The 70,824-nt window shown below is 41.5% G+C and overlaps 5 protein-coding genes across 13 annotated transcripts; 4 read left to right on the top strand and 1 right to left on the bottom strand.

Annotated features, from left to right (window-relative positions):
* Nucleotides 1-4,758: 4,758 nt before the first annotated feature.
* LOC120043790 (olfactory receptor 5P3-like) lies at nt 4,759-5,682 on the top strand. Its single transcript, XM_038988349.1, has one exon. The coding sequence runs from the start codon at nt 4,759-4,761 to the stop codon at nt 5,680-5,682; it is 924 nt and encodes a 307-aa protein (XP_038844277.1).
* A 12,292-nt stretch (nt 5,683-17,974) lies between these two features.
* LOC120045141 (E3 ubiquitin-protein ligase RNF167-like) lies at nt 17,975-23,716 on the top strand. Of its 2 annotated transcripts, none has more exons than XM_038990054.1 (10): nt 17,975-18,050; nt 19,172-19,331; nt 19,487-19,567; nt 19,655-19,798; nt 19,949-20,036; nt 20,257-20,347; nt 20,781-20,886; nt 21,530-21,623; nt 21,844-21,924; nt 22,023-23,716. In XM_038990054.1, the coding sequence occupies exons 2-10, from the start codon at nt 19,233-19,235 to the stop codon at nt 22,448-22,450; spliced, it is 1,212 nt and encodes a 403-aa protein (XP_038845982.1). In that variant the 5' UTR covers nt 17,975-18,050; nt 19,172-19,232; the 3' UTR covers nt 22,451-23,716. The 2 variants fall into 2 exon arrangements, with proteins under 2 accessions (XP_038845982.1, XP_038845983.1); XM_038990055.1 differs by lacking the exon at nt 17,975-18,050 and adding an exon at nt 18,059-18,228.
* Nucleotides 23,717-29,901: 6,185 nt separating this feature from the next.
* LOC120045142 (serrate RNA effector molecule homolog) lies at nt 29,902-41,767 on the top strand. 6 transcript variants are annotated; one of them, XM_038990057.1, is made up of 20 exons: nt 29,902-30,008; nt 31,632-31,757; nt 31,893-32,036; nt 32,113-32,259; nt 35,096-35,284; nt 36,840-37,009; nt 37,198-37,382; nt 37,500-37,640; nt 37,855-38,050; nt 38,154-38,314; nt 38,494-38,555; nt 38,695-38,773; nt 38,918-39,112; nt 39,197-39,367; nt 39,533-39,686; nt 39,778-39,971; nt 40,129-40,285; nt 40,525-40,614; nt 41,258-41,360; nt 41,512-41,767. In XM_038990057.1, exons 2-20 carry the CDS (start codon nt 31,636-31,638, stop codon nt 41,585-41,587), a joined length of 2,736 nt encoding a protein of 911 aa, XP_038845985.1. In that variant the 5' UTR covers nt 29,902-30,008; nt 31,632-31,635; the 3' UTR covers nt 41,588-41,767. The 6 variants fall into 6 exon arrangements, with proteins under 6 accessions (XP_038845985.1, XP_038845984.1, XP_038845988.1 ...); XM_038990056.1 differs by having other exon boundaries at nt 29,919-30,040; XM_038990060.1 differs by having other exon boundaries at nt 29,919-30,040; nt 38,154-38,299.
* Nucleotides 41,768-41,769: 2 nt separating this feature from the next.
* On the bottom strand, nt 41,770-44,834 carry LOC120045144 (C-type lectin domain family 10 member A-like). 3 transcript variants are annotated; one of them, XM_038990062.1, is made up of 7 exons: nt 44,725-44,834; nt 44,460-44,579; nt 43,665-43,760; nt 42,937-43,032; nt 42,533-42,672; nt 42,208-42,317; nt 41,770-42,109 (listed from the first exon to the last, which is right to left on the bottom strand). In XM_038990062.1, the coding sequence occupies exons 1-7, from the start codon at nt 44,759-44,761 to the stop codon at nt 41,956-41,958; spliced, it is 753 nt and encodes a 250-aa protein (XP_038845990.1). In that variant the 5' UTR covers nt 44,762-44,834; the 3' UTR covers nt 41,770-41,955. The 3 variants fall into 3 exon arrangements, with proteins under 3 accessions (XP_038845990.1, XP_038845992.1, XP_038845993.1); XM_038990064.1 differs by lacking the exon at nt 42,937-43,032; XM_038990065.1 differs by lacking the exons at nt 42,937-43,032; nt 43,665-43,760.
* znhit1 (zinc finger, HIT-type containing 1) lies at nt 42,592-52,733 on the top strand. The gene is made up of 6 exons (XM_038990066.1): nt 42,592-42,681; nt 48,186-48,315; nt 51,394-51,564; nt 51,670-51,749; nt 51,869-52,038; nt 52,180-52,733. Exons 2-6 carry the CDS (start codon nt 48,237-48,239, stop codon nt 52,199-52,201), a joined length of 522 nt encoding a protein of 173 aa, XP_038845994.1. The 5' UTR covers nt 42,592-42,681; nt 48,186-48,236; the 3' UTR covers nt 52,202-52,733.
* Nucleotides 52,734-70,824: the final 18,091 nt, after the last annotated feature.

Raw genomic sequence — 70,824 nt, forward strand, 5'->3', positions numbered from 1 at the left:
ACTGTTAAGTTGTAGTAAAGCCTGATACATTTTGCTTTTACAATGTTTGTTTTTTAAGAAATGCATGAATTGTTCTGGTCAGCTGTTGGTGAAAAGCGGAAGAAATTAAGGAATACATCCCTGACTCGGTGTTCATTGGCTTTGTCAGGTGGGATTCTAATGTTCTTCAGTAAGCGAACTCCCCATAGCTGTTTTGTACCGAGCTGACCAACTGAAAGGGCACACATTAATTTCAATGTAATAGAAAATTCATATTTTGATATATTAAATTGCCATAATTTGTAGATATTTGACATCATTCTTCATTTAACAATGCTAACTTACCTTTAGAACCCATTGAAGCAGACCTAAGTAATTTAAAAAATATTGTTGAGATGAGTAGAAATGCTATACAAATTGCACTTTTTTAAAACGTTTTTCAAGAAAATACAGTTAACTTCTTACGGCTGAAGGGGCAGTATTGAGTAGCTTGAATGAAAGGTGCACAGAGGTGCACAGAGTAAACGGCCTGCTCCTATGTCATAGTTGCTAGTATATGCATATTATTAGTAGTATTGGATAGAAAACACTCTGAAGTTTCTAAAACTGTTTGAATTATGTCTGTGAGTATAACAGAACTCATATGGCAGGCAAAAACCTGAGAAGTTCCACTTGCTGTTTGGATATTTTCTGGGGGTGCCAGATTTTCAACCAAGCTCTCATTGAAAATACAGAGAGATATGGATGGGTTTTCACTTCCTACGGCTTCCACTAGATGTCAACAGTCAATAGAACTTTGTCTGATGACTCTAATTTGAAGGGGGGCCGAAGGAGACAGGAATGAGTAATCACTTCCATGAGGTGCCCACGCATTGAACTGGCGCGTTCATGTGAGAGTGAGCTCCGTTCCATCGGTCAATTGAAGTCGATGTAATTCTCCGGTTGGAACGTTATTCAAGATGAATGTTAACTTCTCTGCGCTACGGATCCCTTTTACGGGATCATTTTCCTAAACAACCGCTTCAATTGCAGGGCGCAAAATGCAAAAATATTACTACAAATATTTATAATCATGCAATCACAAGTGAAATATACCATAACACAGCTTAGCTTGTTGTTAATCCACCTATCATGTCAGATTTTGAAAATATACTTTACAGCGAAAGAAATCCAAGCTTTTGTGAGTGTAGCAATCAATGCTACAACAGCTAGCCCCAAATTAGCATGGTCACGAAAGTCAGAAAAGCAATAAAATTAATCGCTTACCTTAGATAATCTTCGGATGTTTGCACTCACGAGACTCCCAGTTACACAATAAATGTTCTTTTTGTTCGATAAATATAACTTTTATAACAAAAAAACGCCATTTGGGTTGTGCGTTATGTTGAGAAAACTACAGCCTCGTTCCGGTCCTGAAAGGAAGAAGAAATTCCCAACGTATCAGATTTAAAAAAAATATTACTAAAAATATTTATAATCATGCAATCACAAGTGAAATATACCAAAACACAGCTTAGCTTGTTGTTAATCCACCTATCGTGTCAGATTTTGAAAATTACAGTTACACAACAAATGTTATTTTTGTTCGATAAATATAACTTTTATCACAAAAAAAAACGCCATTTGGGTTGCGCGTTATGTTCAGAAAACCAAAGCCTTGTTCCGTTCGACAAATTCCAAAAAGTATCCGTAATGGTCGTAGAAACATGTCAAATGTTTTTTATAATCAATCCTCAGGTTGTTTTTAACAAACATAATCGATAATATTTCAACCGGACCATAACCTATTCAATAAGAGAGAAAAGCAAAATGGAGAGCTCCCCTCTGGCGCGCAGGCACTATTCAGAGGACACCTGACTACTTTTGAAAGACCTCGTTCATTTTTCAAAATAAAAGCCTGAAATGATGTCTAAAGCCTGGTCACAGCCTGAGGAAGCCATTGGAAAATGAATCTGGTTGATACCCCTTTAAATGGAAGAAAGACTGGCCAGGAAACACAGAATTTGAAAAAAATATATATCACTTCCGGGTTATATTTTCTCAGGTTTTCACCTGCAGAATCAGTTTTGTTATACTCACAGACAATATTTTGACAGTTTTGGAAACTTTGGAGTGTTTTCTATCCTAATCTGTAAATTATATGCATATTCTACGATCTGGACCTGAGAAATAGTCTGTTTACCTTGGGAACGTTCTTTCAAAAATATAAAAAATATGACCCCTAGCGTCAAGAGGTTAAAACTTCTTATGGCTGCAATCCCGCTACCGGGATCGATATGACAACAGCCAGTGATAGTGCAGGGCGCCAAATTCAAACAGAAATCTCATAATTAAAATTTCTCAGACATTCATGTGTCTTATATCATTTTAAAGGTAATCTTGTTGTTAATCCCACCAAGGTGTCAGATTTCAAATATGCTTTTCAGCGAAAGCACTACAAACGATTATGTTAGGTCACCACAAAACCACAATAAGCACAGCCATTTTTCCAGCGAAAGATAGCTTTCACAAAAACCAGAAATAGAGATAAAATTAATCACTAACCTTTGATTATCTTCATCAGATGACACTCATAGGACTTCATGTTACACAATACATGCATGTTTTGTTTGATAAAGTTCATATTTATATAAAAAAATCTGGGTTTACATTGGCGCGTTAGATTCACTAGTTGCAAAAACATCAAGTGATTTTGCATAGCCAGATCGTTTCAACAGAAATACTCATCATAATGTCACGATTTTCTAACGTAGAACCCAGAAGCAGACCAGGACAAGGAGAGTAAGACGAAGGTGAGTATTTATTTACAAGTTTAAGTGTAGAGATAGAAAGATCCAGGTAGCGGAGCGGGCAGCGGAGTTGAGTTGATGGGATTGAATTGGCAGATCCAAGGGAGTAACAGAAGCCACCGACGACCAGGTAGGGATGGAATGAGTGTTCCGGGGGAATGACTGTTGACAGAGAGAACGGAGGTAAGTTCAAGGCAAGCAAGACGTACAAAACAACAAAACAAACTCTATCAAAATGGAGGCTGATACGCTGGCACGACATACTGTTCATGGCTAACGATCCGGCAGGGAATGGATGTCAGGTCAGTGCTTATGAAGTGGAGGGGTGATGATCAGGACCAGGTGTGCAGATAGCGGATTGGAAACAGGTGCGGTAAATCAGAGATCTCCCAACCAGCTACGTCGCCCGGCAACCAGACAGGGTGCGTTCCAGGACACCGGAAAAAACACTCCAGGACAGAACACAGGCAAAAACAGACTCAGGAAGCGGGATTCGTGACACATAAATGTAGATGATAATACAAGTTATACACATGGAATTATAGATATACCTCTCCTTAATGCAACCGCTGTGTCAGATTTCAAAAAAACTTTACGAAAAAATAAACCATGCAATAATCTGCAACGGAGCTCAGAACAATAGCCAAATTAGCCGCCATGTTGGACTCAAACAGAAACCAGAAATGACATGATAAATGTTTCCTTACCCTTGATGAACTTCATCAGAATGCAGTCCTAGGAATCCCAGGTCCACAATAAATGCTTGATTTGTTCGATAATGTCCGTTATTTATGTCCAATTAGCTACTTTCAAATTGTTTACCAAACTCCCTAACCAAAGTCTCAAAGCGCGTCCACTATAACGTGACGAAATGTCCAAAAGTTCCGTTACAGTCAGTAGAAACATGTCAAACGATGTACTGAATCAATCTTTAGAATGTTGTTAAAGGATTGAAACAGGAGGCTGCAGTCAAATAATATAATTGACTTGAAAGCCATTGTTGTATTATTCAATATTGCTATTAAAATAGTACTCATATAGGAATGGGTAATTGTTTACAAGTTGCTAGCTGTCCAATAAAGCCATCGCCAAAAACAACATATTTTAATCTTCTTCCGAGTCTGGCAGCGCAACAAATCCAATGGGGAAATTCAAAGTGCTCCGCACACGCCATTAAAAAATTTCCTCCAGGTACCCTTCGCTACATTGAAAAATTAAAGGTTACTACAAGAACCCCTCAACTAACCAAAGGTGCATTGATTGCAATGGTTCTTGGGGGAACTCCAGGGCTCATTGAGAATGTCCAGGGTTCCTCGAGTCACCCCTAATTCTAAGTGTAAGGTGCAAAAAAGTGAACTATAACCTCTATTCAGCCAAACAGCGTAACATAAATTATAGGATTATGGATTATGTGTCTTAAATATGCATTTTGCTCATTTGGTCATCGGAGTCACAGTAGGATGTGGATGTACTTGATCTTCTCAGTCTTGATCTCGTGGCCACTCGAGACCACATAACTGTGGTCTTGTTCTCATCAGGGTCAAACTCAATGCTCTCAACTTAGGGAGGCCTATGAATGCAACAATGTTATGAACAACAAGTAGTTTACTTAAGGATTAATTAATTCCCTCTTTGCTCACAGTAGCAATTAATGATGTATATTTTTTAAGAGAATGACCTCCCCCTTGAAGAGGTAATATAAATGCAAGCACATTCAGCTGCCATCAAGCCAGTTTGGGAAACCACTGTGTGGCAAGTACAAAAGGTATAGAGGTATTAATGTAGTATTGGAATTCTGTGAAATGCAGTATGATTTTAATTTGTTTGTATTGCTAATGAAGTTAATGAAATGACATTATTTCAGGTCAACTAAAGTCATTATGGCAATCTACCTGTGATTTGTTTCATTTGTTTTAAACAATGCTATGATTGAAACGTGCTGATCTTTTTTATTCCAGCATCAAACATCAACATTGAAATTGAGGGAGATATGGACAACATATCATCGATAGTAATGTTCACACTTTCAGGGCTGGATGAATCTTGGACAAATAGATTAATAATATTTGTTTTTACTCTCCTGGGATTTATTTTGACAGTTGTTCTTAATTTGACCTTGATTGTGATTATAATTTTACAAAGATCTCTCCATGAGCCCATGTATATTTTCTTGTGTAACTTGTGCATTAACGGGCTTTATGGATCCACTGGTTTCTACCCTGTATTCTTGTATCCACTGACAGGATCAAATATGATCTCACTCAGTGATTGTGTTCTCCAGATATTTGTGATCATGACATATTCCTTATGTGAATTTACTAATTTAACTGTGATGGCTCTTGACAGGTACATGGCAATATGTAGACCTCTGCATTATCAAACTGTCATGACAAGAGTAACAATCTACAAGTTGCTCATTTTCATTTGGCTGTTTCCCTGTGGTACAACAGGAGTGTCCATTTCAATAATGCTCAGGTATCCTCTTTGTGGATCACACATAGACCGACTCTTTTGTCAAAACTGGGCATTGATAGAAAGACTTGCTTGCCAAGAGGACATTGTTAAACATATTGTCAATGGGTCTTTCTTTGTGTGGTTTAATTCACTGGTAGCATTTCTTATTTTCTCCTATGTCAAAATTATTGTTGCTTGTTGGCATTCCAAAAAAAATCAACACAAATTTATGTCTACTTGTTTGCCTCATTTAATAGCCCTTGTCAACTTTATTATTTTAACAATATTTGATGGTATGGACTCTCTGTTCGGACCCAGAGATGGTCCAAAGGTATTAGGAAAGCTCATGTCAGTTGCTATTATTACCATCTCTCCATTTATCAACCTCATTATACATGGTGTCAAACTAACTCCTATCAGGACACAGATAAAACATGTTTTTCAGCAGATACAGAGTTAAATACATGTCATTTTATATTGATCAGTAAACATTCATTGGTTATTGCTGATTAGTTGTATTCTTTGTTTTCTGTTTCTCCCTCACACAGTTAGTTAAGCTGTTGAAAACAATAGAATCAGAGCTAAAGTAACACCGCCAAAAACATGGATTGAAATGAGTAATGGAGTAAACTTAGTTGAGCTATTCTACCTCTAATGCGAAGTATTCTTGTAAAGAGTCAGCATGTACAGTACTGCAAATTTAATAACACATTTAAATGGGCCATTCTGGATGCATATTTAGTTGGGGAATTTGTTTTATTCAATAATAAGGTTTGCTCTGTTTCCACTTACTGTGTAAGGAACACAGGATCTAATAATCAGCACATGTAAAAAGAATACTGAGTTGATAAAAACAAAACCTAGATGCTAAGTCATGCTGGATGCTAAGTTAACCTTTATTTAACTAGACAAGTCAGTTAAGAACAAATTCTCATTTACAATGACGGCCTACCCCGGCCAAACCCGGACGACTCAAACCCAAGAGAAAACCTCAAACCATAAGAACAGCTCAAGAAGCAGAACTAGTACAATGCGAACCTAGTAGTCCTACCTTCCATACGGGCATGTCTTTACAAACCTTAACTGTGTGATCCATCAGAAGGCAGCAAACATTTATGGAGGCTTACTGTAATGTGATAATGTAGGTACATTATGCAAATTTCAGGGATGCAAAAAACTCACCTACAGTATGTAGAAGTTTTGAAGGTCTCTCACTGCCATTGAAAAATATGGCCTAAAAGGGTAGACAGCAGAGGTCAAAGACTTATGAGACTACCCCCAAACATATATGTTCTGTAAATATAGAATAAGTATATTTCATATAAACAACATACATTGAAGATACGTGTGATTTCAGGGTAACATTGCTGCCTCTCACAGAGAGAAAAACATTCCCTGGAAATTGTTAACATACGGACTATAGCATGAGTTTTAGATCAGGTGAAAATAATTTTTGCTCTCGAGCTCCTGTCCTGTGATGCTACTGCATCATGAGTAGCCTACTCTTTGCAGGGAAGCAGTTTTACTAAATGTGATTAGGAACAGTATGTCTATTCAGACGTCCACATAATTCCATCCTGAGCTTTTCTCACAGTGACCATAGCGTTCCTTATTAAAGTCACGCCTCCCTCAAGACCAACATACAAAACAGGCCACGACTAAAGTCCAGTTCTGTGTTAAAGACGGAGTAGTAACATAATCATCTTCAGCAGCTAGAATGTCTTGTCAACGTGTGCTCGTCTTGGTGCTCCTGGTTTTCCTATCACTTAATAGTAAGTCTCAATTTGTGTTTACATGCCTAATGAAAATAGCACTTCTAAATTAAATGGTGATATGAATGCATTGGCATTCAATAATTACATCCAAGTTGCATGTAATACAGTATATGCAATATGTTTTTCTTAAGTTTCTATTGTTTTATTGATTCCAATTTGTACTCCTTTTGGTTCTAACTATAGTTGTGCAGAATGCGGCTGCATCATTTCCCTTCTCTTGCCCCACTCTGAGTGGAGTCTGTCGAAAAGTTTGCCTACCAACAGAGATGTTCTTTGGACCACTTGGCTGTGGAAAGGGATTCTTGTAAGTTTATATTTCAACAGTTCCACATCAAGTAAATGTACTACATAATGGAACACAATTTCCTTTGGAATATGTGGATTTACTAATCCATTATTTTATTTTCAGGTGCTGTGTTTCTCATTTCTTATGACAACTGAATAGTTCCTAGATCAGTTCTGATCATGAACAAATGGGGCATATGTGAATAAAGACATCACCACCACCACCACAGTTTATGGTATTTTCTTCTTATGTCCCTCCACCTGATATTGGGATTCTGTGGACTGCCTTTCATGACTTAACTGTGTATCTAACTACCTGTATATTTATTTGTTGCACTTTTCCATTTCTAACATCTTCAACTGCAGGGGTTAATGTAATCAAATTGGCAGTACTGAGTAAAAAAAAACATATTTCATTGCAAGAATCATATTGTATTATTATTGAATCATATTGTAGAAAAGCAGCTTAGATGAAGGGGGTGGCGGGTGGGATGATAAATAAACTGGGAAAACAATGCAATAAATGTGTGTATTAGTGTTCTCCTGTGAGGAGTGGAGGTTAAAAAAACTGTTATGTTACATTATGGTGGTATTATGTTATTCACCACTCTTGTTTGGAAGGGCAATCTTGGATTGCTACATCCATTTTTTGACTATTCATTTCATGATACAGCTCCTAGTGAAAGTCTATACATCCCTTGCACAGCTTTCACATGGGGTATTTAAGCAGCTATCTGGCAGATTTATGGAGATTTCCTAGAATAAGAGGTGGGGGGGCAAGTTTGGCTGCATCTAGCCCACAAATCAAATTGTATTTGTAACATGTGCCGAATACAACGTGTACACCTTACCGTGAAATGCTTACATACAAGCCCTTAACCAACAATGCAGTTCAAGACATAGAGTTAAGAAAATATTTACTAAATATAGTAAAAGTTTTAAAAAATTATAATAAGTAAGACAATAAAATTACATAACAATAACATAGCTATATAGAGGATCAGGTTTATTCTCACTCTCTGGTGAGGTAGCCTTTCTGGGCTTTTGTTACTGCAATATTTTTTTTCAATATCTCTTGTACAACGTTCCTGCAGGATTTTTGCCTTTTTGCTCTTTGGTGCAATAAATAAATAAATAAAACAATAAACTTAAAGATGTCCTCCGGAGATTATTGAACATTTCCTGTTAAGCGATATCCCAAGTATAAATACATCAGTGTACACACACTAAAGAGTAAAAACATGTTTTGAACAAATTAGTGTTTTTTAGACTGCAAACTTCAAGGAGTAGGGCATTCAAGGAGTTGGTCTGATGCTGCCCGCTGATGTCATCGGCCTCCCCCCTTGCTTGAGGAACAAACCTCCCCCCACTTGTGCTATAATGTCATGAGGCAGCTGGACCACCTATTGAGATGTGCCTTTTCTTAAATAAATCAGGTCATAAATTAGGTGAAAAAGAGACTGGAGTAGGACTTTAAACTCCTGGTGCCTCGAAACCCTTCTTCCACTCCACCAACACCTTCTAGTTGCCAGTGCCATGTGTTTTAAGGTTGAAGCCCTAGGTCTCTTACTTACAGGTTTTCATGGCTCCTTTAGGATTTAATCCCTATGTTGCTGATGGTAGCCTACTGCTGGTCTGGAGGCTGCTACAGCCTATTACATGTTTCCAGCGCTGGGGGGTGGTTCAAGTACCTAATGCAGAGGGGCTGTCCCATAGCCAGTTAGATAGCATATAGGGTTCATAACCCTAAACCAGCGAGCTAATTCCCCACCCTTACACTTGCAACATTACTCACCTGTCTAAATTCGCCCAGTGGTTCTGATGAGCGTGAACTTGCAAGGTAGTTAAGCCTTTACCTTTAGCAAGGCCTAGGCATAGGCTACAACATGACATTTTATCTAAATACTTGCCAGCAATGACCTCATATTCTACCTCAAGTCAACTCATGCATGGGCTGGCCCTTGAATCAAATCAAATGTTATTTGTCACATGCGCCAAATACAACAGGTGTAGACCTTACAGTGAAATGCTTACTTACAAGCCTTTAACCAACAATGCAGTTTTAAGAAAAAAGTGTACTAAAATAAACTGAAGTAAAAAAATAAAAAAAAATAATAATAATATTAATAATAATTAAGGAGCATCAATAAAATAACAGTAGGTAAGCTATATACAGGGAGTACCGGTACAGAGTCAATGTGCGGGGGCACAGGTTAGTCAAGGTAATTGAGGTAATATGTACATGTAGGTAGAGGTAAAGTGATTATGCATGGTCAATAAACAGAGAGTAGCAGCAGCGTAAAAATGGGGGGTGGGGTGGGGACAATTCAGATAGTCCGGGTAGCCATTTGATTAGCTGTTCATGAGTCTTATGGCTTGGGGGTAGAAGCTGTTAAGAAGTCTTTTGGACCTAGACTTGGCGTTGTGGTACCGTTTGCCGTGCGGTAGCAGAGAGAACAGTCTATGACTATGGTGGCTGGAGTCTTTGGCAATTATTTGGGCCTTCCTCTGACACCTCCTGGTATAGAGGTCCTGGATGGCAGGAAGCTTAGCCCCAGTGATGTACTGGGCCGTACGCATTACCCTCTGTGGTGCCTTGCGGTCGGAGGCCGAGCAGTTGACATACCAGACGGTGATGCAACCAGTCAGGATGCTCTCGATGGTGCAGCTTGAGAACATTTTGAGGATCTGGGGACCCATGCCAAAGCTTTTCAGTCTCCTGAGGGGAATAGGCATTGTAGTGCTCTCTTCACGACTATCTTTGTGTGTCTGGACCATGATACTTTGTTGGTGATGTGGACACCAAGGAACTTGAAGCTCTCAACCTACTCCACTACAGCCCCGTCAATGAGAATGGGGGCGTGCTCAGTCCTCCTATTTCTGTAGTTCACAATCATCTCCTTTGTCTTGGTCAAGGTGAGGGAGAGGTTGTTATCCTGGCACCACACTTCCAGGTCTCTGACCTCCTCCCTAAAGGCTGTCTCATCGTTGCCAGTGATCAGGCCTACCACTGTTATGCCATCTGAAAAATGAATGATGGTGTTGGAGTCGTGTTTTGCCACGCAGTCGTGGGTGAAAAGGGAGTACAGGAGGGGACTGAGCATACAACCCTGAGGGGCCCCTGGGTTGAGGATCGGCGTGGCAGATCTGATGTTACCTACCCTTACCACCTGGGGGCGACCCGTCAGGATGTCCAGGATCCAGTTGCAGAGGGAGGTGTTAAGTGCCAGGGTCCTTAGCTTAGTGATGAGCTTTGAGGGCACTATAGTGTTGAATGCTGAGCTGTAGTCAAGGAATAGCATTCTCACGTAGGTGTTCCTTTTGTCCAGGTGGGAAAGGGCAGCGTAGAGTGCAATAGAGATTGCATCATCTGTGGATATGTTTGGGTGGTATGCAAATTGGAGTGGGTCTAGGGTTTCTGGGATAATGGTGTTGATGTGAGCCATGACCAGCCTTTCAAAGCACAGTGCTATGGGTCGGTAGTCATTTAGGCAGGTTACCTTGGTGTTCTTGGGCACAGAGACTATGGTGGTCTGCTTGAAACATGTTGGTATTACAAACTCGGTCAGGGACAGGTTGAAAATGTCAGTGAAGACACTTGCCAGTTGGTCAGTGCATGCTCGGAGTACACGTCCTGGTAATCCGTCTGGCCCTGTGGCCTTGTGAATGTTGACCTGTTTAAAGGTCTTACTCACATCGGCTATGGAGAGCCTGATCACACAGTCGTCCGGAACAGCTGATGCCCTCATGCATGCTTCAGTGTTGCTTGCCTCGAAGCGAGCATAGAAGTTATTTTGCTCGTCTGGTAGGCTTGTGTCACTGGGCAGCTCGCGGCTGTGCTTCCTTTTGTAGTCTGTAATAGTTTGCAAGCCCTTAATAAAGATCTACAAAACATTTAAAGCATTCATCCTTCATTTTGGGCAAGTTTAGATCAGTGGCGTAGGCAGAAGTCCGTTGATGGCAGGGCCAGCTAAAATGTAGGTATGCCAAAATGTAGGCACTCAAATTATCATTCAATTATCATAAAAACATAGCCCACCATAAACCATACTGTAATCGATTGCACACAACAAACCATCTAAAGTGATTTCGCTATGCAGACCAAATAGTATTTTAGGCCTTTATAATATAACACTCTTGTATTTAACATGCGACTCACATAGACCCAAACATAATAAACCCATAGGCCTATAGCTTAAATTAATAGACTATGAGACTTGAACATAAACCTCTCAGATCACTGTCTCAGAAACCATGAGATCGTAGGCTAGGTGGACACAAGTGTAACCATTTAACATTAGGCAGGCCGAGAGCGTCATGTTGACTCAAAACAAATTAACTTTTTTAATTACTCTGCCATTTTTTAAGTCATGTCCCCCTGTCCTTGTCCTTTCCTAATGATGGATTCTGACTTCTAAACTTGAAATATTGTTAGACATCAGGTATCCATCCAATGGAAAGGAGAAGGGCCACAGTCTGGTTGTTACACCAGAAGTTAATGGTTATCTGTAGGAGGAATGTATGTGGTGGAGGTCAGGTCACATTAAGGGAGAAGGAACAGTTTATTACCCACATCCCTTAACTTCCTGCCTAGCAACAATGATGTAATGTTTAGAGGTAAGGAGTAGACTTGTGCTGGTGGTAACATGTCTTTTTCTGACCCATTGGGTGAATACACTTTGTTTGAGCTTTTCATAGTTGTCTGTGAGTTTTTACTTTGTTCATTTTAGAACCTAAAACAACATGAGCCTAAATAAGTATATCTAACACACTGTTGTTGTTAGAATCTTAGTGCTGAACAATTAACATACATTTGGGATATTTTTCAGCAATTAACCAAAATATTAGCTATTTTTCTGTTTTTAAACGAATTGAATGACATCGGTACAATTATTTGAATTCAAATATTCTACATAGTTTAGTGCTGAATATGTGGTAATTTACTACAATGACTATACTCAGAGAGTTATGTGTACTCTTTGCTATCCAAGGCAGCGGAGCCCGCCCCCAGCACACAATACAGAAGTCAAAATGGGGGCCTCTGTCAACCCAGCCGGGTGAGATGAGATGGACGTGAAAATTCGATGTAACCATTTCACTCAACTTTAGTAACCACTGCTCGTACAAACAGAGATCGACCTACAGACACCAATGCCACAAATCGTGAGATTCCTTTTTAGAGAACAGCACAATACACAACAAACCAATGGATAGTGGAGGAGACAAAACAACAGAGTAAAACCAGGAGAGGAGGAAACAGGTGGGGGGAAATACGTGCAGGTACAACACCAGACACAAACAACAAGCCAAATAGTCAACCTTTCTCCAAAGCATCTTGAACCATCAGAAGACTCCCTCCTTAATCATGGTTTGTCTTTTGTTCCTACAGCACCTATTAATCATTTGAAAATCTCTGTAGACCTTCAGAAATTCAGAATTATCAGATTACCTGAGTTTTTTTCCCTAGAGGTGAGGCTCAATCCACCCGTCCAGAGGTGGTATAATTTCAATCTAAGAGTCCCTTCATCCCTCCCAAACATAGAAATCATTCAGTAGAAACATACTGCCGCCTTGTGGAAGATGGGGTTAAGGTTTGGTGGGAAAAGAATAAAAGAATGAAAAAACCCAGCTGAAGTCACGGGGTTGATGCTCACCAAAAATGACTTTTTACATTTACATTTAAGTCACTTAGCAGACGCTCTTATCCAGAGCGATTTACAAATTGGTGCATTCACCTTATGATATCCAGTGGAACAACCACTTTACAATAGTGCATCTCAAATGCTAATTCCTGCAGTGTAGCGGATGGCACCGAACCTAGCCAACCTGCACATCAGGTATGTTGAAAAAGTTCACATTCTAAAGAATACGTCCAACACTTTTTTGAGTACCATTGTTTTTTTGAGTACATTTTTGTTCTGACCTAAACTCCCTGATGTCCTTTCACCAATTTCTGAATTCCATTACAGGACTCCTGCGCTATGGGACATGATGAAGGAGGTCTGGACTTCCTGGACATATGCCTCACCAAATCAGGTACCTCCCTCTCATCTGGTCTTTTCAGAAAGAGCACAAACAAATACAACTTCCTCCATGCTCAAAGTTGTCACCCCCGCCCTAAAGTCACCCTATAAGTCAACTACGTAGGGTCAAGCACATCTGCTCCAGTGAAAGCGCATTCGACAGAAGGATTAACTCTTAGAAAGATTCAGAGCAATTGGATACAAAAAGACATGGTTAAACCAAGCTGAAAATAAACTCACAGACGTTCCCAGAGCACAAGTACTGAGCAAGCCCAGAAGCCCTAGAGCTAGACCACAGATAGAACAATGAAACCAATATTTCACTGGATGTATAAATGTGAAGCATCCCGTTTGTGTTTCCACTGAGAGGAAGCCCAGTGGCCAGCAGTGAGTGAATAAGGAACGAGATGGATTTTGCCTGACATTCTGATAATTTAATCATCGGTGAAACATTTGATGTCAATACAGTTTTCTGTCTCCAAAACTACAATATGTTACGAACTAAGTTTTGTAGACTTTACCCTTTGCCAAAGTTTTAAAACATTGTCTTGTTTAGAAGGAGAGCAAAGGCAAATTCAGTTATTGCACACGCGCACTTCAGAGTAGGTTTTCCGCAACGGAAACATGCTAATTTGTGCTATAACCCGCCAATAGGATCTCGCTAGCTCGTGCTTGGCTCAATCCACCTCCTTGCTTGTTCTGCCCACTATGGCTCATTTCTTCCCATTTAAAACGACAGGCTGTGGTGTATCTTGGTTTAGTTCTAAAAGTCTTTGGCCAATAAAGGCAAAATGTGGTACTCATGAGTACGCTGCATAGGGATGGGAGAATCTGTGGCCAGGAACAACAAAAAACAGAAATCATAATGGATTACAATGCAACAGAAGGAGGGGTGTACAATTTATACAAGCTGGTGACTGGCTACAGCTGCAAAAGAAGAACCCTACGCTGGCCACTTGCGATATTCTTCAACATCTTGGAGATCTCGGCGTACAACGCGTTTGTCATCTGGATGGCGTTGAACCCAGATTGGAACAGAGGGAAGCTCCAGAGGAGACGGCTCTTTCTCTAAGAGCTGGGAAAGGCATTGGTAAGACCTCAAATCCAGAGGAGGCAACATATCCCAAGGACCACAGCTTCTGCAGCCATCGTGAGGAGGATTCAGGAGGAGGATGCTGGTGCCCCATCCGCCCGACCCACAGAACCAACAACTCCAAAACCGGAAGTAAGTGTGAGTGATGTTGTTGCATGTGTGTGTGTCTGACTCTCTTACCTTGGCCTGCTGCAGCTATATACTGTCTGTGAGTGAGTGAGTGAGATGTTAGTAAAATTCCTGAACTAAGTGTTTTCATCATTATAGAAGGCAACAAGTAGCAACAAGAAGAAGCGCTGCGATGTGTGTGGACCCAAGACGGGAAGGAAGACACAGTACACATGCACCAAATGCACAAAATACCTTTGCAACACACACACAGTAAAACTGGGCCTGAGTGTCCAGCTTACTCCCTGGACCTCCAGGTCTCCACACTTACTTTCCCTTAGAGCCCTGCACGGGCATGAATTTGAATCCCTACCCATGCCCGCGACATTCTGGCCCTACCCTACCCAGGCCCCGATTGCTTCTGCCAAATTTAAAGGTAATGAACAGTCAAAATCATGTTTTTCATGAAATGTAATGATATTTTTTTATTTAACCTTTATTTAACTAGGCGAGTCAGTTAAGAACCAATCATTTTTTACAATGACAGCCTACCCCGGCCAAACCCTCCCCTAACCCAGACGGCGCTGCGAAATTGTGCACAGCCCTATGAGACTTCCGATCACAGCTGGCTGTGATACAGCCTGGGATCAAACCAGGGTCTGTAGTGACACGTCTAGCACTGCGATGCAGTGCCTTAGACCGCTGTGCCACTCGTGAGCCATATTTGGATGACAGCAGATCAAAGTATGATGCCTAGCAGTTAAGAGCATTGGGTCAGTAACCGAAAGGTCGCTGGTTTGAATCTCCGAGCTGGTAAAGTAGAAAAAATCTGCTCCCTGGGTGCCAATGATGTCGGTTAAGGCAGCCCCCTGCACCTCTCTGATTCAGTTGAATGCGGAAGACACATTTTGGTTGAATGCATTCAGTTGTGCAACTGACTTGGTATCCCCTTTCCCAATGAAAAATTACTGTTGCTGATAAAGTTACTGGTCCCCTCAATGTCAAACACTTGGATTGAGGAGGCGGGATTATTAAGGGGCTCACCTTAACTCTCATTTTATTACACCAATGGTAATATGATATTCTCTTACCTAATTTAAATAAGTACAAAATCAAATCAAACTTTGTCACATGCTCCGAATACAACAGGTGTAGACCTTACCGTGAAATGCTTACTTACAAGCCCTTAACCAACAATGCAGTTCAACAAAGAGTTAAGAAAATATTTACCAAATAAATTGACGTTAAAAAATTCAAAAAATGAACACAATACAATAGCAATCATGAGGCTATATACAGGGGGTACCGGTACCGAGTCAATGTGTGGGGGTACAGGTTAGTCGAGGTAATTTGTACATGTAGGTAAGGGTAAAGTGACAATGTATAAATAATAAACAGCGAGTAGCAGCAGTGTAAAAACAAATGGGGGGAGGGTCAGTGTAAATAGTCTGGGTGGCCATTTGATTAATTGTTCAGCAGTCTTATCGCCTGGGGGTAGAAACTGTTAATTAAGGAGCCTTTTGGTCCTAGACTTGGCACTCCGGTGCCGCTTGCTGTGCGATAGCAGAGAGAACAGTCTATACGACTTGGGTGACTGGAGTCTTTGACAATTTTTGGGGTTTTCCTCTGACACCGCCTAGTATGTAGGTCCTGGATGGCAGGAAGCTTGGCCCCAGTTATGTACTGGGCCATACGCACTACCCTCTGTAGTGCCTTATGGTCAGATGCTGAGCAGTTGCCATACCAGGCTGTGATGCAACCGGTCAGGATGCTCTCGATGTAACGCCTCTCCTCGAAAGGATTGGACCAAAGCGCAGCGTGGAAAGTGTTCATGATATTTATTTTCAAAAACACTCAAACAAAATAACCAAAGTGAAAACGAAAGCGCACAGTTCTGTAAGGCAAATAAACTATACAGAAAACAAGATCCCACAAAACCCAAACGGAAAATGACAACTTATATATGATCCCCAATCAGAGACAACGATAGACAGCTGCCTCTGATTGGGAACCACACTCGGCCAAAACAAAGAAATAGAAAACATAGAATGTCCCACCCGAGTCACACCCTGACCTAACCAAACATAGAGAATAATAAGGATCTCTAAGGTCAGGGTGTGACACTCGATGGTGCAGCTGTAGAACTTTTTAAGGATCTGGGGACCCATGCCAAATCTTTCAGTCTCCTGAGGGGGAAAAGTTGTTGTCGTGCCCTCTTCACAACTGTCTTGGTATGTTTGGACCATGATAGTTTGTTGGTGATGTGGGCACCAAGGTACTTGAAACTCTCGACCCACTCCACTACAGCCCAGTTGATGTTAATGGGGGCCTGTTCGGCCTGCCTTTTCCTGTCGTCCCTTGATCAGCTCTTTTGCCTGGAGGCGACTGACCCTCTTGTACCTTTTAGTTCAGCGTTTAGTTTAGTAGTTTAGTTGTTTTGTCCTAACACAACACAGCTAATTCCAATTATAAAAGCTTGATGATTAGTTGATTATTTGAATCAGCTGTGTAGCGCTAGGGCAAAAACAAAAAGGTGCACCACTTGGAGTCCCGAGGACTAAGTTTATGAAACCTTGCTTTAGTTTAAGCTGCTGTAGAAAAACAGTTAGTTCTGCGTTGTCTACAGAAATGCAGTAATGGGTACTGGGTGACTGTCGAGTGCCATAAATTGTCTGTCCAATATCTAGTTCCGTAATGCCTGTAAATCTAAGTTGCTCCTAACGGGGGCTGCTTTCCCGATTGTAGATGTAGCATGCACCTTAATTGGGGAGAACGGGCTTGTGGTAATGACTGGAGCGGAATTAGTGAAATGGTCTCCCCTCAGCAACCTCTTGTGATGCACGTCCCCAAATCTTGCTGGCAGTTTTCTGTTTTGGGAACTGGTGACAGTGTTTCCTAGCCTCAGTGCAGTGGGCAGCTGGGAGAAGGTGCTCTTATTCTCCATGGACTTCACAGTGTCCCAGAACTTTTTTGAGTTTGTGCTACAGGATGCAAATTTCTGTTTGAAAAGCTAGCCTTTGCTTTCCTAACTGCCTGTGTATATTGGTTCCTAACTTCCCTGAAAAGTTGCATGCCAGTCCCAGCATGCCAGTATGCCAGTCCCCCTGCTGTCCGTCAATCAATGGATTACCTGGAATGTTTCAGTGCCAGGCGTATTTGTGGTTGGTGGACAGCGACTCAAGAATTGTTGTGGACATTCGCTCATTTATGGTTTATTCTCAGTCATTATAATACATGTGTATTTTAGTTTAAGTGTATTTCTTTAAACATAGCCTACACAATACATTTCAACATACACAGTATCTGTGTAAACTTTAAAATACATGTTGGAATAAATAAAATGTAAAATTCTGTGAAAAACTTGTACTGCAATTGAGTGCAATTTTTGTTGTTGATATTCCCAACATGTAGTATGTCTTTGCTGGGGACTCTTATTTTGAAAAAATAAAATCCGCGATCGTGTTGTCACCATAATATCCTGCTGCTAGGAGAACGGTAATAACTTTACCGCGGTGAAGAATTGGACAAAACAAGACACTGACTGGTATAAGGATCACACCACTTTTCCCCAGATAGCTAGCTAGATAGATATGTTTACATTTCCATAATTGAGACTGTTCTGGTTATCAGTATTGAGGAGCAGCCTGACATAAAATACTGTAACTTTCAGATCGCTAGCTACAATCTTAGAACATTAGCTAACGTTAGTTATCCGTGCCGTGGTAAATCAAATTTGTCTTTGTTGTTATTAGCAGCACACCTAATGTTACCTAGCTAACGTCAGATTGTTCAGCCAAACTAGCTAGTTAACTGAGTTATTAAGGAAAATAATAGTTTTGTCCACCGGACCGAGTGTGTTATTTTTGTCCCCAAGCATTGATTCCAAATTGTTTAACGTGTTTTAGCTGTGTGTTCATTTAACGTTAGCTAGCTACGTATAAACTAACGTTAGTTAGCTACTGTAGTTATTACTGACGAGTAACGTTAGCTAGCTACTGTATTTGTGTTTTGTATACAGGCACCACCATATCTAAACGTTGATCATAGAAACTATTAACGTTATACTGTGAATTTTCTTTCGTTTATTTGGACTGGTATTGGAATAATTTATTATAATGCAATTAATCCCTTACGAAAAAAGATTGCAGTTAGAGTGCAGTATAATTAAGCAATACGGCCTGAGGGGGTGTGGTATATGGCTAATATACCAGGCTAAGAGCTGTTCTTAGACACGACGTAACGCGGAGTGCCTGGACACAGCCCTTAGCCGTGTTATATATGCCATATATCACAAACCCCTGAGGTGCCTTATTGCTATTATAAACTGGTTACTAACGTAATTAGAGCAGTAAAAATGAATGTTTTGCCATACCCATGGTATACTGTCTGATATACTATGGCTGTCGGCCAATCAGCATTCAGGGCTCGAACCATCCAGTTTATATCTGCATTTAGAGTGCAGTACAACTGCTGCAAAATAACAACTGCTCCAAAATAACATTTTTTTTACTGCAGTAATTTTGCAGTATAACAGCAGTACACTGCAATTACTGCGTTCAAAATACCACAGTTGACTGCAGTTACTGCACATTTACTGCAGTTTCAAAAGTACAATATTTTTTTGTAAGGGATTACTATAATCGAGGGATTATTTTCACTCCTCAGGCTGAACTTCCCTGCTACCTTGCCGTACTCATCCCATTCTCCAGATAGACAGTGGGGCAGGATGCTGGGTCTGTGGTGCATGAGTGCCCAACTGGGCCTTCTCACTCTGGTGCTGTGCTGCACACTGGCTCCCTTACCTGCACATGCATACATCTATGCTGTGAGTCCTCATAATTGTAGAACTGTATGATCAAGTTTGTTGTGGATTTACAAGTGATCTTAGATGTTTGCCATTGCATTTGTCATAAAAAAATGCAGTTTACAGTCCCTGTGCGCTGGCATTGATTTTAAAACTTGTGTCTCTCTGTCTGGTAGCATTACAGCAATATGACTAACATGTTGTTTGAGGACCTGTCTGCCTTGTTTGGATCATCACTACCCAAAGAGGGACTTATGGTGAGAGGAGGGGAGGGGATAACATGCCCTTTCATCCAATGGATAAATTGGCTAAAATACCTCATTTTCTTTCTCTTTGTCTTTAAGGGTGTGTTAGTAGAGTCCCATCCACTCAACGGCTGCACTCCGATAAAACCTCCACCACCACGGCCCACATCTAGTGATTTCAACACTACCACTACTAAGTACATAGTCCTCATCCAACGCTATGACTGCAATTTTGATATCAAGGTTAGTGTGTGTCGCTATGCTGTTGGGTTGCTTAGGACATATGGTGTTATTCAATTTGAATTCAACCTATTTATTGCAACATATTCAGTGTAAAACCGTGGTAAATGTACAATTATTATAGTGTGAATTATGATTTTGTATTTAATGCAGGTACTGCATGCACAGCAAGCGGGATTCAGTGCAGCCATCGTTCACAACATGTACTCAGAGACTCTACTCAACATGAACTACAGCAATGGTGAGGATCCTGAAATCGTCTTCAACTTCCCTAAGCTGCCTTTTTCCATTTCTTACAGAATCAATTCCGTTAGTTTACTTCCCCTTGACCAGGATGACTGATTTGTGTTCTCACTTCTCAAAACCTCAAGTAGTCTTTAACCAGTATGATCCTCCCAGGAAGTAAATACTTTGGTAATGCTGAGTGGCAGTGTTCCCTTTTTGTTTGTTTGTGTGTGTAGAAACCATTGCAGAGGAGATTGAGATCCCCTCAGTATTCACCAGCTACTACGCCTCCCAAATTCTCAGGACCTTCATCATTCCTGAACAAGGGTGATTTCCATTGATGTTCTATTATTTTTGTCAAGTGCAACTTCCATGACAACCTGTTCATTAGTGACATCACAGAGGTTCTTTCTAGCGCTATTCACAATGTTAGATGGGGGTACGACTTAACTATCTGCTGATGAGTTATGGTTGCTAATGTAACCATTCAACATGGGTTTGTATTGGCTCTTTGGTAATGGTCTTGCACCGTAATGAAGATGGGACCTTTATTGATTAGAGTTGCACTGAAATTCTGTCATATTCTTCACAACATCTTTGCACTCATCATGATGTCAGCCCCGCTGAGTGTCGGGTCCTATGTGGACGTCATCACCATGTTGGAGATGGTATTGTCTGGCAGTGTTGTCCCTCTTAGTCATAGTCGCTTTTCTGAAAAATGCCCCCATACAAAGCTGATGGTGCTGTATTTGGTATGCAGGGCCTATGTGATCCTCAAGCCGGAATTTGCCTTTCCACTCTCGTATTATCTCATCCCCTTCACCGGAGTGGTGGGCATGATCGTCCTTGTGACGGTTGTCTTCCTGGTAAGTGCCCTTGGGGAACAGCCTCATTTTGTAATGAATGTGGAATTCATTTCACAATTGAATAGTTATTGGTTTCATTGCTACTTCGTAAATAATTTCCACCCCAGATATTAAAAGCCCTATGACTGTCATCCTTAGGTGTTGGTGTGGTCACTGGCTATGTCTGAAATCTGTCTTGCCTACTACTTACTAAAACAGCATGCTGTGTACTAATTGTACTACAAACTATTTAGAATGTATTGTTTAGTTAAATCAAAATCAGTAAGCAACACATATCAACATACTAGGCTCATCAATACTGAGAGTGCTTCATCTAGTGTGCAATTACATTTATTCCCACCATTTGTTCATTCTGGTACAGGGTGTGACTAACTGATAATGTTGTCAAACACACGTGGCTCTTGAAAAAGGATGCTTTTAGTCAATAGGGTGCAGCGAATTCTACTAGATGAAAAGCCAGGATGTTGAAAAGCCAAAATGTGTAATGACATCCTGGCTTTTAAAGCATACTCTTTTTTTTTTTAAATTTCACATACTATAAAACTTTATTTTAGCATCCCCAGATTGCCTGCTGTTTAGAACTTAAGTATGGGTATCTGGACACAGCCTCTGTCTCTTCATTCCCTGTCTTGTCTTGGTTTAGATTGTGCGCTGTGTGCAGTACAGGAAAAGGATGAGGAAAAATAGGCTGACCAGGGAACAACTAAAGAGGATCCCCATTCACAAGTTCACTAAAGGTAACTAGGGGGAGTGTCCCACCACATATTAAAATGAGAATCAGTCACAGTATAACTGGTCAAACACATTCTGGAACAGCAGTACTCTATTTCTTCGCTAGAATGTTGAGAAACCCGAATAACAAAAATACCAATCTGATTGTCTGCTCCTGTTAACATTACATTACAGTTAGCATTACAATGCATTTACACATACATGTGAATCTTATTATTTTTCTAGGTGATGAATATGATGTTTGTGCTATTTGTCTGGATGAGTATGAAGAGGGAGACAAACTGCGAGTTTTGCCTTGCTCACACGGTAATTATAATGTTTGTCCCTGTTTAACTCGCATATGTTTATCTCACAGTTCCAAGGTCATGGTTGCAGTAACTGTTTTTTTTCTGTCATCTCTTCAGCGTACCACAGCAAGTGTGTGGACCCCTGGCTTACAGGGACTAAGAAAACTTGCCCCGTGTGCAAACAACGTGTAACCCGGCCCAATCCGGAGTGCTCTGAGTCCGAGTCTGAGAATGAGAGAGCACGTGGTGGAGACGAAGAGGGGGGGGAGGGCGAAGCTGACACCGAGCGCACCCCTCTCCTCCGCCCCTCCAACCCAGGCTTCCCCTCTGGCAATCCAGGGGCCTATTCTGCCACTATCACCACAGTAACCACAGCGCAGTGCCTAGCCTCTCCCACTCACTGCGACTCGCCCATCCTGGAGTATAAGGGCTACTACTCCCCTCAGGAGGTGTCAGACTCTGATACTGAGGAGGGAGGGGTAGACTCCCACCCCTCAGACGATGACACTGCCCAGCTCATTGGTAGGGGCACAGTGGGTGTCTGAGAGCCTGGAGGTAGATGAGATGAAATTACTTTCTGCTAGCTGAAAAGGGTCAGTCTTGTCCCCAGTGTGGTTTTATCACACGAAAAAGATTAACTGGTTTATGGAGCTGTGGCTATGAAGTTGTCTCAGTCATAGACTTTCTAGAACACTATTGTCACTCAATGTTGCTAGCTCTAAGATGGTAATATAAAGCCAAGATTCTGCTAGATTTTAGCAGTCCTTTTTAAACCTGTCTTAAACATGAGGCACACATTAAGTACAGTGAATCAGTTAAACATTTTGCTTTAAGTCTTTGCCAGTGCACTCTAACCCCCCACCCCCCTCCTAAACTTTATATTTTCACAAAATGATGTGACTGCCAGGTAGTCTCAATCTTAAAAGGTAATTTCTATATTTTTCAACTTCATATTCTTAATCTCAAGCACCACCCCAACATCAACATATGTGAAAATAGTGCGTTTCTATGTTTTGTAGTAAAAAACATTTTTTTCCCAATGACATCATCGGTGTTTATTGTGTGATTTTAACCAATTATGAGTAGGCATTGCCTACTAATTGTCTACTAATTGGTTGATGTCATTGGAAACGCTTATCTTCCTCTATCTTTTTTACTACAAAACATAGAAACGTGCCATTTTCACATACTGCATGTTGATGTTGGGGTGGTGCCGGAGATTATAAATATAACGTTGAAACATTTTGACATTTCTCTTTAACTAGGTATTTGGTTGAAGAAATCCTGTCAATGCACTACTTGACAATTGACATACCCCAAATTCTTCTTTTCAATTAACATACCAGGAGATAACCCACCTGAGATGACTGTGTAAAATCAATGTAGCATGATTTTTTTTGGTAGTGATTGAATAGAGACACAACTCATTCACCAGAAAGGAAACTACAGTGCTGCTGTCTCACAAATAACATATCTTCCCCATGCTAGTAGTATACTGTAACCTGTATGCATCTCTGTAACTGGTTTCTTTAATGATATTGTCGGTAAGTGGGAGTATAATTTACTCTATGGTGAGTTTCATTCACTGTTTTCTGGAGTTTTTTTTCTCTCTGATGGATCTGTTGGTCAGTTAATTTGCCCTGGACCAGTAATCATGGAATGTCAAAGGAGAATATATATATTGTAAACTTCACTGTAATACGTTTTTATTGTCCAGCATCGTTTCTTTTAACTACTTTTACTCCTTTTAAAAGGTCTGAATTTGTCCAGTGTAATTTTATTTCAACTTCTTCTATAAAAAAATGTCTTAATGATGTTGTAATATTTTTGGGGGTTTTCTCTCTGTTTATTTTTGGTATAGCTGGTCCTGTGATATGTATATATATATATATATATATATATATATATATATGTACCAGTCAAAAGTTTGGACACCTACTCATTCAAGGGTTTTTCTTTATTTTTACTATTTTCTACATTGTAGAATAGTAGTGCAGACATAAACTATGAAATAACACATATGGAATCATGTAGTAACCAAGTGTTAAACAAATCTAAATATATTTGAGATTCTTCAAAGTTGCCACCCTTTGCCTTGATGATAGCTTTGAAACACTCTTGACAGTATCTCAACCAGCTTCACCTGGAATGCTTGTCCAACAGTCTTGAAGAAGTTCCCATATATGCTGAGCACTTGTTGGATACTTTTCCTTCACTCTCCTGTCCAACTCATCCCAAACGATCTCAATTGGGTTGAGGTCGGTTGATTGTGGAGGCCAGGTCATCTGATGCAGCATTCCATCACTCTCCTTGGTCAAATAGCCCTTACACAGCCTTGAGGTGTGTTGGGTCAATGTCCTGTTGAAAAACGAATGATAGTCCCAGTAAGAGCAAAACAGATGGAATGGTGTATCGCTGCAGAAGGCTGAGGTAGCCATGCTGGTTAAGCGTGCCTTGAATTCTAAAGAAATCATTGACAATGTCACCAGCAAAGCACCATCACACCACCTCCTCCATGCTTCACGGTGGGAACCACACATCTGTTCACCTACTCTGCGTCTCACAAAGACACGGCGGTTAGAATCAAAAATCTCAAATTTGGACTCATCAGACAAAAAGACAGATTTCCACCGGACTAATGTCCATTACTCGTGTTTCTTGGCCCAAGCAAGTCTCTTATTTTTATTGGTATCCTTTAGTGGTTTCTTTGCAGCAATTTTATCATGAAGGCCTGATTCATGCAGTCTCCTATGAACAGTTGATGTTGAGATGTGTCTTTTGCTTGAACTCTGAAGCATTTATTTGGGCTGCAATTTCTGAGGCTGGTAACTAATGAACTAATTCTCTGCAGCAGAGGTAACTCTGGGTCTTGCATTCCTGTGGCGGTCCTCATGAGAGCCAGTTTCATCATAGCGCTTGATGGGTTTTGCGACTGCTCTTGAAGAAACTTGAAAAGTTCTTGAAATTTTCCGTATTGACCTGACATTCATGTCTTAAATTAATTATGGACTGTCATTTCTCTTTGCTTATTTAAGCTGTTCTTGCCAAAATATGGACTTGGTCTTTTACCAAATATGGCTATATTCTGTATACCCAGCCTTACCTTGTCACAACAGAACTGACTGGCTCAAACGCATTAAGAAGGAAAGAAATTCCACAAATTAACTTTAAAAAAAGCATACCTGTTAATTGAAATGCATTCCAGGTGACTACATCATGAAGCTGGTTGAGAGAAAGCCAAGAGTGCAAAGCTGTCATCAAGGTAAATATAAAATATATTTTGATTTGTTTAACACTTTTTTGGTTACTACATGATTCCATATGTGTTATTTCATAGTTTTGATGTCTTCACTACTATTCTACAATGTAAAAATAAAGAAAAACCCTTGAATGAGTAGGTGTTCTAAAACTTTGGACCGGTAGTGTGTGTGTATATATATATATATATATATATATATATATATATACTACTATATATATGTATATACCACTATATACAGTATATATATGTATGTATGTATGTCGTTACACTTATAATATGTATATATAATATGGTCTCTTTAAAAGAGATTCCGTCTGCATTCTGAAGAAGTTGAACAAACTCAGGAATAGGAACACATTCACTCCTTATGGAATTGACATATCAGAATTCTTGGTAAAACTCTCCTTACATCATCCTTTGTCTACCTGTAGAAGTATAGATTATTGTTCGGAGGATAGTGCGTATCTTAAGGGACTATTACCATGCATTGTATATAAAATTATAGGATCATATGCACATGCATCAAACTACACTCCCTGAAAAGAGCAGGAGAAGAGGGATACCAGTACTTAAAGTAGTTTACATATTTACGGGTTGTCTCCATCACAGCTATGAATCTATTGCTTTCTGTATGCCATTTATTGATTGTCTCTATACATTGCCTTCCTAGGAATACCAGAATACGCAACTATTTGTTGACAAAAATTACATTGTGAACTGTCCTCCCATATGACATGATGTATATATTTGAAATCACTTGTGTTGGATGAAGGTATTTTGTCAAAATGTACTTTTAAGCACATAATCATAACAATATTCACAGTAGTAATCATGGCTAAAAGCTTCTGTGGTGCTCATGCCAAGTATAGGGACCAAGTTTGAAGTTATATTTAACTGTATGTCTTCTTCATTCATTTATTATGCCATTGTTGGTTAATCTTTGACTTCTGCTTTTCCATAACCACCTTCCTCACTTTGCTGAACATTTCTGGAGTCTTGTGACATTTGAAGTTGGTGCCATAAAACTAAATTTACACACACAATCTGTTTTAGGTCTTGAGTTTTTATCAGCAAAGAATCAACTGCCTATCGACATTACAGTTAGAAAACCATAGATACCCCTCTTCCTCCAGCAAACTACCATGAGTAGCAGGAAGGGTGTATTGACTGTCTGAGTTGGAAAGTGAAGAGTAACGGTCATATGATTCACAATGGTCTTTGAAATCGGAATAATAGTAGAAAAGTTCATTACCAACTAACTGCAGAACTAGTGACTCATACTGTACCATAAGCATGAATTTGCAGGTATTACCCACTAGTTTACCAGCCCTGCAGTTCCATTTCAGCCATGAATGGTTATGGGCAATGGATTGAAACAGTCACAATGCCTGAGTCGTTCATATACGGTGTCAAAAACTCATTCATTAATTTATAAGCATATGCCTCAGAGTACAGTCATTAGGCTAATTAACATCAGTGGTGGAAAAAGTACTCAATTATCATACTTGAGTAAAAGTTAAGATACCTTAATAGAAAATGACTCAAGTGAAAGTCACCCAGTAAAATACTACTTGAGTTAAAGTCTAAAAGTATTTGGTTTTAAATATACTTAAGTATCAAAGGTAAATGGAATTGCTAAAATGTACTTAATTAAGTATCAAAAGTAAAAGTATAAACCATTTCAAATTCCTTATATTACACAAACCAGACGGAACAATTGTCTTTTTTTTATTGACGGATAGCCAGGGGCACACTGCAACAATTTAAGAATGTGTTTAGTGAGTCCGCCAGATCAGAGGCAGTAGGGATGTTCTCTTGATAAGTGTGTGAATGGGACCCCTTTCCTGTCCAAATGTAATGAGTACTTTTGGGTGTCAGGGACAATGAACGGAGTAAATAATGTACTATTTTCTTTAGCAATGTAGTGAAGTAAAAGTTGGCAAAAATATAAAACAGTGACGTACAGTACAGATACCACAAAAAACGACTTAAGTAGTACTTTAAACCACTGATTAACATGGAGCATAGCTCAACAAGTCTGGCTACAATATTCTCCCTGACTGTTTTTTTTTTCAATAAGGCTCCCCCCACACACTTTATTTTTTTACTTTGCATTTATAAAATACATTCAGTTAGTAAAAAAGGCGAAACACATCAGTTGTGTACTTGCCCTTTGCATTCGGAAAGTATGATATGGACAGTGTATACGGAAAGTATTCAGACCCCTTGACTTTTTCCACATTTTGTTACAGCCTTATTCTGAAATGGATTCAATAGTTTTTTTTCTTCATCAATCTTCATCAATCTACACACAATACCATATAATGACAAAGCAAAAACAGGTTTTTAAAAATGTTTGCAAATGTACTTTGCTCCGTTCATCTTTCCCTCGATCCTGACTAGTCTCCCAGTCCCTGAAAAACGTCCACAAAGCATGATGCTGCCACCACCATGCTTTACCGTAGAGATGGTGCCAGGTTTTCTCCAGACGTGATGCTTGGCATTCAGGCTAAAGAGTTAAATCTTGGTTTCATCAGACCAGAGAATCTTGTTTCTCATTGTATGAGAGTCTTTAGGTGCCTTTTGGCAAACTCGAAGCGGGCTGTCATGTGGCTTTTACTGAGGAGTGGCTTCCGTCTGGCCACTCTACCTTATGTGGAGTGCTGCAGAGATGGTTGTCCTTCTGGAAGGTTCTCCCCTCTCCACAGAGGAACTCTGGTGCTCTGACAGAGTGACTATTGGGTTCTTGGTCACCTCCCTGACCAAGGCCCTTCTCCTCCGATTGCTCAGTTTAGCCGGGCAGCCAGCTCTAGCAAGAGTCTGGGTGGTTCCAAACGTCTTGCATTTAAGAATGATGGAGGCCCCTGTGTTCTTGGGGACCTTCAATGCTGCAGACATTTTTTTGGTACCCTTCCCCAGATCTGTGCTTCGACACAATCCTGTCTCGGAGCTCTACGGACAATTCCTTCGACCTCATGGCTTGGTTTTTGCTCTGACATGCACTGTCAACTGTGGGACCTTATATAGACAGGCGTGTGCCTTTCCAAATCATGTCCAATCAATTGAATTTACCACAGGTGGACTCCAATCCACCTGTGTATGGGCTAGTGGTAGTTGCGGAATGAGTATCAAACATGATTTCTACGTGTTTGATTCCATTCCATTTGCGCCGTTCCAGCCATTATTTTGAGCCGTCTTCCCTTCAACAGCCTCCACTGATGTGAGTAGTAGATCTGTGCCAGCATAGAGGGATAGGCCAACGAGTGATATGTGCTTCAGTAAGGTTGGCTTCTTGGCATTCATAGCAATGGTTATCAACTGTACCACAGAAATGGAATGTAAATCACAGAAAGTAGAGAAGTTTTTGGGCATACAGGATTTGACTTCAGAAGAGTTACAGGGTGTGTTGAGTGGGGGTCCTCCCAGGCCTTTGGATGGTGCAAGAGCAGACATGGTCAAAGTAGTGGAATTTGGTAGTGGGTGTTTAATGAGTGTATGGTTAGTTGGAAGGGTTTTATTTTTTGTATTATTATTATTGCTTTTAAATGTTTTCCTTTTTCCTTTTCCCATTTAGTATCACAAATTATAATGGATTTATATTATAATCCAGTTGGGGGCGGTAATGTAACATATTGGATGCCAACCGTTGTTAAACTCAAAAGAAGAAACAGCTGCTTCACAAGGAGATGGGACTGCATTGAAGGGAGTTTAGTCCAATGGTAGCTATCCATGTGAATCCACAATAGCTACTCCCACCTCCAGTAGTAGATCTAGAAGATAGGGAGGGTGTTGATCCATCTGATTGGTTTAAGAGACGTCTGGATACTGTGTATCAGAATTTTGTGGCCATATACACAGATGGTTCAAAAGATCCAAGAACAGGACGTACTGGGTCAGCATTTGTAGTGCAGGAATGTGGGGTGAGAGTCAGGATACATATTACAAATCATCTGGCTGTATATACGGCGGAGATGATGGCCATACTGTTGGCATTGCAGTGGGTGGAGGAAGTTAAGCCAGAAAGAGTAGTTATTTGCTCTGATTCATGTGCAGTACTAAGGAGTCTCCAGTCCTTTATATCACGTAGCAGGCAAGACCTGCTTTATGAGGTGCTACAAACCCATGGCAGGAGTAAACAAATGGGTATACAGATAATATTTACATGGGTCCCAGCTCATGTGGGAGTGGAGGGGAACGAGGCAGTTGATGTACTGGCTAAACAAGCAGTAGTGGGTATGTTGATGTGGTAGTTTCAATGAGCAAGGCAGAGGCAAAAGGCATGATATGGACAGTGATGGTGGAGAACTGGCAGGAGCAGTGGAATAGAGATACGAAGGGCAGGCATGTATTTCAAGTACAGAGGAAAGTTGGGGAGAGGAGAGCAGCAGGAAGGAACAGAAGAGAGGAGGCTATATTTACAAGATTAAGGGTGGGACACAGCCAGTTTAATAAGACCTTACATGTGATAGGAAAGCATCCAACAGGAAAATGTGAGTATTGCCAGGAAACAGAGACAGTGGAGCATGTATTGATACAGTGTGGACATTATTGGAGGGAAAGAGAGAGGATGAGATCTATTATGAGGGAGAAGGGGATACAGGAAATTCATTTAAAGAGTATATTGAATGAACGTCATTAGATATATTCTCAAATATTTTGTTATCTTTTTTTAATAGCAACGGAGCCGGAAGGTGGGATTTAGTTTCTCCCTGTCTCTGCCCCACACTCCAGTACAGTAGGTGGCGGTAATGCACCATAACGTTGGATGCCAACCGCCGATAAATCCCACCGAAGAAGTAGAAGCTGTTTCGCCATTCACGCCAGGAAGAGAGACCACACAGGTTTGCTAAAACAACGTGATTTTAAAAAATAGGTAATGTACCTATATAAAGTTTAATATCATGCTGTCAAGGGATGTAGCTATACTAACGTTCATGTTACGTATAGGAAGTAACAGCATATTACGCTTTGTAGCACGTGAAATATAACGGTATTCGGCCTGGGCCTAGTAAAAGCACCAACCTTGCTTTGTTTGCGTCTGCCGCTTTTAGTACTATAGTAACGGCTAACGGTAGTTGGCTAGCTATCTTAGCTACAGCGTTGGGTAAGGTAGCTAACGTTAGCTTACTACTCTGAAAATGTAAACTAAGATACTAGTAAATAATTGTAAGTACCTAATTAAGCTACAACTGGCTACCATTGAAAAATAAGTATAATACCTAGCTAATTTCACTAAATCTACTTTGAAACTCCTATTCAAGCTAGCTAACGCGGCTCAAACACTAATGTTAGCTAGAAACATAAACAGCTAGGTAGCTACACCATACTAAAGGGGGTTAGTATCTTTGTACCTACTTGAAATGTCATGCAAGATGTTGGTTAGCTACTATAATTTATCATGTGATTCCTAGTAGCAGCACTAGCAGAGATCAATCAGCAGGCAAATGCTTTGCGACACATTATAGTTAAGGACATAGTCATGTAGATGTTCATTTCAAATCAAATGTATTTATATAGCCCTTCTTACATCAGCTGATATCTCAAAGTGCTGTACAGAAACCCAGCCTAAAACCCCAAACAGCAAGCAATGCAGGTGTAGAAGCACGGTGGCTAGGAAAAACTCCCTAGAAAGGCCAAAACCTAGGAAGAAACCTAGAGAGGAACCAGGCTATGAGGGGTGGCCAGTCCTCTTCTGGCTGTGCCAGGTGGAGATTATAACAGAACATGGCCAAGATGTTCAAATGTTCATAAATGACCAGCATGGACAAATAATAATAATCACAGTAGTTGTCGAGGGTGCAGCAAGTCAGCACCTCAGGAGTAAATGTCAGTTGGCTTTTCATAGCTGATCATTAAGAGTATCTCTACCGCTCCTGCTGTCTCTAGAGAGTTGAAAACAGCAGGTCTGGGACAGGTAGCACGTCCGGTGAACAGGTCAGGGTTCCATAGCCGCAGGCAGAACAGTTGAAACTGGAGCAGCAGCACGGCCAGGTGGACTGGGGACAGCAAGGAGTCATCATGCCAGGTAGTCCTGAGGCATGGTCCTAGGGCTCAGGTCCTCCGAGAGAGAGAAAGAAAGAGAGAATTAGAGAGAGCATACTTAAATTCTCACAGGACACAGGATAAGACAGGAGAAGTACTCCAGATATAACAAACTGACCCTAGCCCCCCGACACATAAACTACTGCAGCATAAATACTGGAGGCTGAGACAGGAGGGCTCAGGAGACACTGTGGCCCCATCCGATGATACCCCCGGACAGGGCCAAACAGGAAGGATATAACCCCACCCACTTTGCCAAAGCACAGCACCCACACCACACACCACATTTGATGATATTAACGTTACTAGTTAAGGGCGGCCCAGTGTAACTTGATATATTTAATTTGCTTGGTACCTACAAAGCTAACTACCATTTACCATTTGAACGTTTATGCTAATTTGTAGACTGACTTAAAATTTAGGGCGATGGCAGACAGTGATGATGAATATGATCGCAGAAGGAGAGACAAGTTCCGTCGTGAGAGGAGCGACAACTATGACCGCTCCCGAGAGAGAGAGGACAGGCGTAGGGATGACTGGAATGACAGGTGAGGAAGAGGGAATAGACAGTGTATTCCCTCACCCCCAACATGGGAAGTGACTCTATTCGAAATGAGAGAACATTTCCAATCCATTTCATGCATGGTATTTCACATGTATCTTTTTGCTTTTTCTGTTTACTGGCGCCCATCTGCCAGGGAGTGGGACAGGGGCAGGGAGCGTCGTAGCCGGGGGGAGTATCGGGACTACGAGAGGGGTCGAAGGGAGAGGTTCTCCCCACCCAGGCACGACATGAGTCCCCAACAAAAACGCATGAGGAGAGACTGGTGAGAATCAAATTAATCTACATCACTGTCTTCAAATCTAAAATGTTTGATCTAATCCTCCCTCTGTTTTGATCAGGGATGACCATGGCGGAGATCCCTACCATGGGGGGTATGACTTGGGCTATGGTGGTGGCGGAGGCCCCAGCTACGTTCCTCCACAGCCCTGGGGCCACCCTGACCTGCACCTCATGCAGCCTCACCATGGCATCCCCATCCAGGCAAGGTGAGGAGAGTAGACTGGGCACAACCAACCTGTTCATGCAGAGATGCCGTTTAGTCGTATGTGGAAAGCAGATAACCATCAAATGGCACCATGTCCCTGACTGGTGCTGTGATTGTTCCAGTGTTAATTTTGTCAACCACAACTGACAAAAAATATTTGTCTCTTGCCTATTTTTCCTGACGAAACTATGATAACGAGACTAGATGCCCTGTAAAATAAAATAAATATATATATATTATAACTATTACTTTTCATTTTAGTCAATGAAAATGTGACAAGAAGAGAATTTCATATGAGACTAATGGAAACTTAATTTGACATGAATCTCCTTTTCTGTTTTGTCCAATCCTAAACATGTATGCATGCAGATTATTTAATTCAAACCTCTCATTGGCAGAATTTATATCTTTCAGTTGTGCAGTCTGATTGGGCTGGTCTGCCTGGCTCTCAAATCAGAGTTTATTTTTTGCATTTGCAGATGTTATTGCAGTTGCAGTGAAATGCTTGTGTTTCTAGCTCCAGCGGTGCAGTAATACCGAGCAATACATTTACAACAACAAAATAAAACACACATAATCCAGAAAAATTAAGAAATGTCAGAAGGAGCAACGTCAGAGACCGGAATATAAATGTATACATATAATGTACACTGAACAAATATGTAAATGCAACAATTTCAAGTATTTTACTGAGTGACAGTTCATATAAAGAAATCAGTCAATTGTAATAAATCAATTAGGCCCTAATCTATGGATTTCACGACTTGGAATACAGACATGCATCTGTTGGTCAAAGATTCCTTAAAAAAGGTAGGGTTGTGGATCAAAAAAACTATCTGGTGTGACCACTTTTTGTCTCATGCAGCGCCACACATAGCCTTCACGTAGAGTTGATCAGGCTGTTGATTGTGGAATGTTGTCCCACTCCTCTTCATTGGCTGTGCGAAGTTGCTGGATATTGGCGGGAACTGGAACACGCTTTCGATCCAAAGAATCACATACATGCTCAGTGGGTGACATGTCTTGTAAGTATGCAGGACATGGAAGAACTGGGACATGTTCAGCTTCCAGAAATTATGTACAGATCCTTGCAACATGGGACCGTGCATCATCAATCTGAAACGAGGTGGTGGTGGCGGATGAATGGCACAACAATGGGCCTTCAGGATCCCATCATGGTATCTCTGTCCATTCAAATTGCCATTGATAAAATCCAATTGTGTTCGTTGTCCGTAGCTTATGCTTGCCCATACCATAACCCCACCGTCACCATGGGGCACTCTGTTCACAACGTCTACCATCTGCCCAGTACAGTTGAAACTGGGATTTATCTTTGAAAAGTACACTTCTCCAGTGTGCCAATGGCCATCAAAGGTGGCTTACAACGCCTAATTTCAGTCAGGTCAAGATCCTGGTGAGGACGATGAGAACGCAGATGAGCTTCCCTGAGACGGTTTCTGACAGTTTGTGCAGAAATTCTGCGGTTGTGCAAACCCACAGTTTCGTCAGCTGTCCGGGTGGCTGGTCTGACGATCCCGCAGGATGTGGAGGTCCTGGGCTGGCGTGGTTACGCGTAGTCTGCGCTTGTGAGGCCGGTTGGATATACTGCCAAATTCTCTACTGACGTTGAAGGCGGAGTATGGTAAAGAAATGAACATTCAATTCTCTGCCAACAGTTCTGGTGGACAGTCCTGCAGTCAGCATGTGAATTGCAGTCTCCCTCTCAACTTGAGACCTAATCTGTGGCATTGTGACACAACTGCACATTTTAGAGTGGCCTTCTATTGTCCCCAACACAAGGACCGCCTTTGTAATACTCATGTTGTTTAGCTTCTTGATATGCCACACCTGTCGGGTGGATGGATTATCTTGGCAAAGGAGAAATGTTCACTAACAGGGATGTAAACAAATTTGTGGCAAAAAATGAAAGCTTTTTGTGCGTATGGGGACATTTCTGGGATCTTGTATTTCAGCTCATGAAACATGGGACCAACACTTTACATGTTGCGTTTTATATTGTTGTGTGTATGAAGACAGCATATGACTAGAAAAGGTGTGTACAGCAGTAGTTATCTAGGATGAGCCATGACTAGAATATAGTATTCTCCCACACAGCTCCCTGGTGGTCACATCAGTCACTCCTCGATCTTTTGAACTGATGCGAAGCCAGGACACTTGATTTGTAACTAAGGTCAACTAGAAACCATGTTTACTCTCTCTTACTTCCATGTAGACTATTTTTGTTCTAAGATCATATCAGAAGTTCTATTTTCCCCATGTGTGCTGTTATTCATTCCTCTGCGTTGCTGCTCCCGCGCTGCGGCCTGCAAATGCAAATTGAATATTAGGAGTATAGTAATACTTCTGCGTTTTTGTAAAGCTGAAACTCCTTTTCAAGGAAACTACTGTTATTTACCCCCTTGAGGGTTATGATGGGGAGAAAATCTGAGCTGTATATTGTTTAACCTGGAGCCAAGGCTTTATAACCTATATGGTTAATTATGGTTGGCATTGGTTACAATCTGGCACCATCTCAATGTTTTCAGCTAAGGAATATGCGGGGATAGTATATGCCTAGTTGGACAAGGCTATCTGAATGTGCACATGATGGAAGTTAGAGGTAGCCTATATATTCATTATTTAATATTGTGACCTGAAATGTCTGTCTAAAACTAGACTTAACGAAGGAAGATATGACTAAGACTAAAAGGTATTTTAAGACTAAATCAAAAATTGCAGGCAAAACTAACACTGGACTGTTCCACCAAATAGATTATCTTGCCCTTAGGTCAATGTTATTTCACTCTCTCTTTTTAACCCTGTCCTATGTTTTCTAGGCTAGGTAACATCCATGATATGGACCTGGGCCCACCGCCTCCAGTGATGAAGAGCTTTAAGGAGTTCCTGCTGTCCCTGGATGACTCTGTGGATGAGACTGAGGCAGTTAAGCGTTATAATGAGTACAAGATAGACTTCCGACGGCAGCAGATGCAGGACTTCTTCCTTGCTCACAAAGATGAAGAGTGGTACGTTTATCAGAGCCTTTGCTGAACTATTAGTATTAATAATCAGTGTGCTGTGAATTAGACTGGCTACACTGACGACCTCTATTTACAGAAATTGTCTCTGTCAAATAGATCTGATAGTTGAGATTGGAGCCTTTTGTTAATGGCTTGGTAAAGACAGTGTAGTTTGTGGAAGATGTTAGACCTTTATTTGACCGGGTGCGATATCAAGACGTGTGAGAGTTGAGTGTAGTTGAAAAATGGTATGGACAAATTGACTTTGTCTAAAGCATCCTGCACATACATCATCATTTTCAAAATGACTTTGATCTGTTATTGATAGTGTTAAGAAAACCTCGTTTTTGGGGTAGGCTTATTATGCATACCATGCCACTTTTAGATAAGAATGGTGGGTTATTACAATGGTTGGGCACCATCATTCATGGTCAGTAAATAGCCTAGCTAATAAACAGGATATAAAGATTTAGCTCTGAAGGGAATCTGATTGGATTGTCAGTTGTCGCAGTTGTAAATAGAATACGATTGTTTCTGGTGCTTATCACAATTTTTTTCACCGGTGTGTCCAGGGATCATACAATGTCAATGCTCTTTTTTTTAGTTTTCTTAACTTAACCAAACCTTCTTCCCTCCCACTCCTCCCCCGTCCTTCACAACAAGGTTTTTGAAGACGAGACACTGGAACTCCTCACAGGAATCGTTGTTAGACAGCTAGGGCTTGCACTGCGCACAATGCAGTTGCTCTTAGATGTACAGTACCAGGGATCCTAGCTAGACAGGCAAATAAACCACTTTGCGCGCATGGAAATATTTTTTCTTTTCTTTAGTATGTGATGCTTTTTTCCCCCCATTTTTGTTTTTGTATTTGGATCAAAGCGAATCCCGAAAATGAAATTGTGTGCACACAAACACAGTAGGGGGGTGAAGTGGAGCGCATTTTTACAGAAGAGACCCCTCTCAGTATATATGTGTGTTGTTATACTGGGAGAAGAAAAGGTAAATTTAGTCCACACCATGGCAAATTTGCCCTTCTGAACTGTAAAATTCTGAACTGTTATGTTCTTTCTTTTTTTGTGTCCTTTCTGCCTTATTTTTGGTGAGTTAACCTAAAGTGTCCTGATATGTTTCACAAACAGCTATACCCACACACAAACATAACACCATGCAAACTTTGACACCATAACACCATGCAAAAATCTACAGTAGCACCTCAAACCCCAGAGAGCACCTAGCATTTTCAGGGCCAGTTTCTTCATATGGCAGTCACTTGATTAGGCCTAGCTAGTAGCATTTAATTGATGGACATGCTGTTTTCCTCCCTAATAAAACATTGCAGGATTCAGGAAGGTTCAGAAAAACCAGGTGTCCTTAGTATTTATTTATGTAATGTTTGATTTACTGTTTAGGTATAGAACTGAAGTAGATATGGCCCAGTTCAGTGCTGTAGGCCAGTTTATTTGGCCTGGCCATGCATACAAGTGCTTTCTTTAACATTCCTCCACTCCATCCCTGCCCGTCTCTCTCCTGTGCCTTTTTGGGGACATTGTTGTAAACGCAGGTTCCGATCCAAGTACCACCCGGATGAGGCGGGCCAGCGGAAGGCGGAGTCCCACAGTGCCCTGCAGAACCGGCTGAATGTCTACATGTTCCTAATGGAGAACGGCTGGTTCGACACGGTCTCCCTGGACATAGAGAAGGCACAGGCTATCATGAAGGTCTTGGATGCAGGTAGAGTCGTGGAAGGGCTGAGGGAGGTGTCTCTAATGGCTTCATTCATCTCTCTGTTGGAGAGTATTTTGCTGTCAACCTTCGTTTTAATTAGTGTCAGGAGGAGTGAAGTGTTTGTATTTGTTGGTGAATATTAGTAACCTCAACAGGTTCTATATCCTAACCCAGTCCTTTCCTCTGTCCTTTAGCTGTGATAAAGATGGAGGGAGGGACAGATTATGACCTGCGCATCCTGGAGCTTCCGTCTGAGGAGGAAGAGGAAAGAGGGAGAGCTGACAGGGCGGCAGCTGGTGGTCCGGGAACTGAGCCCCCCAAAAAAGAGGAGCCTAAGGATATGGACAATGACGGCAAACCCCCAGCTGACAAAGAGAAGGTATGCTGTCTCTTGTCGTAACCACTTTTTCTTTGCCCTGGCCTGCTCTACTCTTGCCCTTCAGAACAGGAATCCCTCTTGTCAGCTGGTCATTGATGTAAGCGAACTCTGCCATAGGGGGAGAATGATGCCTGCAGCATGGAGAAAGGTGCAAACGGTGGTGGTGAGGCAGCAGAAGGAGGGAGTGAGGGAGAAGAGAAAGAGGAGGAAGGAGAAAAAGAGATGAAAAGCAAAGAGGTTGTGCCTGAGCCTAAGAAGGTTAGTGTCTAGCACCCATGTGTCTTATTCGCTCTTTCTGTCTTTAGAATGAATGTGGTGCGCTTAAAGGGGCTGTGAACATTTGTGAAGTCTTGTATTGATGACAATGAGAAATTTGTACAGGAGTTACACACAGATCTTAAGTTAGGATTTGGGCTTATTGACATGGATCTATTGACCCTTACCACAACCTATTTTCCTTCCCGTGTGTTAGCTGAGTAAGAAGAGGAAGAGGAAGCACAGTGGAGACAGTGAAGATGAGGCTAGTGCCTCTGAGAGTGACTCAGACTCGGACTCCAACTCCCATCATTCCTCTGATAAACCTGCCGAGAGGGAGGAGGGTGAGGAAAAGGAGGATGAGGGTGAGGAAGGGGAGGACAAGGATGAAGAGGAGGAAGAAGAGTGTGAAGGTGAGCGATGACAGGACCGAGGTGGGGTCACTGTTAAAAATATTTGAATATTAAAATGTTTTAAGTCTCGTAATGCCTTCTCTGCACCCCACAAATTGTATAGCTGACAGAAAAAAAATCAAAGACGAGAAACCAAAGGAAAGGGAGAAGGAAGAGAAGAAACCCAAGGAGGACCAGCCCCCGAGACCCCGGCCTCTCCACAGGACCTGCTCTCTATTCATGAGGAGCATCGCCCCCACCATCTCCAAGGCAGAGATCATAGCTGTAATTTCATTCAATCTGACTGTACAATCATACTGAACACTTGAATGGACTGTCAGAATTACTCGGAATTCCTGTATGAAAAGTTACATTGATGCAAAGGACTCCGATACATCTGTACCCACACACACAATGACCTTAGGCATCCTAGAGGAAGAACTAACCTATTGTTTCTGCCTCAGCTGTGTCGGAGATATCCTGGGTTCATGCGAGTGTGTTTGTCTGATCCCCAACCAGAGCGAAGGTTAGTTCCACTTCCATCTGACCATACCCACAGCCTGACCCCCCTCTGCTGCTAATGGACTATAGTGGACTGTTAAAAATTGAACTTCTGTCATTCACCTCATGTTTGTATGCCTTTAACCACCTCCATCCAATGTCAGGTTCTTCCGTCGCTGCTGGGTGACGTTTGACCGTAGTGTCAACATCAAGGAGACCTGCTGGAACCTCCAGAACATCAGAGTGAGTTTAACAACCTCTAATCAAGACTACAAAATTAGGTAGTTCTGGACCTGGAACCCGGTGATGAGCAAGATATTGCACTCGAGTCACACAGCTGGTTAGTGATTGGTCTGACCCTGTATGTCCCCTCTCTGCTGCATGTAGCTGCGTGACTGTGAGCTGGCTCCGGGGGTCAACAGAGACCTGGCCCGGAGGGTCCGCAACATCAATGGTATCACTCAGCACAAACAGGTGCTACGAAACGACATCAAGCTGTCAGCCAAACTCATCCACTCCCTGGACCACAGAGGCAGGCTGTGGAGCCACAAGTCCCGTGGAGAGGCAGTGTCTGCTGTGGAGGTACACACACACACAAAGCAATTGGGTGTCTTTGCAATACATATGAGTTTCTTGTATGTTTAATATTGTATTATGTGGTATCAGGTGGCGGCTCAGAACCCCATCCTGAAGAACATCACTGACTACCTGATAGAGGAGGTGAGCGCTGAGGAGGAGGAGCTTCTGGGCAGTGTGGGTGGAGCTGACGCAGAGGAGGGCACCAAGGAGGGCTACCCAGCCGAGATCACTGTGGAAAGGGACGACAAGCTGGTCAAGGTCCGTCCATCTGTCTTGGCTCACACTGATACACAGCCGCTTTACACGCTCTTTGTAGGCAGTGAACTGTGTGGGTTTTGTCTGACGCTAAAGTACAGGTAGTCAAATTAAGAAGAGAAAAGTAAATTATCTAATGGTGACTTGATTTCCTTAATCTCTTCCCAGGTGTTGGACCGTCTTCTCTTGTACCTGCGTATTGTCCATTCCATCGACTACTACAACAACTGCGAGTACCCCAGCGAGGATGAGATGCCCAACCGCTGTGGCATGATCCATGTCCGTGGGCCCATCCCTCCCAATCGCATCGCACACGGGGAAGGTGAGTACCACACTACTGTATATTCAACACTGGCTGGGCATCATACACGGACACACTATTGACTGACTGTCTCCCCCTGTCATGCACCCAGTGTTGGAGTGGCAGAAGACATTTGAGGAGAGGCTGAGCCCCCTGTTCAGTGTGAAGGAGAAGCTATCGGAGGAGGAGGCAGGAAAAATGGGCCGGAAGGACCCGGAGCAGGAGGTGGAGAAGTTTGTGTTGGCCAACACCCAGGAGCTGGGCAAGGACAAGTGGCTCTGCCCCCTCAGTGGCAAGAAGTTCAAGGTGCATCTGTATTTGTGTGTGTTAGGGTGGAAGTAAATTGGTAAAATGGGAAATATTGCATACCCAAAGAGCATTGAGCATGTACTGGTCTTTATCGCCTTGCCAAGGTGTGGTGCAGATTAAAATGTGAATGAATTTGTTCCTTCTGCCTGGCCAGGGCCCAGAGTTTGTGCGCAAGCACATCCTGAACAAACACGGGGACAAGATTGAGGAGGTGAAAAGGGAGGTGGTGTTTTTCAACAACTTTCTCATGGATGCCAAGCGACCTTCCCTCCCAGAGATGAAGCCCCCTCCTCCGCTCGGCCCAGGACAAGGTGAGGGACACGTTGCACATACAAATAGAATCAGTAGACCTGACACGATTCCCTGTTCTCTCTGACAATCATATCTGTTCTACACCATCCAGTTTTATTTTAACGTTCTGTAACATTACATCTTCCTGAACAGGCCCCTAATGCTTCTAGAATAGTTTAGGTGTAGGTGATGCTGTATCATTGAATCCTTTTTGTCTATATTATTATTCCACTGACTTTGTCTCTCCATCTTTCTGTAGGAGTTCTCTCTCAAGGCATGCCCTTCCCTCCCCAAGGCCTCATGGGCTTTGGGCCCGGTCAGCCTCGTCCTCCTGTCATGGGTTACGGAGGTGAGCCGTAAGATAGAGCCGTATAGATACCTTTTAATAGAAAGTTACTCAAGTAAAAGTGGAAGTCACCCAGTAAAATACTACTTGAGTAAAAGTCTAAAAGTATTAGGTTTTAAACATAAGTATCAAAAGTATAAATCATTTCATATTCTTTATATTAAGCAAAGCAGACAGCACCATTTTCTTGTTTTTAAAATTTACGGATAGCCAGGGGCACACTCACACACACTGACATAATTTATAAAAGATACTTTTGTGTTTAGTAAGTCTGCCAGATCAGAGGCAGTAGGGATGACCAGGGATGTTCTCATGATAAGTGCTTGATTTGGACCATTTTCCTGTCCTGCTAAGGATTCAAAATATAACGACTACTTTTGGGTGTCAAGGAAAATCCTTGGAATAAAAAGTCATTAAATTTCTTTAGGAATGTAGTGAAGTAAAAGTTGCCCAAAATATAAATAATAAAGTACACACCCCAAAAAACTACTTTAGTACTTTAAAGTATTTTTACTTAAGTACCTTACACCACTGTTTTTACATTAGCACTTGTCCTGACATTTTGTTCAAAGGCAGTTTACAACTATGTAATTAATTTGGTTGCAGCTCTCAGGTGTTCTGACATGACACTACCTTTTTCTTCAAGGTGGACCTCCTTACCCACCAAACCAGTACGGAGGCGGCCGGGGTAACTATGACAACTTTCGTGGACAGGCTGGTGGCTACCCTGGTAAACCCCGCAACAACAGGTGAGACCTTGGTCAGTTATGGACAAACATACCACCACTAGCTTCTCCTTTTCTGCTAATGACTTATTTGCATTTAGAAACCTCTGTAAATTTTTCTCTGTCCATTTCTATACTGTTCCTCTCCGCTCTGCATCCTGGCTGTTTCCTTCAGAATGTCCCGGGGAGATCCACGCAACATCATTGAATACCGTGACCTCGATGCACCTGATGACATTGACTTCTTCTAGACTATTAATTTTATTATTTATTTTGTTTTTAATCATTGTGTAATTTCCCTGTCTCATCCCCTTATGTAAAGTAATGATTCATTAGCATTTCTTTTTTATGTCTGCAGAGCAAAGGCTCGGTGCAATTGGAACACACTTGAATTGTAAGAAATGTTCTCAATAAAAACTAATTTGACATTAGCACAATTTTTTACAAATATATATATTTTTTATATGGGTGTATTAGATCAGGAATACAGCAAACCACATATTTGGCATGCAAAAATACACAAACGTGACAATCAAATAGAAAACAGGACTTGCTTAATTCAAGCCAATCCTGTTAAGGTTATATTTTGAATCATAAAGCCTAGAAATGTTTAGCCTTATTAGTTGGGTGCTGGTCTGGCTTTGCAGATGAATGTATAGGCAACGGTGCAGTGGTTGTCATTGAGTTTCCCAGATGTGGTGATATGGGCACAGTCCTCTGTGCCCCCTATAGAATGCCCTGTCCAGTTATCCGGTTGGCCTGGCATCCATTTACTGCAAACACACAGTGAAGATACAGTAATTGTACTATTCAAGCACCCGACATACAATGAGAACGGAAATTGTCCGACTCATGATTTGATTGTACTTGCCTCTGGTCCATGATGTAAGGACTCCCGTTGACCCACTCCCACTCTCCAGTCCTCTCATCTGACAGGCCAAGCCAAAAGATGCGACTAGCACTCATTCTGTTTACAAAGACCTGTTACAGCGGGAATGAGTGTCAGGACAGGGTCTTCTAAATCAATGTCTAATTGCATTTGATGAGCAGCAGAGGGCAGTGTAAAGTCCTCAGAGACCCGAATTAAGCCAGTTCTGTATCTTCAGCGTCCATACTGAACCACTTTGGAAATGAACTAAATGCAACGAACAAATAAGTTCTAAGAACGGATATAGGTGTGTGTAACTGTGACGCACCCACTCTTCTTCGTCAGTTAGGATGAGCAGTGTGGCATCCATAGACCTACAGGAGTCTCGGGCTGTGTACCATGAAGCCCGGTAAGCCGAGAAGAAGTAGCAGCTGGAGTTGTGAAGATTCCAGCCATCAGGACAGCCCACTTTAACAGGTAGGAGAGATACGGATGTATACACTAACACTATATACAGTTAATTTGAAGAGTGTGACACATGAAGTTGACTATTATATAATACTGAGATTGAATAGGACTAATCTAGGGACCGGGGTTAAGAGCGTGTCAGAGATCAAATCATAGTCATGATGACCATATTTTAATCTAAATGTATCCCAAGCACTGCAGCTGAAAAATCTGATACACTAATGTCCATTATAACCATTAATAAGAAATGTAATATGGACCAACCTTTCTTCGGTAGTTTTGATGAGTGAAAGGACACACGTTCTGTCATATTTAATACTGATCTCTTCAAATCAGATAACTTCATCTCCAGACTACCAACTGCAGAAAATGGACGTGATGATAACACAAACATTGTCATATTCTGTCTAGCCGATTAAACTCAACTCCACCATTTATGATGTAGTGTTAGTTGTACGGCGACTAGTGTGGGCGGACTTGAGGTCCGACGTTAAATACATATACGTTTTTATAAAAACTACTGATTTCAACACCTAAAGAATAGCCCGCAATTACACATATCTATGTAATAGCGTGCTATTATTTGGGTCCTGTCGTAAATAGTTTCGGATAAAAACGTAATTTTATGTGACGTCGCGCTCCAGTCTACCCACAATAGGTCCGCTCAATTCCATCATAAATCGTTGTGTTTTGTCGGCTACCTTCTGTCCTGAACCATTGGATCGTAGCCATGGACTTGAACTGTTGTGTTGTTTCATGTTATACATTTGTGTTATATATTTTTTCTTCTCATTTCACTCATGCTCCTGTAGCTATTGTTTTTAACTGCATAACAAGTTATGCTGTCGGATTCATAGTGATGATGTGTTCTATATCGTTTAATCTAATCTATTCTGAATCCTAAACACTGTAACTGACAAGTAGGCTGAAAAAAAAGATACAACAATGTCCAAGATAACCAATAATCAATAAGGATTTGAATATGGACCAACCTTTCTCATGTAGTTTTGATAAGTGAAGGGACACAGATTCAGTCAGATTTGACACGGATCTCTCCAAATCAGATAACTTTCTGTCCACACTGCCAACTAAAGAAAATTCCCATGGTGGTAAACAGGTTAATAAAACAGCAAATGCTGATATAGATAGACTATATATGGGTAATAAAAGGAACATTTGTAAGAGCTCATATCCGGATTTGGGATATGCGCTGTTGGCTGGTCGTCATTGAACTTGCGTAGGCTTAAACACTGGTATACACTGATTTATAAGGCCATATTGGGTAAAATGCCATTTTATCTCTGTTCCTTTTTAGTCAGGTCGGTAAATAAATATAAATTCCGGTCCCATTCTCATTTACTTCTAACAGTACCAAAAATGAGAACAGGTCATGGTAGAAATAGTTTTAGTTACTTAGCACCGTGGTCCTGGAATTCTCTCCTGAACATTTGAAAATGTTATGATCTAGTTTCCTTGGTGGAGTTTAAACACTTGATCAATGTATATTTCATAGAAGAGTGTAATTGTCTTTAGGACAGCTGTTTTTAGTCAAGGCTTTCGTGTTTTTTTTACGTAAAATGTTTTTGTTGTACTGTATGTGTGTTTATAGTTTTGTTTAATGTTGTGTTAGTGTATGTAAGTTGTTTTGTCTAAAACGTTGTTCCCCCTGCTGCTATTGGACCAGGTCTCTCTTGGAAAAGAGATGTTATCTCATTGAGAAAAACCGGTATAAATAAAGGTAAAATAATATATCCTTTATTTTTTGAGGAATCATGTACAGTACTCACACCGACTGGGCATCAGGATGAGCAGAGACAAGGAGAGAGTGAGGGTAACACACAGTGCTGCACACATGTACCACTGGGACCGGCTAGCAGACAGCAGATGAACGTACCCATGAGAGGATTCTGGAAACACATACGATACATGAACTTTCATTTTGCCCTGGCCCATACATGGTGATGTTGTTGTTATATCTCCTGTCCCCTTTCTTGGCAATCCTGGAGTCACAAGGTTCCTATTCAATACATAGTATACAGTAAATTTCCATACCTGGTCTCCACCATGCTTTATCTTCATTTTCATCCATAGCGAATAGCTCCTGGAGCAATTATTTTGTGTATGTCATTGATTGCTGCAACTGTTAGAGATTGGTTCAATGTTTGAGTAGTCCTTATGTATTCTGTGAACTGGGGGGGGGGGTGTTGAAGTTTCAATTCCCTTATCATATTTCCTACGAAAATAATCGCTGACACAGGTCACTTGCACAGTATGTTAGAGTCAGCAGGGGGTCATTATAGTCCTGTCCCACTGGGCACAGACGTCAGTTCAACGTCTAGTTTTGATTTACATTTGGTTGAGTTGTCAACCAACGTGAAATCAACCAAATTATTACTTTAGTGAAAGTCAATCAGTAAAATACTACTTGAGTACAAGTCTAAAAGTATTTGGTTTTAAATGTAAAAAAGTATATGTAAAAGTATTAATCATTTCAAATTACTTATATTAGGCAATCCAAACGGCACAATTTTCATGTTTTTTTTTTTAAATTTACGGATAGTCAAGTGCACACTCCAACACTCAGACATAATTTACAAATGAAGCATTTGTGTTTAGTGAGTCCGTCATATCAGAGGCAGTGACCAGGGATGTTCTCTTGATAAGTGTGAATTGGACCATATCCCTGTCCCGTTAAGCATTCAAAAAGTACTTTTGTGTGTCAGGGAAAATGCATGGAGGGGGGGTTGAAGTTTCAATTCCCTTATCATATTTCCTACGAAAATAATCGCTGACACAGGTCACTTGCACAGTATGTTAGAGTCAGCAGGGGGTCATTATAGTCCTGTCCCACTGGGCACAGACGTCAGTTCAACGTCTAGTTTTGATTTACATTTGGTTGAGTTGTCAACCAACGTGAAATCAACCAAATTATTACTTTAGTGAAAGTCAATCAGTAAAATACTACTTGAGTACAAGTCTAAAAGTATTTGGTTTTAAATGTAAAAAAGTATATGTAAAAGTATTAATCATTTCAAATTACTTATATTAGGCAATCCAAACGGCACAATTTTCATGTTTTTTATTTTTTATTTACAGATAGTCAAGGGCACACTGCAACACTCAGACATAATTTACAAATGAAGCATTTGTGTTTAGTGAGTCCGTCATATCAGAGGCAGTGACCAGGGATGTTCTCTTGATAAGTGTGAATTGGACCATTTCCCTGTCCCGTTAAGCATTCAAAAAGTACTTTTGTGTGTCAGGGAAAATGCATGGAGTAAAAAGTACATTTTTTTTTTTTATTTTGGAATGTAGTGGAATACAAGTAAAAGTAGTCAAAAATATAAATACTAAGGTACAGATACCACAAAATACTACTTACTGTAAGTACACCACAGGTTAAAAGTTGGGTGGAAAAAAGACAATGCCCTTATGAGGACCTTTTGCAAATCCAATCAGTTTTTTAGGAAGCAACATATGTTGACACAGCTACACAGAGCTCTTGTATGCTGCATCATAGTATATTGTAAGTCAGATGGAACTTGGATTAGAAGCACTCTTGGGGATTTTTGTTGTTGTAATTAACCGACATACAGTACCATTGCTCGTGTTTCTTGGCCCAAGCAAGTCTTTTCTTATTATTGGTGACCTTTAGTAGTGGTTTCTTTGCAGCAATTCGACCATGAAGGCTTGATTCACGCATTCTCCTCTGAACAGTTGATGATGAGATGTGTTACTTGAACTCTGTGAAGCATTTATTTGGGCTGCAATCTCAGGTGCAGTTAACTCTAATGAACTTATCCTCTGCAGCAAAGGTAACTCTGGGTCTTCCTTTCCTGTGGCGGTCCTCCTGAGAGCCAGTTTCATCATAGCGCTTGATGGTTTTTGCGACTACACATTTCCTGGATTGACTGACCTTCATGTCTTAAAGTTATGATGGACTGTCCTTTCTCTTTGCTTATTTGTGCTTTTCTTGCCATAATATGGGCTTGGTCTTTTAACAAATAGGGCTATCTTCTGTATACCACCCCTACCTTGTCACAACACAACTGATTGACTCAAACGCATTAAGAAGGAAGGGAATTCCACAAATGAACTTTTAACAAGACACACCTGTTAATTGAAATGCATTCCAGGTGACTACCTCATGAAGCTGGTTGAGAGAATGCCAAGCATGTGCAAAGCTGTTATCAAGGCAAAGGGTGGATACTTTGAAGAATCTCAAATATAACATATATTTTGATTTGTTTAACACTTTTTTGCTATCTACATAATTCCATACAGTCAGGTCCATCAATATTTGGACATTGACCAAGTTATTATTACTTTAACTGTCTACCACAACATATTGGAGTTGCTGTGAGCTGAATGTGCAGACTTACATTCACAGATTTACATCCAAATCAGGTGAACGGTGTAGGAATTACAGCGCTTTTATATGTGCCTCCCACCCCCCCAAAAGTAATTGGACAATTGGCTGCTCAGCTTTTCCATGACCAGGTGTGTGTTATTCCCTCATTAGTTCATTTACAAGTGTCACATATCAGTTTGCAAACAATGTAAAAAAATATATAAAATCATTGAGTTAATAAAGCCGCATACCAACATAGTCTCTTTTTTGCTTTTGTGAGTAAGGCAGCTCCAAAATGCAGGTGTTTCAGTCTAGCTCAGTGCTTTCTGTGGGGGTGGGGCAGCCAGTGGAAAATACGGAGCGTAAGGTTTGGTAATGATCTCTAGTTGCGCTGTGATTGGTTCAGTGTTCTGTTACTCATGAGGACACTACGTCACTGCCATATCTAAGGGTAGAGGTCGAAAAATGCAAGTCCCTTGGGTGCTGCCATAGAGTTACATTAGAAGTTCCCTCCAAGAAGGCTCAAGGTCATTGGCCACAGATAAAATGACGTCAAAGCTACGGTAGCTTTGATTGGACTGATCATGTTAACATCATACTTTCAAAATCTTAGCTAGCAGTCATCATCATGAATCAAGTCGACAATCTACTGGCAAATCCTTTTTAATCCTTGTCATATGAAGATAAATAATTAAGATAAATTATAGATAAAACGTATCGGTGCTCATCGGCCATTGGAAATAAACATTACACAACAAGTTGGAAATTGCAAGCTCAACAATGAGTGGATTGGAAGGAATCATTGGCTAACTGTAAGCATTGCAAAGCAATCACTAGCCTGCTATTCAATGGAGTGAGTGTGTGGTCCCAAATCTTTGTTTAAGGGTCTCTTTTCCAAGCTTAAAAATATTTAACATTGGCCATGCTGTCAATCCAGCATGATTTCTGCCTCGCTCAAAACAACTGTTAACTCCGAACTGGGAAATCTGACTTCAGTGAGTTCAAGACAACTGGGAACTCGGGGAAAAAATGAGCTCGACTGGGAAAATATGTTTTGAATGGTCATCCAACTCGGAATTGTAAGTCGGGAACTCAGGCCTCTTACTAGAGCTACGACCTGAAGATCACTGAGGTTATCATGATTCGACTTTGTTTTTTTCAGAGTTCCCAGTTGTCTTGAAAGCACCATAAATCCAGATAATGCCAGACTTTGATGACAAGGTTTGATGAAAAATTTGCCCACGAAAGATCGCCGCGCCACCTTCCTGTTCAAGTGAGCACAGCACAACAAGGTGAGTCCAAAAATGTATTGTATGCTGCTGCATAAATGATGTAATATGCCAGGGAGATATGTATACTGTAGCTAAGAAAGTAATACTAAGTGTGTGTTGTGTTCTAAGCTGTTAGTAGCCCATGTGTCTCACCCTAATAATTTGGTATATTTTCCACTCTTAATTTTGCCCACTGTTCTGACTTGTTGGTGCACATGTAGCCGATAACCTGTTTTAAAGAAATGTAATAATTGAATATTGTAAGAGCTTTCATTGTCTGCTTATATGTCCCCTTTATTTATCCTATGGTTCTGACTTGGTGTACAGGGAGAACACTGTAAGAACAGCCCATGTTCTGATTTCTGTTGCTGTACATTTCAAAAGTGCTGAACAAATAGTGATATTGACTACGTCCGTCCTAGCTCGGTCATTAATGTCTTAATCGAAATGATGGATTGCCTCTTCCGCTTTTCGTCCCCTTATGCCATAGTTGTGTACATCTCAATTTTCAGTAGAAACCACGTTTGTTTAAGCAAGTCAGCCATATCAGTTAAGTTTCCTTAAAATGCAGTAAATGAGGCTGAAGGAACTGTTTCGCTGCCAAACAAGGCTCCGCTGATAGCCAGGTGTAGCAGTGGTAAGGTGTTGGGACTGCTGTTGGGACAGCTTTATTTAGGCCCTAACAGTTTGTGGGCACCGTTTGTCACCGTTATAGTGCAATTAATGTATTGTTTAGTGTTGTGTTGTGTAGGGGCTTTGCTGGCATGCATCCCACATTATAATTTGTTTGCCCCACCAAGATTTACATGCTAAAATCACTACTGGTAGCCGTACACACCAACAACCGTAGTTTTATATAATAACATAAGAATGATATCTACGATATATACAAGTCTATACGAAATGAAGCTGTACATTAAGAAATTTGCCAAACAATCAGTTACATGAGGGAAAACCAATGAATAAATCATTCTGGCACGGCGGCCATGGCCATAAAAGTTGTAGCTTAGCATTTTGAAGAGTTGCAGCCTCCTCGATGCTGTGTTGAACCTCATGAGAAGTTTCGGATTCCATTCTCCTTCCTGGTAAAACGTACTTGTCAGGTCCATCACAAATGCCAGCTGGATAAGATGGGCTTTTTGTTAATGTAACATGCTCTGTGTTCAGAGTTTGTGTTCACTGAATACGTTCTTTAGGGTGGAGAACGAATTATCTCACATTGCTGTAGATGCCCCAAAAATGTTATTCATGTTTCAGTGCCAACAGCACAGTCGGCATTGCTGACAAAGGCCCTCCTTATCGTTGAAGAACACTGAGTGGGATCCATGTGTTGTTGCTGTCTGTGGTTGCGATTTCACTTTTCAAGAATGTGGTGAGCCACAATGAACTCTGCTTCCACTGGTTCAGTTTTGGTTAGATTCAACAGATGGTCAGGTGCTAGTGGCTAGGGTAATGGAGGTGCAGGTGCTTGTTGTGATGTTACCCTCGTGCTGCTGGTGCTAGGCCCTGGCTCTTCTCAATATTGTTGGTCAGCAGGTGGTGTGGGGGATGGGTGTTTATTATATTTGCTGCTAGGCTCCTTACACACACACTTCTGCTTTTTGTTCGTTATTATTTAATCCCAATGATATGTACTCTCTTAGCACCCCTGGCGTGTGTGTGTGTATGTGTGCACACACATGGGTGTCACCTTACTCATCAATATATGTTAACAAATGCTGTATTTTTTTATTCCGTACAGACTAATTACCATATTAAGTATGTAGTTTGCATAAAATAGTATAACATGTTGTATTCTAATTTCATAAATTGTTACAAACTCTCAGTTTTGAATAAAACATGAAGATTTGTAAATAGTATGACCACCCTACCTTCAATTACTGGTCTTAAATGACTGTAATTATGTATTCTGTAATTTGTATGCCTCATTTGCATTATATAGCATTTATTTTATTTTATTTTTTACTTTATTTGAATCATCATAACAATATGACCACCCTATCCTGAGATATTGGACAAAACATGTTGAGTAAAAAAATCCAAACAGGTGATTTGGTGCTATTATTGACTAGTTTAAAAAAATGTATTTTATTTGAACTTTATTTAACTAGGCAATTCAGTTTAAGAACAAATTCTTATTTACAATGACGGCCTACCCCGGCCAAACCCTAAACCCGGACGACGCTGGGCCAATTGGTGCCACCATATGGGACTCCCAAACACGGCCGGTTGTGATACAGCCTGAAATCGAACCAGGGTCTGGTGTGACGCCTCTAACACTGAGATGCAGTGCCTTAGACTGCTGTGCCACTCGGGAGCCGACTCGTGATTAACACTGACCTCTCCACAACCTTTTCCATTCATTTAAAAATAAGTTATCTCAGCAATGGTAACTCCAATCCTCATGAAATAGTGTTTTGTGTTACTGCAAAGCTTCCTTATAACTTGTAATATAAAGTATAACACCAGAACCAAAGTTTAATTTTGTTCCCTAACACCCTACCACATGCAGTAGGCTATGTAATGTAGGCCAATTTAGACTAGGCTAAATATTGAGTATTTATAATATTTAGACGACAGTAGATAGCTGTTAGGAAAATAGATAATGTTTACATAGAGATATCAGTAATTTTATATAAATAATATGCTTACTACAGTTGTTTTCAGTAATATGAGGTTTTATTACAATCGAAAACGCGTTATTATGGTCCAATAACAATAAAATGTCCCTCACGCCCACCGGTGAAATTATTATGCAGCGATGGTGGAGAAGAAAATAGCAGGTAATGTTTGGTGGTGTTTGTATTCTTAAACTGATTGATCTACTCTGCTGTTGGTGATCAATTAAAATGGAGAGCACACTCTCCAACTAGATATCACAATGAAAATACACGGCATGTTGCTCATCCTCCGCGCGCATCTCAAGATCAGTAACGTTAGTAACGGTCCGGGGCAAATTCAAAACCCACCATTGTAATTTACAATACTTTATATATTTATTGTACAGTGTCCTCTTAATTGATTACAACAATTCATACTAAATACGTTATTTTTGCAAATTCATATTTTGTTTCCTATCACATCCTTTCTTTTTTACAGTGCGATCCCAGGACCCAGGCCAGCGGCGCGTTTTGGACTGCGCTACGCGCCAGCGACGCTTAACCAGACAGCTAGAGGCACTTGAAAAGGACAATTTCCAGGATGATCCTCATGCCAGCCTACCCCAGCTGGCCAAGAGGCTCCCTCAGTTTGATGACAGCAATGAGTCTGGTAAAGCAAACATAATCAGATCAGAGATATAATATTACTAATATTCCAAGACGTCTTGCAATGACTGCTCTGTCAATTCATGACTTACTCCACTCATATCTTCAGGCAAGAAGAGGAAGAAGACAAGAGGAGATCATTTCAAATTGAGATTTCGGAAGAACTTCCAGGCTGTACTGGAGGAAGAGGTGAGGTCCATAAGTCAGCCCCCTCTGCAGCTATGCTTTCCTCCCCTCACTTCAATCATCTGCTCCTTCTCTTTACAATCCTTCTCAGTTTCATTCCCTCTCCCACCTGCTCCCTGTAGGAACTAAGTGGGAATGAGGGACCTAACTACCTGACTGCTTGTGCCGAGCCCTCCAAACTGCCGCAGCGCCACTTCTGTGCCGTGTGTGGCTTCCCGTCTCCCTACACCTGCATTTCCTGTGGGGCACGCTACTGCTGTGTCCGCTGCCTGGGCACACATCATGAAACCAGGTAAAACCACTGGCACTGCAGAGGGCTCTTCTCTTTTGGTTTAGTGTTGTTAGTGCTATGATGGGTAGAACTTGTGAGAGTTTTTCCACTCTTAATTTAGCACCATTTTCCATGACTACTCTCTCCCTCCTTCTCTCACAGGTGTCTGAAGTGGACTGTGTGATGCTCTCAGCTGGTACGTGTGAATGGCTGCCTCATTTTATTGCTTGATCATCAACTGAAGGACAGGTTTCTTTTTTGTGCAGCATCAGAGTATCTGAATGAGCTGTATGACTCCCGTCCAGTGAGTCTGAATGAGTTGTTTGACTCCCAGTCAGTCTGAATGAGCAATATGACTCCCGCCCAGTCAGTCTGAATGAGCTATATGACTCCCGTCCGTCTGAAAGAGCTATATCACTCTCGTCCAGTCAGTCTGAATGAGCCATATGACACCCATCCAGTCAGTCTGAATGAGCTGTATGACTCCCTTCCGTAGGCTGAATGGGGACTGTGCTGTTGCTATCGCAACAGGCATGTGGTGATCTGATGGGAGCCCCTGCATGAGATAGCGATAACTCAGAAAGTGAATGGTGTTCGCTCCATAGTGTGCGTCTGCGCTTCAGCCTAGGCCTGAATTTGACAATCATATACTGAACAAAAATCAAAACGCAACATGCAATAATTTCAACCATTTTACTGAGTTAAAGTTCATAAAAGGAAATCAGTCAATTGAAATCAAGTAATTAGGCCCTAATCTATGGATTTTACATAACTGTGCAGGGCACAGCCATGGGTGGGCCTGGGAGGACGTAGGCCCATCCACTTGGGAGCCAGGCCCTGCCAATCAGAATGAGTTTTTCCTCACAAAAGGGCATTATTACAGACAGAAATACTCCTCCGTTTCATCAGCTGTCCGGGTGGCTGGTCTCAGATGATCCTGCAGTTGAAGAAGCCGGATGTGGAGGTCCTGGACTGGCGTGGTTACACGCGGTCTGCGGTTTTGAGGCCGGTTGGACATACTGCCAAATTCTCTAAAATTACATTGGAGGCGGCTTATAGTAGTGAAATTAACATTCCGTTCTCTGGCAACAGCTCTGGTGGACATTCCTGCAGTCAGCATGCCAATTGCATGCTCCCTCAAAACGTGTGGCATTGTGTTGTGTTTTATAGAGTGGCCTTTTATTGTCCCCAGCACAAAGTGCACCTGTGTAGTGATCATGCTGTTTAATCAGCTTCTTGATATGCCACACCTGTCAGGTGGGTGGATTATCTTGGCAAAGGAGAAATGCTCACTAACAGGGATGTAAACAAATTTGTGCACAAAATTAGAGCAAAATAATATTCATGTGCGTATGGCAAGTTTCGGGGATATTTTATTTCAGCTCATGAAACATCAGACCAACACTTTACATGTTGCATTTATATTTTTGTTCAGTATAGATTCAAATCTGGATTTTATTAACAGGGCACCTTTGACGCCTCAGTGCGATTTTTGGATTTATCAACAACAACAAAAAATACCTTGTATGAGTGATATTTGTCTAAAAGCAAAAAAAGGACACTAATTATTAAAACCTTAAACCAGCACTTGGGCCATGAATATTTTTTTTAATAGAAATACGATATATTTACAAACACTTTAGACGGGCTACTTGAGCAGTAGCCAAAAAACTAATTTCTGAACTTGTGGCAAAATCCTGTGGTCCACAAACCATATTTATTGAAATGGATATCAGCAGTAAGTCATACTTTCAATATATAAGTCATACTTTCAATATATTACTCTATTACAGATAGTCAGTACTCAGCAGCTCTACTGCGGAAGTTATTAAAAAAAAGGATTGAGTTATTATAAGTGAAAGAATGTTATGATCACAGAAAAACTGCTCAGATGCTGCAGGTGGCTACTAAGTCTGATGGATTGTACTCAACATGTAGGCACAATGTTTTTTTTTTACAAATCCTTAGTCACACAATCAATCTCTGTTTGTTAGGTAATGGAGAGTGCATCTTAGAGTTATTCAGATTCATGGTTAAGTTATTGCTACATATAAAGCACATGCACTGTTCCCTTATAGTCATTCTTACAGTAAATACAGTCAAAAACGAATAGCCTGGCAGCTCAGATCCTGAGTTGGAATGCGTTCCTTTCATTCAAGTAGTCTCACTGTGGAGATCGGTAGGCTACAGTATCTGACTGATAGGGACAGAAAGGCATCATGACAAGGTACGTAATTCACATAGTCCTTGTGGGAGCAGTCTTAATGATTGGCCTATATGATCTGCAGCTCGTGGCTGTCTGAGAGTCCACAGCTGGCCTTGTGTCCATCCAAGAGCTTGGCTAGGTCTTCCATGTAGAGGCCATGATAGAGGTCCACTTCCTCCTGAGTGGGGGAAGGCCATTTTGGCACTGGGATAGGACCACCCACTGGAGAGGAATACACAATGAAAAAATGGGTGAAGCAGAGTGAGATACTTAACACAATGTTGCTGTACATACTGTATACCATAGAGAATGAGAGCATTTGTTCAAAGCTACACAAGCACTGCGTTCTACAATCAGATTACTCAAAGCGGTTTTCTAATATGTGAATTGTAAAAGTTTCTATCAACTTACTAAGTTACTTCTGAAGCCACTACTTCTGCACACAACTGTGTAACAGAAAAAACCAAACCTCAGTTACCGAAGGCGACTCTGTGGAAGAGATTGTGCATCATAAGACATTTTCAAAATTACAAACTGGTGACAGGGCAGTGATAAGAAATCCAGAACCAGTGTTCACCCATGAACAGACACTGGGCAAAGCCCATGATCTTCTTAAAGAGTTGCTGTAACTTCCAGCCCACATTGCCATCTGAGAAAATCACCTTGCGGAAGATATTGTTCCTCCCCATATGAGTAGACGGGCATCAGGTCAGCACTGAGGAACAACGAGAGAGATTAGAACTGACCCACTGAGTTATTATGGGTCTCTATCTAATAAATGTACAAATAAGTAATTCTTAAACCCAGCCTAAAGCAGTAAGCCAGGCAGCTTGGTGGACCTAGGGATCAATGATGTAGCTATGTGATGTATGGTTGTATTATATTATAACTACAACATTGCTTTCTTGTGAATTTGTGGCCTCTCACTACAGGTCCATTCATAAAATAGATAACTGTCCCAAACTCCAGAGCCACCCGGACAAAGCCTTTCCTCTGCTTCATAACCACAGTGTTGACCCCAAGCAGACTCAGAAGAGACTCAGCAGCACCCCCTATCACAATCACTACCGCATTGCCTTTCTCACTTTTAGCACCAACTGAGCAGAGGCAAAGAGAGATACAGATTGAGGAATAGAAGCTGGGACATTAATGTGTAGAAACAGTGTTCAATGCTGTAAAAAGAATAGAGGGGTGTTTAAAATGATTAAGACCAAAAATAATCCTGTCAGTTTAGAAAGTTTGTCATATTCACCATACATACACTATACATACAAAAGTATGTGGACAACCCTTCAAATTCGAGGATTCGGCTATTTCAGCCACACCCGTTTCTGACAGGTGTATAAAATTGAGCCCGCAGCCATGCAATCTCCATAGACAAACGTTGTCAGTAGAATGGCCCTGCTGAAGAGCTCAGTGACTTTCCGTCATAGGATGCCACCTTTCCAACAATTCAGTTCGTCAAATTTCTGCCCTGCTAGAGCTGTCCCGGTGAACTGTAAGTGCTATTTTTGTGAAGTGGAAACTTCTAGGAGCAACAACGGCTCAGCCGCGAAGTGGTCGACCACACAAGGTAATCTAGAGGCGAAAGAAACGCACACATATTTAGGCGAGGTGCTGGCTAGCGGAGTGGAACACTTTTTAAAAAATAAAGGAGAGCCGCACACTCTAGGAGCTCAGATGCAAAAAAATAAAATATTTTAATGTCCAACGTTTCGACAGACAAGCTATTTTCATCATACCCTGATGAAGACAGCTTGTCTGTCGAAACATTGTAACATTTTTTTTTTTTTTTGCATCTGAGCACCTAGAGTGTGCGGCTCTCCTTTCTTTTTTTAAGTAGACCATACAAGGTCACAGAACGGGACTGACGAGTAAATATCGTCTGTCCTCAGTTGCAACACTCACTACCGAGATCCAAACTGCCTCTGGAAGCAACAAGCACAAGAACTGTTCATCAGGAGCTTCATGAAAGGGGTTTCCATGGCCATGCAGCCGCACACAAGCCTAAATTCACCATCTGCAATGCCAAGCGTCGGCTGGAGTGGTGTAAAGCTTGCTGCCATTGGACTTCGGAGCAATGGAAACGCGTTCTCTGCAGTGATGTATCACGTTTCACCATCTAGCAGTCCGACGGACACATCTGGGTTTGGCGTCTGCCAGGAGAACGCTACCTGTCCGAATGCATAGTGCCAACTGTAAAGTTTAGTGGAGGAGAAATAATGGTCTGGGGCTGTTTTTCATGGTTCGTGCTAGGCCCCTTAGTTCTAGTGAAGGGAAATCTTCATGCTACAGCATACAATGACATTGTAGACGATTCTGTGCTTCCAACTTTGTGGCAACAGTTTGGGGAAGGCCCTTTGCTGTTTCAGCATGGCAATGCCCCAGTGCACAAAGCAAGGTCCATACAGGAATGGTTTGTCGAGATCGGCGTGGAAGAACTTGATTGGCCTGCACAGAGCCCTGACCTCAACCCCATCGAACACCTTTGGGATGAATTGGAACGCTGACTGCGAGCCAGGCCTAATTGCCCAACATCAGTGCCCGACCACACTAATGCTCTTGTGGCTGAAGGAAAGCAAGTCCCTGCAGCAATGTTCCCACATCGAGTGGAAAGCCTTCCCAGAAGAGTAGAGGCTATTATAGCAGCAAAGGGGGTACAAACTTCATATTAATGCCAATGTTTTTAGAATTAAATGTTCGACGAGGAGGTTTCCACATACTTTTGGTCATGTAGTGTACCTTCATTGGGAAGTAGTCCCTAACATGCTTCGCTACTTTCCAGTTTCTCACAAATGCAGTTCTCCTCCCCCCTGGTGGTGACAGTGCAGTACTGTCACAGAATCAAATAAAGCTACACACAATCAGGTATGAGATTTTTTGTTTACTGTTCACTTGAGAGTTAAAGATGCAGTCCTGGATCTTAATTAAGCACAGCAAATTCGTAACATATTGTACGATTGAATTTGTAACATACAAATTGCCATACGAAATGGCCGACGTAGTACATAATTGGATGATGTAGTACACAAAAAATGGGGACCCGTTTTGGCTTGTGAGCACCACTTTCAAAACAACTGGCTGAAATTATACAAAAGTTCTGGAGCATCACTTTAAAAGAGACCCTAAAAGAGATTAGTCTTACTTTATAAATGTACAACATTCAAGAATTCAGGGCAACATTCAGTATGACAGTACCTCTTTCAGGTGTGTGCCAGTCCTTCAGCTGTCATATGAAGTAGAGAGTAGACAGCGGGCACAGAGAGGTTAATGTTGTAAATTACTATTGTAGCTGGAAAAGGCAGATTTTTAATGGAATATTTACATAGGTGTACAGAAGCCCATTATTAGCAACCATCAGTGGCATGTTGTGTTATCTAATCCAAGTTTATAATTTTAAAAGGCTAATTGATCATTAGAAAACCATTTTGCAATTATATTAGCACAGCTGAAAACTGTTGTTCTGATTAAAGAAGCAATAAAACCGGCCTTCATTAGACTAGTTGAGTATCTGAAGCATCAGCATTTGTGGGTTCGATTACAGGCTCAAAATGGCTAGAAACGAAGACCTTTCTTCTGAAACTCGTCAGTCTATTCTTGTTCTGAGAAATTAAGGCTATTCCATGCGAGAAATTGCCAAGAAACTGAAGATCTCGTACAACGCTGTGTACGGTAGTGTATGTAAGTGTTCAAAAACATATTCTATAGAGTTGGACTTAGGAAAACAGACTGTAGATCATAAACTGCACGTGTTTGAAATTAATATCAGCCACCTTCATAGGTTCCGTCGCTGGTCCTGTATTAGTAATCTTCTGTTCAAACAATAACAAAGCCGGTTGTGTACCACTCCCTTCACAGAACAGCGCAAACTGGCTCTAACCAGAATATAAAGAGGAGTGGGAGGCCCCGGTGCACAACTGAGCAAGAGGATAAGTAGATTAGAGTGTCTAGTTTGAGAAACAGACGCCTCACAAATTCTCAACTGGCAGCTTCATTAAATAGTACCCAGTCTCAACGTCAACAGTGAAGAGGCGACTCCGGGATGCTGGCCTTCTAGGCAGAGTTGCAAAGAAAAATACATATCTCAGACTAGCCAATAAAAAGAAAAGATTAAGATGGGCAAAAGAACACAGATACTGGACAGAGGAACTCTGCCTTGAAGGCCAGCATCCCAGAGTCGCCTCTTCACTGTTGACGTTGAGACTGGTGTTTTGCAGGTAATATTTAATGAAGCTGCCAGTTGAGGACTTGTGAGGCGTCTTTTTCTCAAACTAGACACTCGGAATTGTAGTTCACATGGAGCCAACCATGGTTAAATGTAACCGCTGGAAACCCTATGTACCGAGAACGGTTTTTGAGAGCTAGGTATGTGCTTGCACAATTGAAGTCGAAAAACAGGTTGAGTATGAGAATGATAAATTGTAGTTACATAGATAAAAGGAAAAGTGTGAGCATTCTTCATATTTACTTGGAATAGGACTAGGACTGTATACAGGCCTTCGTAAATGATCTAACTTTTATAATATGAGCACCACCATATTATTAGTTCTAGCCTACGGAATATCAATAAAAAGATCAGGGAAATGTTTTAGGTCTATCTGTCATAACACAATGTAAAATTGATTTTCCACCAAACATTCTACTTGACAAACTAGAATACACTTGGCCAAGCTGGTTAAATTACATTTAATTGGAAAAGGATTTGGTTCTTGTTCATGGCCGGACTAGCACATTTGGGGCCGCAGGGCACCGACCTTCAGCTGGAGTGCTTGGCAAGTGTCATGTCAGTCACAATGTTTAGAGTATGTTCCAGTGTGAACGTGCATTGAAATCTGACATGAATGAGTGCATTCCAGATACACATATCATTATATTATATTGATGTGGTTCATGAGATGTCAGATGCTTATCCTGACATTGAAATGATCTGATGCATGTCAGCTACACAAATTCCATACATGCCCGATATGTCTTCTGACTTTCTAGACCGTGGGAGGATCCCTGTAGACCAGGGGTATTCAACCGGGGGTCCATGGAACCCTAGTACTGCAGGGGGTCTGCGAAAATATATATATATTCTTCCTTTAAGTGGAAAATATTTAGTTTTTATTAAAATATTTTGATGAATATTGCTAGCAAAAACAGAATAAATGCATTTGGAATTACATACCCATAGCAGAAAAGAGGAGGATATCTTATTTCTAATTATGTCAATTTTATTTTTCAACTCCTAAAATTTAGCAAATGACACTCGTTGGAGCCAATTACGCTCACTGGACTGTCTGACATAGGCTTTGAAAAAGCACCCATGAATAAGCTACCAGTGCCGCAGGTGCCGCTGGCAAGCTTTCTTAACTAGGATATGCATTTTTGCCAACACATGGCTAACCTTTGTTTAACCAGCTAAACAGCTGCTCTTAGTGAAAATGTGTTTGGAGTTCCCTTTCTAGCTAATAGGCGACGTTAGAGTTTGTACTTCCTCTTCCAATTATAATGTGGAGGTCAAAATAATTAACTATCTACCAAATCTATTCATTTTAAAATGGTTATTACTTCTCCTTGCCATTATCATTCACCTGATGTTAAAGACAAGATGTGAAGCACATTTTTTTTGCTAGGGTCTGGGTCGCCGGTTTGCCTGGGAGGGGGTCCCTGGGCAAGAAAAAGTTGAAGACAACTGCTGTAGGCCTACACTCTGTAGAGACAGAAGGGCGCTTTCGAAGGGATGTGTTGAGCACCACATCTGGCTTTCAGGGGCTGTGAAATATGAATAACAAGGTGTAGACTTATCACCAAATATGAATACATTTTAAAAGGGACTCACTATATGCTACATTATCTTGGGCATGATTCTCATTAATTTGACTACTCATTATCCTCCATATAACTCTGGCGCATTTCTCAAATAGGCAACTGGTGCTCTACAGGTCTAGCGTCACCTGTTGCCCTTCAAAGAGAATAAAGCACTAAAAGTAGGCCTATAACTATTTTATCTATCTAGAAAGGGTATTACACATATACCCTCAGCTTTCTCATATTTCTTCCATCTCCCTGGTTTGGAGCTTAGCCATACACAGTACATAATGGATATGATTTCTCCAAGTGATATTTACATATAATCATAGAGAATCTATGGCTACATACAGACAATGAAAACACTTTAAAAAACTTATCAGGAGGAACCAGGTAAAGAACTACAATTTTCTCTGCTAAAGACTTGTTAGAAAACATGTAATGGACTGATGACTGCATGACTGGAATCTGTTGAGGCTGTTGAGATTTTTTAATTCTTACCATGCGTAAGCCGTAAAACAATACAGGTTTTTTTAATGTTCCACTACATGAGAGTGCCTTGATTACTTCTGGAAGTTTGTTTTGTACAAAGACTTTTCCGGCATTGTTCACTATCCAGCATCAACTTATTTTTGTTCCATTGGACCCCTGTGTTGTAACTGAAATAATAGAAGCTGCAAGACATCTCTAGCCTGCGGGAATCCATTTTGTATTTGTATTTATTATGGATCCCCATTAGCTGCTCAGCATATATGGGAACTCCTTCAAGACTGTTGGACAAGCATTCCAGGTGAAGCTGGTTGAGATATTGTCAAGAATGTTTCAAAGCTATTATCAAGGCAAAGGGTGGCTACTTTGAAGAATCTCAAATATATTTAGATTCGTTTAACACTTGGTTACTACATGTCCGGCAAAATTAAGGCAGTTATACAATTTTAAAAACATTACAATACAACAATTACAGAAGTCACAACACACTAAGTGTGTGCCCTCAGGCAAAGGGCAACGCAGAAATCCATGTGTACGTGTGTGTATAGTGCGTATGTTATCATGTGTGTGTGTATGCATATGTATTGTGCGTATGTTATCATGTGTGTGTATGCATGTGTCTGTGCCTATGTTTGTGTTACTTCACAGTCCCCGCTGTTCCATAAGGTGTATTTTTACCTGCTTTTTAAATCTGATTCTACTGCTTGCATCAGTTACCTGATGTGGAATAGATTTCCATGTAGTCATGGCTCTATGTTGTACTGTGCACCTCCCATAGTCTGTTCTGGACTTGGGGACTGTGAAGAGACCTCTGGTGGCATGTCTTGTGGGGTATGCATGGGTGTCTGAGCTGTGTGCTAGTATTTGTACCTTCAGCATGTCAACACCTCTTACAAAAACAAGTAATGATGAAGTCAATCTCTCTTCCACTTTGAGTCATGAGAGCTTGACATGCATGTCATTAATGTTAGCTCGCTGTGTACGTTTAAGGGCCAGCCCTGCTGCTCTGTTCTGAGCCAACTGCAATTTTCCCAAGTCCCTCTTTGTGGCACCTGACCACACTACTGAACAGTATTCTAGGTGCGACAAAACAAGGGCCCGTAGGACCTGCCTTGTTGATAGTGTTGTTAAGAAGGCAGAGCAACACTTTATTATGGACAGACTTCTCCCCATCTTAGCTAATGTTGTTTCAATACGTTTTGACCATGACAGTTTACAGTCCAGCGTTACTCCAAAGCAGTTTAGTCACCTCAACTTGCTTCATTTCCAAATGATTCAGTACGATATGTAGTTGAGGTATAGGGTTTAGTGAATGATTTGTCCCAAATACAATGCTTTTAGTTTTGGAAATATTTAGTACTAACTTATTCCTTGCTACCTATTCCGAAACCAACTGCAGCTCTTGTTAATTGTTGCAGTCATTTCAGTCACTGTAGTAGCTGACATGTATAGTGTTGAGTCATCTGCATACATAGACACACTGGCCTTACTAGTAAAGCTTGAAAAAAGCAAGTGTCCTAAACAGCTACCCTGGGGGAATTCCTGCTTCTACCTGGATTATGTTTGAGAGGCTTCCATTAAAGAATACCCTCTGTGTTCTGTTAGTAGTTCTTTATCCACATCATAACTGTGGGTGTAAAGCCATAACACATACGTTTTTCCAGCAGCAGACTATGATCGATAACGTCAAAAGCTGCACTGAAGTCTAACAAGACAGCCCGCACAATACTTTTATCGTCATTGATGTGCCCTACCGGCTCACAAGCATTCAGCAAAATGGGCAGTTGCTAGTTCAGCTCAAAGAAAACAAGTTATCACCTATTCAGTACCACGGCAACTGAACAGGACAGCGCTCAGGCCCACAAACATTCAGCACTATGGACAGTACCGCGACCAACGTGAAATAAGGTAGCCTAAACAGGAGACTGATAGTTGATTCAGCACCACGGTCACTGAACAGCGCCTTGTCCTGACAGCTGATATAGCCAGAGAGAAGGAGGCGAAGCAAGATTGTTTATTCTGCCCCAAATCTGTCCACGAAAATACGACCACGAAGTGAGAAATATCTGTATGGTCAATGAGAATGTTAAATTTGGTCAACAATTTTTTTTATTTCTAACATGCTACGTGAGGCTTATTTGATCAAATATAAGTTTAGCAATGGTTAGGTTGTTATGAATGCACTTATATGAGTTGAAGCGCATGGCATTTCGACAACTTTGAAAAAAACTACTTTATATCGGAAATGTGCCTGTTATTCACACGCCTATCTGCCCTCTCATTGGCTAGAATGGCCCCACCTGATCTCGCCTCCTCCTGGTCACTCAACTATGTTGTCAATATAATAGATCATTTTTGACAGCCTAATGAGTGAACCTCTTATTGCAGGCAGAAGGCGAGGAGAAACATGAATGGATTAAAATAATACCACCACGACAGACAGCCTAGAACTTGTAGCATAGTAGGCAACTGTTATAAAGTGGTAATTGAATAGACATGATATCTGTTTTTTAAAAGGATCGTGGAATGTAAAACAGTTTTTGGACAGTTCCACCGCCAATAAAATCCCAATTTAACTCACTCTGCTCACTATTTAGTTTGCAGTTCTCAATATGAAAACAGACCTAAAGGGGCGCAATAGGAAGAACCCAATGAAGTGATAGGGTGAATAACTATGTTTAAAATAACTTCATAACATAACAGCCTATTCAGATAAATTGATGAATTGCTTAAGTCTTGAAGTGGTTGAATGTATCTCTGAATATTTTTTTTGACTCTGTCTGTTAGAGTTCAATGAGTTTGATGTAAATATGTGTCATGTCAACCGGTAAACACTGTGCCTTTTCCAAGCCGTGTGTGATTGTATGTGTGAATTAATATATGTTGTAGCCTCTGTCTGTCATTTTCTAAGGTAAAAAGATGTGCTGCTGTGAACCTCGGATATAATAAGCACACGCTGCCAGACTGCTTACGTCTGCAATGAGACCGCAGACGAAATTGTAAATACTACTCAACCTGAGTCGATAGAGAGAGGCGGGGAAAAGGGCAGAAATGTAGAAAACAAATGTATACTCGGTAAGGCGGTCAGATATGTCGACTCGACAATTTAAAAAACCAGAGCGTCACATCGGTTGAGCGAGACGCGCGTTATGGAATCTTCATAAACCTGCCTCGTTGCATCCGCTATTTGATCAACCAATGGCCTCCTCTGGAGAACAATTATTAATATTAATATAAATGCAAATATCTGGTAGCGCACCGCTTGAACCGACATTTCTGTGTTTATTTGTGCAGTTGTTAATTTTTTTAATTTAATCCATCCATGTTTTATCGGATGGTTCAGATAACGCGCAAAATTTAGGAGCGTTCCATTATTTTATTTGTGAATGGTTTTTTTGGGGGGAGAATAGCATTTTGTAACGTCGCAATGAACTGCACCATGGATTTCAATCAGAATTCTTAAAGGGTAGCCCATAGTGCCAATTTAATCGGTGAACAAATAGAAACGCTGTGCATGTAAACAAGAGCCAGCAATCTTCTAAGATCCGCCCATTTCTATATTCTATCTTTCAGTATTTCTCGACACATCTGGAAAAAGTGTATTTTTTTACCGTTCTTCCACGAAGACGGCAATGTCATCATCAACATCCCGGCGTGGTTTTGTTGTTGTCTGATTTTACTACTGGATATCGGCACTTACCCCTGCGCCAAGCCATACCTCCGTTTTTTTTTTACAAGGTAATGCCTTTCCATTTATTTCCCTTAACATGTTATAGGAACAGCAAATGTTGCCTCTTATTTGAATAACCAAGCGCCATCGATGAAATCATATTCCATTGATATGCAATTGCATGTGATATACCCTACGGTTTATTAATTGCATGTGAAGTCAATGTTTATAGGAGCGAGAGGTGTAAGTGTTTTTCCACAACAATTTACGCACTTTCTGCTGTAGCACAAGTAGCCTAGTCTAGTAGAGGCCATATCGTGTGTTTGTAGGCGATGCAATTTTCCACAAAAACTCTAGTCAGCATGTCTGCTTTATTTGCGACAGAACTATAAAGATAACGTAGCCCAGGTCTTAAATTCAGTAGTGGCTAGCGCTCGTAAATATTTCACACGAAAACAAGAAGTCGATCAGCTGACTTGTGATGATGGAGCTATGCATGGCATCGTTTTAATCATATGAGCGGACCACTGTGTCAGAAAACCACTCGTCAGACGTTGTCGTCACGTAAAACATACCGATAGTTTCATTGGAATTCATAATAATTACATGGTTGATTTTGTTTATGTGGATAAATATTCGGGTGTAGACATTACGCACGCCTGTGCGCGTTGTCAGGTAAACTGGTTTGCCATTTGGGCTGTTGGGTTGGGGATGTGCTCGTCTGGCTGGGATGATCATTTGTTTTGAGGAGTTCGTGAAGATATTGTATATAATTGCTTTACCTAATATAATTTAATCTCAAATAAATGTAATGCCAACGTGAGAATGCATATGCTACATGTCATATCCACGGTCGTTAAATTGGACAAACAGAGAGGTGGAGGCGTGCCGGGTTGTGTGTGTAACATTTTAGTGCTGGATACTGGCTCAAACGTGACACCCGCTCACTCACACAGACATACATTTTAGGCAGATTTTTTGACGTTGTTGAGACTGACAAATAAGCACCAAATGTAGACCTACTAAATTACAGGAGGGGGGTTGGTGGGGTGGGTGATTTCAAGGCTTTTTGTGTGACTGTGACTGCAGACATGTGTCCCCACCCTTGCAGAGCAATGTGGAGCATTTCTACACACACACATTCTATGCAAATAATTATAAGCTTTTCATAAATAATAATCATAATTACATTTTATTTGGATGGGCATAATGAGGAGTTTTAGTTAAGAAGCTCAACTCCACATGCGCAATGGTGTCTACACACATCTGTAAGCTAACATAATTTATTTGACTGAATCCAATTCCCAACCTGGTCTCAGAGCATTTCATATTATTCTTTGTGTAAATCCGAGATACTCCATTTAGTAAATGTTACATTTCGTATGGTATATATTAATTTGTGCATGTCCATCATCCATTTCGTATGATGAATTACAATTCGTATGATATTTTACGAATCTGCAAAATGTACAATATGTTATGAATTTACTTAATATACAATATGTTACGAATTTTCTAAATGTATGATATGTTTACGAATTCCAAATTGTTGTGGCTAATGTTAGCAAGGTGGCTAATACTAATGTTAGCTAGCTGACTAATGTTAGCTTGGCTAGGGGTTAGGGTTATAGGTTAAGGTTAGGAGTTAGGTTAAAGGTTAAGGTTATGGTTAAGGGAAGGGTTAGCTTAAATGGTTAAGGTTAGGGTTAGGAGAAGGGCTAGCTAACATGCTAAGTAGTTGCAAAGTAGCTAAAAATAATTAAGTAGTTGAAAAGTTGATAAAATGCTCAAGTTGTCCGTGATGAGATTCGAACACGCAACCTTTGGGTTGCTAGACATTTGCGTTATTATTATTCATGTTTGCCTTAAGTAGCCTTCTGTCTTATGCACCATACCAAATGTTACATATCATACTCATTTGAGTGTGTCCCAGATTGACATTTACTATGTTACATCTAGTCTATGAGACCAGGCTGCAATTCCATATCCTGTCAAAAGTTCTCAGGTTCAGGAGTGTATGTGTGTAATATGTGTCCATTGAATTTCTGGTTAGTTGAATTTACTGCAACTTCCAGTGCAATACATGAATTGACTGGCATCTAGATGGCACCGCTCCTTACTCGCTTCTATGTTTGTTTTATGATTTGCTTTTATAGTGAAAGCTTACTTACATAGTGGTATTATACTATAGATGTACGTGTATATGTTGGGGTTGGATCATATTTCTGTTTGAAAATCAATCTACATATAGAGATTTCTGTGTGTGTTTGCATCTCTGTTAGTGTCGGTGTGTCTATGAGAGAGTGCTTTAGGTACCAAGGTATCCTACAATATTGTTTAAAACAGAAGTTAAAAGCTTCAAGCATCATCATCCTCATCCAATATCCCTGAACTCCTCCAAAGGTCAGTGATTATAGCAGACAGAGAATCTCAACTCCTAGTGGTGGTGGACAAGAACACAGCGCCAAAGTCTTTCTCCTACTACAAAGGTGGCCAATGCAGTAGTAACGTACAAATTCCCACCAAACCCTTTCTCCCTGAAGGTCACACAATTCAGTGTTTTCATTGCTAATGCTATCTTCCATCTGAGAAAGGACAGTTGGAGCCAATGAACCCAATGAACCCTCTATATTTTGAGCAGCTTCTCACTGAGGAAGCATGAATGAAAAACACACACGTTTCAGCAGCATTGTTGGAAACCTCACATAATTCTGGTATCCTTTATTTCAAGATATCAATGAGTAGGATGCAAACAGCAACACCGGCGTGGATAGGTGTGTAAGTGGGGATGATGACTGAAGGAGGGAAACGAGGGTCCACTGCAATGAACGAGAGAGGGAAAGAGAGAAAGGCAAACACACTATCTAGCCATTTCCCTTTGATGAGGGCTAGTCGTTCCAGACAAAGACGTGGTGGGATTCCAGAGATGACGAGTGATTGAAAGATGGAGGGATACTCAAATGAGCCCGACAGACAGGGGGCAAGAAAAGGCTTACAGAGGGCGAGAGAGAGAGAGAGACGGAGAGAGACAGAGAGGGAGACGGAGGGAAGAACTGGCGAGTGTCAGACAGACATGGCAGATGCTCATGTTTAAAGCTCCTTTCTCCACTAGAATTCTGACATTGCCGGGCTCCTGATCTGGCTGATCTGCGATGAATCTTTTACTGCAGCTTTCCTGGAATCCCAAAATTGTATTTGACCGGACCAGAATGTGAGCAGTATGATTATATACAGTATGATTCGGAGGGAGAGAGGGAGAGAGGGAGAGAGGGAGAGAGGGAGAGAGAGAGAGAGAGAGAGAGAGAGAGAGTGAGTCTCTGAGTGTGTGTTAAGGAACCAGAGCAGGTGCAGTAATATTAGACTGCAGAGTGACTGTGGAGTCCAGCTGTAGTCCTCTCTAAAGCTGGGGATGGATGGGAGCTGGCGTGTGGTGCTGGGTGCTCACAGGATGAAGACCTATCCCAGATTTGGTAGTAGATTAGTGCAATCTCCACAGTACCATGCATATGAACGTGACAAGACTGACAGCTTCTCTGAGCAGGGCAAATTCATGTATCAGGATCATTATAATGGATATATCCAAATAAATGGCAATAGAAACGAAGGTAAAACAAACTAAATTGCTGTCATTTCAGCTGCTTGATCCGTGTTAGATTTAGTTGGCTAGATAGCAAAGGAGAAGTAGCTAGCCTGCATAACTACATGGCAATTATTTGTTTACGCAGAAACTCCTCAAAGTGTGTAAGGTTCTGGAAGTCTAGATCAATCATAATAACTACCATTATACAACTAATAAACACGACAGAGATGAGTGTTTCAATAAGAGACTGTGCTGTGTGTGTGTCTCTCCTAACAGCCCTCTCATCTCCACATAGTACTCAGCTTGTGTTGATGAGCTCCTCTCTATCTGATCGAAACCCAGACATGAATTTACTAAAAACTCAAAAAGGGGAAAAGGTTCATCGAGGATTTATACTATAGTAAACAAGAGAGGGAGGGAGACAGAGAAGTAGAGAGTTGGATTTAGAATACGATCCCTGCTCATCAACAGAGGCGGTTGAAAGGAACAGAGGAGGACAGCGATAGGGGAAAAACAGATAAGCGACGTAAATGGTTCAAATAAGTGGTTTAACGGAACATGAATCATACACAACAGTGAGGGAGGGAAACAGCAGAGCAGCAGAGCTCCCTCCAGTAGCATCCCTCTCTCCTCTCTTCTGCTGGCTGGCCCAGAAACAGCAGAGGTAAACATTTCAGACAGGCTGCTCCATGCTGCTCGCTCCACTTCAGGGGCCTCATTTATCAAAGTGCGTGGGCAGAGAAAAGACTCAAACATGCGTGTGCCAGTTTTCCCGCAAAGGTTGTTATCAATTTTGAACTTGTCCGGAAAGTGAGCATATCTCCACGCAAAATCTCAGACCATGCCTACACACAACTTCTAGTGGTTGATCAACTGTATTGCAAGCATATATTGTTCTTTTGAGGGAAATGGAGGTGTTTGATGCATGGGAATTATAATAATGGTAGGCTAAAGAAAACCTTAAAATGTATAGGCCTAATGATAAAACTGATGCATTTGGCGTTGGCAAGGAGATCGCATAGCAGCATGTCTGTTATCCCTAATTTGTTTATTTTACTTGTATTATATAGGCCTACATCTTAATAATATTGCAGGACATGTCTCTCCTTTTCTGACATGACTGATTTATTCCTGCTACACAACAAATATTAGTCTACCATTTATCCATTGCTCATTACTCGAAAGTAAATAGACCGGTAGCCTATTTAAATGTGATAGTATGGGTAGGATACAGTATTGCTGTCACGCCCTGACCATAGTAAGCTGTTTTTTCCCTGTGTTGGTTGGGGCGTGATAGTGACTTGGGTGGGTCATCTAGGTGATATTGTATTTCTATGGTGGCCTGATATATTTTCCCAATCAGAGGCAGCTGTTTATCATTGTCTCTGATTGGGGATCATATTTAGGTAGCCATTTCCTCATTAGTGTTTGTGGGATCTTGTCTATGTTTAGTTGCCTGTCAGCGCTAGTTGTATAGCTTCACGTTTCCTTCGTTGATTTTGTTGTTTTTGTTCGTTGTTCATTTAATAAAAGGAAAATGTACGCCTACCACGCTGCACCTTGGTCTCATTCCGACGACTGCAGTGACAGAAGATCCCACCAACAACGGACCAAGCAGCGTGCTCGGGAGATAATGGCATCCTGGTCGATAGAGGAGATTAGGGAGAGAACATCTTGGACATTATAGCAGGAGAGAAGAGACTGCCATGGAGGCAGGTGGAAGCAGCGAAGGAGGGACAGCGACGATGTCGGGGAGGTAGGCCAGAAACCCCAATACTTTTTTGGGGGGGGCACATGGAGCAGTCGGCGGAGCCGAGGAGTGAACCAGAGCCAGTCTGGGAGAAGAAGGAGAATTCGGAGGAGAGAGAAATGGGGGAGTTGTTGAGTTGGTGGAGGACGCACGGATTTGGAATAAAGGAACGTGTTGTCAGTTTGGTGCCACCTGAGTCAGCTCCCCGTACTCGTCCTGAAACGTGTGTTAAAGTTCCGTAACAATTGATGCCGGCTATACACACCAGGTCTCCAGTGTACCTTCACAACCCAGTGCGTCCTGTGTCAACTCCTCGCACTCTCACTCTAGTGCGCTTTCCCAGTCAGGTGTGTCCTGTTCCTGCTCCTCGCACTCTCCCTCAAGTGCGTGTCCCCAGTCAGGTCCGTCGTGTTCCTCTTCCCCGCACTCGCCCTGAGGTGCGTGTCATCAGCCCGGTGCCACCTGTACCGGTCCAACGCATCAGGTCTCCAGTGCGCCTCCACAGTCCAGTACGTCCTGTGCCTCTTCCCCACACTCTCCCTGAGGTGCGTGTTATCAGCCCGGTGCCACCAGTGCCGGCACCACGCATCAGGCCTCCAGTGCGTCTCCACAGTCCGGAGCCTCCGGTCGACGGGCCACGGTCTGGAACCTACAACGACGGGCCACGGTCCGGAACCTCCTGAGACGGGCCACGGTCCGGAACCTCCTGAGACGGGCCACGGTCCGGAACCTCCTGAGACGGGCCACGGTCCGGAACCTCCTGAGACGGTCTACGGTCCGGAACCTTTTGAGACGGTCTACGGTCCGGAACCTCCAGCGACGGTATGCGGTCCGGAGCCTTCAGCAGGGGTTCTCAGTCCAGAGCCTCCTGCGACGATCCACGGTCCGGTGCCTCCGGCGACGACCCACGGTCCGGAGCTTCCGGGCAACGATCCCCGCACCAGAGCCGCCATGGAGGAAGACGTATCTGCGAGCGGAGTGGGTACTTCGTCCCGCACCGGAGCCGCCCCGACGCCCTGTGTCATCCATCATAGATGCCCACCCGGACCCTCCACTATTGAGTCAGGTGTTGCGGTCGGAGTCCGCACCTTTGGGGGGGAGGGGAGGGGGGGGTACTGTCACGCCCCTGACCATAGTAAGCTGTTTTTTATCTGTGTTGGTTGGGGCGTGATAGTGACTTGGGTGGGTCATCTAGGTGATATTGTATTTCTATGGTGGCCTGATATGGTTCCCAATCAGAGGCAGCTGTTTATCATTGTCTCTGATTGGGAATCATATTTAGGTAGCCATTTCCTCATTTGTGTTTGTGGGATCTTGTC

The sequence above is a fragment of the Salvelinus namaycush genome, chromosome 3 (genome assembly GCF_016432855.1).
Source record: "Salvelinus namaycush isolate Seneca chromosome 3, SaNama_1.0, whole genome shotgun sequence".
NCBI classification, from domain to species: Eukaryota; Metazoa; Chordata; class Actinopteri; order Salmoniformes; family Salmonidae; genus Salvelinus; species Salvelinus namaycush.

Bases quoted from the DNA above. Each gene is read 5' to 3' on its own strand.
- LOC120043790 (XM_038988349.1), top strand. From the start codon at position 4,759: ATGGACAACATATCATCGATAGTAATGTTCACACTTTCAGGGCTGGAT.
- LOC120045141 (XM_038990054.1), top strand. From the start codon at position 19,233: ATGCTGGGTCTGTGGTGCATGAGTGCCCAACTGGGCCTTCTCACTCTG. The intron at 19,332-19,486 runs GTGAGTCCTCAT...TCTGTCTGGTAG, and splicing joins CACATGCATACATCTATGCT to CATTACAGCAATATGACTAA. The intron at 20,348-20,780 runs GTGATTTCCATT...TTTGGTATGCAG, and splicing joins TTCATCATTCCTGAACAAGG to GGCCTATGTGATCCTCAAGC.
- LOC120045142 (XM_038990057.1), top strand. From the start codon at position 31,636: ATGGCAGACAGTGATGATGAATATGATCGCAGAAGGAGAGACAAGTTC. The intron at 37,383-37,499 runs GTATGCTGTCTC...ACTCTGCCATAG, and splicing joins CCCCAGCTGACAAAGAGAAG to GGGGAGAATGATGCCTGCAG. The intron at 38,556-38,694 runs GTTAGTTCCACT...ATCCAATGTCAG, and splicing joins GATCCCCAACCAGAGCGAAG to GTTCTTCCGTCGCTGCTGGG.
- LOC120045144 (XM_038990062.1), bottom strand. From the start codon at position 44,761: ATGGATGAAAATGAAGATAAAGCATGGTGGAGACCAG. The intron at 43,033-43,664 runs GTTGGTCCATAT...CATTTTCTGCAG, and splicing joins ATCAAAACTACATGAGAAAG to TTGGTAGTCTGGAGATGAAG. The intron at 42,110-42,207 runs GCAAGTACAATC...GTGTGTTTGCAG, and splicing joins CCTTACATCATGGACCAGAG to TAAATGGATGCCAGGCCAAC.
- znhit1 (XM_038990066.1), top strand. From the start codon at position 48,237: ATGACAAGGTTTGATGAAAAATTTGCCCACGAAAGATCGCCGCGCCAC. The intron at 51,565-51,669 runs GTAAAGCAAACA...TCATATCTTCAG, and splicing joins TGATGACAGCAATGAGTCTG to GCAAGAAGAGGAAGAAGACA. The intron at 51,750-51,868 runs GTGAGGTCCATA...TGCTCCCTGTAG, and splicing joins AGGCTGTACTGGAGGAAGAG to GAACTAAGTGGGAATGAGGG.